This window comes from Neofelis nebulosa, chromosome 1, assembly GCF_028018385.1.
Source record: "Neofelis nebulosa isolate mNeoNeb1 chromosome 1, mNeoNeb1.pri, whole genome shotgun sequence".
Taxonomy (NCBI): Eukaryota; Metazoa; Chordata; class Mammalia; order Carnivora; family Felidae; genus Neofelis; species Neofelis nebulosa.
The window spans coordinates 4823354-4894304 of NC_080782.1; the positions used below are offsets into that span (position 1 = coordinate 4823354).

General features: G+C 51.9%; 1 protein-coding gene across 1 annotated transcript; it reads left to right on the forward strand.

Annotated features, from left to right (window-relative positions):
* The first annotated feature begins 15580 nt into the window (after positions 1–15580).
* On the forward strand, positions 15581–55654 carry UBE2QL1 (ubiquitin conjugating enzyme E2 Q family like 1). Its single transcript, XM_058715147.1, has 2 exons — positions 15581–16883; positions 54298–55654. Exons 1-2 carry the CDS (start codon positions 16086–16088, stop codon positions 54427–54429), a joined length of 930 nt encoding a protein of 309 aa, XP_058571130.1. The 5' UTR covers positions 15581–16085; the 3' UTR covers positions 54430–55654.
* The last annotated feature ends 15297 nt before the right edge of the window (positions 55655–70951 follow it).

A 70951-nucleotide genomic window follows, 5' to 3' on the forward strand; every position in this document is an offset into this window, starting at 1 on the left:
CAGAACGCACAGGATGGCCCCCTGACGAAGAGTGATTTGACCCAGAAAGTTAATCGTATCACAGTTGAAAAACCCTGGGTTGAATCGATGACGCCTGAGACACCCGAAATGAAAATAAAGCTAATGGGGAGCATTACCAATATCCTTCGGACCACTCCGGGAGGGCCACAGATACTTACTGTGTGCCTGATACGTGCCAGCCGTTTGGGAAAATTTGTTACATCTAATACCCATGGCAGTCACTGGGGGGCAGGGAGCTGCCCTGATTCTATTGAAGAGGAAAGTTAAGTTTCACAGAAGTTAAATAATGTGCCCTAAATTATGATGGTGCCCATAGACCCAAACCAACAGACGACCCACCAAAACACTTCTGCTTATCAAATCAAAAGGCCTTCCCAAAGCATGAAAGATGCAAGTTTAAGGCCGAAAGAAGGAGGGATGGCCTCACACGGTCAGGAGTAAATATACAGAATTCAATACTCACAAAATTTAGTACAAGCTAAGAGTAAATATAGCTCCAGAAGATGATGTACAAATGCATTCATAACATTATTAATGGCATTCTTTTTGTTAATATAATTTATTGTCAAATAAGCTTATATAACACCCAGTGCTCACCCCAACAAGTGCCCTCATGGGAAAGCAGGCTGTTGGTGGTTTCTGAAACTGACATTAGAAAGGACAGTCCTGGGGCACCTGGGTGGCTTAGTCAGTTAAACTTCTGACTTTGGCCCAGGTCGTGATCTCACAGTTTGTGGGTTCTAGCCCCACGTCGGGCTCTGGGCTGACAGCTCAGGGCCTGGAGCCTGCTTCGGATTCTGTGTCTCCCTCTTTCTCTGCCCCTCTCCTGCTTGTGCTCTCTTTCTCACTCAAAGATAAATAAGCATTAAAAAAATTATTTTAAAAAGAAAGGAGAGTACTATCTTTCTAGAAACAACCTTAAGACTAGGCCTAATCCTGTGTCTCTTGCTCAATAATCACTCAATAATCACTTGTCAAATTAATCTGAAATTCTTGTTGCTCTGGTCAAAGACAAAATTAAACTGAATGGGTCAAAGTTACAATTTGTAAATTTAGATGTTCTTAGCTAAGAGAAAGAAAGAGAGGAAGGAGGGAGGAAGGGAGGCAAGAGAGGGTAGGGGCAAGGGGGGGAGATAGGAAGGGGTGGGGTAAGGAGGGGGGGAAGGAAGGAAGGAGAGGGAGAAAGAGAGAGGGGGGAGGGAGAAGGAGAGAGGGGGGAGGGGGATAGATTCAACCCATAGTAGATGAAGCCAGCTCAGGAAGGGACAAGACTTTGGGTGGTTACATTAAGAACACATCAACATACCTATTAAAAAAAAATGGGGCGCCTGGGTGGCTCAGTCGGTTGAGTGTCCGACTTCGGCTCAGGTCAGGATCTCAGTTTGTGAGTTCGAGCCCCACGTTGGGCTCTGTGCTTACAGCCTGGAGCCTGGAGCCTGTTTCGGATTCTGTGTCTCCTTCTCTCTCTGCCCGCCCCCCCCCCTCCACTTGTGCTCTGTCTCTCTCTACCAAAAATAAATACAAAAAAAAAATTTAAGAACACATCAGCACACCTCAACCACCAGTTCAGGGAAATCTCCTTGAAGACGGGATAATGTATTCAGGCATAGTTTCCAGATTTCTCCACTCCTGTATTTCTATTTTAACACAATTTTCAAATCTGGATATATTAATACTAGTTCCAAATCTGAATCTTTTTAAATTTTGCTCTTTTACAAAATTCGGCAGATCTTCGACCTTTAAATAAGTAGCTTTCACGCGTCTGCCTGACCTCAGACTTTGTGACGTCCGCGTATCGTCAGGAGACGGGTCACATTTTCCGCTTTACACGCGGACTAGTTCTATGTCACAGGCACAGCTTTTGTGTATTACTTTTAAAAATAGCCCCCTCTGGTCGCGTGCCAGTGCTGTCTCCTCGTTTCCTTCTGCATTGGCTTGGAGAGGTTCCCAGGCTGAAGGGTCTGCGGAGATGTGTGGAAGCCGGGGGGGGGGGGGGGGCGATGGCTGGGGCAGGGCACGGCTGGGGGGGGCAGCTAACCGGAGGCCCACCGGATGGCTTTTGTTCCCACCTCCGAAGCCTTTCCAAGAGGCCTTGCCATTTAGGAGGCTGTCTCTGAAATCGGGGGTTGGACTAGATGTGTCTCCGGGGCTCATCCAGCAAGGAGCCTCATACATGCCAGCCTGTCCACCCTGACAGGTGCCCGCAGGCTCAGCTGGGCCACGTCCTCCCCACTTCCTTCCCTGACAGAGCCCTCGGGGCCTGGCCCTTGCACCTCTCAACAGCAGTGTGAGGGGACAAGGAAGAAACAAAAATTCTTTTATCTCACTGGATGCATTGCCTGTATTCGGGAGAGAAGGGAGGGAGGGCAAAGGAGGGGCATGGAGGGAAGGGCAGGGAAGGGAGGGGAAGGAAGGTCTCTGCCCCTCACACTTTCCACTAAGGACACAGCCTCTCCCAGCACAATCCCGAGGCCCTTCGTGAGCCGCTATGGTTCCGGGTGCTCTGCTGGGTGTTGAGGGCTATAGAAGAGGTGGGGTCCCTGCTCCCGGGCAGTTCTTAACCCAGTTGGAGAAAAGAATAAGCAAATCCACCTATTAAAATGATGTGCTTTCAAACAGAGCGATGAAGGACTCGGCTCCCCTCTCCTGCCCCTTCTGTCCCAGGTCCCACCCGGGGTCTCACCCGGAACTCCAGCACCACGTCCTGGGTGGGACAAGCAGAGGGGAAGTTACCCGTGGTACCAGCAAAACAAACAGCAAGCGAGCCCTCTGGGGGTCGAGGTTAAGTGTGTGCGTGCATGCGTGCGAGCGTGTGTCTGCCTGAGGGATCCTGAGATAAAGCGCAGAAAGAATGGCCAGGAAATCACTCCACATGCACATGTCTCAAAGGCCGCTGGGCACCTACTCGCTGTGCATGATAGTGTTTTAAGGACAGCTCCAGTCTGTGCTCTAGCCGGCTGAAAAGCAAGCCTTGACGACACCGCGCTTCCCAAACTGGCCGGAGACGAAGGTGGGAAGTAGAAGGCAGAGCCATGCAGACTAGACAAGGGACCCGTACGCAACGATGCCTCCCCGTGCACCGCACAGACGCGGGCTCATCCGGGTGGGCTCCTTCAGCAGGCCGTGCTGGTTCACTAGGTCCTGCCGTAACAAAGTGCCATCTTCTCACAGTTCCCGAGGATAGAAGTCCAAGACGGAGATGTCAGCAGGGTTGATTTCTTCTGAGGCTTCTCTCTTCGGCTTGTGGACGGCCGTCTTCTTCTCTTTTGTCTTCCCGGGGTCTTCCCTCGGTGGGTGGGGTCTGAGTCCTAATCTCCTCTTCTGGTAAGGGCACCGTTGTACTGGAGGAGGACCCACCCGAATGACCTCATTTTACCTTAATTCCCTCTATAAAGGCCCCAGCTCCAAATACAGTCACCTTCTGAGGTCCTGGGGGTTCGTTAGCGCTTCGACCTGTGAATTTGGGAGGGGAGGACACGCTTTATTTATCCAAGTACAGGGGAAATCTGTGAACGTGTGTCTCGGGGTGAGGAGGGACATGGCCTTCGCTCTCCTCCGACCCACACTCACGTACACGTGGCTGAATAATTCAAATAATTATCACTCCTGCGGGGCCACAGGTAACTGAGGAAGGGGAGCTAAGGGCATCTCAGGGAGGAGTGAGCCCCTCGGGGTGAAGGGGAGGTCATTTTCCAGCATAGAGAACATAAGTGGGCGGTGGGGGGGGGAGTTAGAGAGGAGCAGGGAGTGATGGGGAGACGGACGAAGGCGAGTACATAGAGGAATTCTGCAGGAGGGTGGGGGCGCTGGGGGCCACAGGTGGACACCAGGGCTGGCCCCCGCCTGCCTCTCCGTTAGCCCAGGACTGGCCCCGTGGTCGTCGGACGAGGCAGGTAGTTTATTCACATCTGATGTGAATAAAATGATACCCGTGGAACAGGGTCCCCACCTCAGCTTGAGCGCGCTTCCTCAGAAAATACAAGTATATTCACAGAAATGCCCTGCCCTTCAAGACAACATTCTACATTCTTCTGTCCCCAAACCACAATGTTGTTTACATAATGAGTTTGAAAACAAAAGGGAAATATTAGACGGCGTCCTTCATGAATTCTGATAAGGGTATTATTCTGTTCAGAGGCATCCTAATTATAAAGCAACACAATAAGCCTCCATTCCAACAGAGTTATTCTTCTCTATCAGGCAGATGGTAATTGCTTTTTAAAATAATACATATATATGTGTACAACTCGTGGCTTATCTGTTTAAGTTATCTGTTTGGGGGAAGTAATATCTATCTTCTTAAATTGCCTAATTTTTTATTCCGCAGAGGCTAACTCTGACTAAAATCTCTTTTCGAGAAACATATTAGCGCTTAATGAAAAAGCAGCACTAGGAGAAAAGGATATAGTCTCAGAAATGATGAGATTGCAGAGCGATGGCTTCAGAGGGAGGGGCATAGGTCTCTGCCCGCCGCCCCCTGTGAACGCAGAGGGCAGCAGTGATTGTCTTGGCTCTTCTGCCCACAGGCACGCCAGGCAGGTTGGGAAGGAGGTGGCCTCCAGGCTCGGCCTCGTCCCAGGAGGAGGCAGGGAGGCAGGGGAGACTTCCAGCCATCTTCAGGATAGCCAAGTATTGGTTATGCCCAAGGACTTCCAGGATCATTCCCTTTCTTTAAAAGATGGCTTCACATCGAGGGCCCCAGCCATAGCCCAGAATAATGCTTTCCTGCCAATGAAACGTTCCGTGGAGACAAATATTGTGGTGGAGAGTGGGGGTTACCTTTCGTTAGCGGAGGACGATGTAGGGCAGAATTTTAACACTGTAGGTCAAAGCTGATTAGATAGAAGTGAAGTCAATTTAGCATTTGCTGAAAAATGAAAAGGAGAGACTAGATTAGACCAGATGCACGTAGGGCTTGCACTGAGGGCAAGTGCTATTTGGTAAAAGCCTTTAACGCTTCCAGAGTTAAATGCCAATTCCATCTGGGTGTACCCTCACCAGTCACCCACCCTCTGGGCACGAAGGGTTAGCTGTCCCGGAGCCATCCAGGCCCAAACCAAAGGCATTGGAAGGCATGGAAGGCCACTTAGACGCGGCGCCCACGCTCACGCGGAAAAGCCCGGCTACCTGGGCTTGCGCGCTCGCCTGTCCCCAGAACACCGAACGGGCTGGTCTTGCCTTGTCTGTTGACTCATGAGCTGGTTTAGTCTGAGGCGAAGAGAACAGGGTCGTCCCAAGATCATCATGCGCTAAAATCCACCACCCTCCTTCAAAACACGAACATGGGACATTGTAGACATTTCTTAACAGGGTCCACCTGCTTCTAACGGATTCCTATAGATTTGTCTGTCAGTGTGCCCGGGTATGTTACAGCCCACCCACGTATCCCCTGTGTCCAAAACACATGCATTTCCTGCAGAAATGTTTATAATTAAAATTTCCATTTTTAACAAGATGAAGGACAAAAGGAAATCCAAACACGGGTTTAGCCGCGAAGAGGCAGCTCAGAGTCAGCAGCAGAAATCCAAAATTATCATTTGCTCCCGAAATAAATGTACGAAGTCTCAAACCACCAGCACCATCCCCCCGGATGTCTTGCTTTCATCTGGCTAAAAACACTCTTGCACTTTGGGATACTATGGGATCGTAGTGGGATCAGGATTCTAGAATCACGATGGGACAGCAATCACCATATGCCTTAGTCACAGCCTCTTGTCTTCCACCAAAGCCGCCCTGACGCTGGACGCTGGCTTTTCCCATCTCTTTGTCCCTCGTTCACACTTGGTCTGAGTTAAGTTAGAACCTAGTGTGTTGCTCTACACCCTCAGCCCTTTCCCCGAGGTGGAAAGACTTCCCTGCCAGGGCCGTCAGTCAGCTGATGTGTCTGTCACCGGCTCTTGTCACACACTACAGATACAACCATTCCCCTAAACCTGCCAGGGATTCCGGGAGCAGAGCTGAGTCCGGTGATCCCGTGGCCTTGCCTTGGTCTTGGCTGTTCAACAGCGATCGCGACAATGCATTCCAGCAACATCGCGTTCCAGTGTGGTGGAATCAGGTGACAGTTTGTGAAGTCACACCCCTCCAAGCAAGGTGAGGGCTCTCAGAGGCTGGCCGCCCACGGAACCCCATTGAGAATCAATCCTCTTGCTTTCAAAAAGCAAATACAACAGACAGTGGGGGGGGGGGGGCATGTATCATTATGACAACAACCATTAAATGGCATCTCAAGGGGGACCCTCACCCCTCCCTGCCCCTAGGGCCTGGGTTTCTATACAAGGAAAGCTGCAAAAATACATTTCCGGTGAGGCAGCATCACCTGTGGGGATTGCTGTGATCTAGACACAGGCTTTTCTCTTTAAATACTCATTCCTGGATTAATTCGTCCGCACACATACCAGTCATTGAGCAAGAGTGCATTCAGAAAGGCTACCCACTGAAAGAGAGCACACTAAATTTTATCTCACACTGCTTTTGAGGATACTCGTTGCATATATTAAAATCTCCGGGTTTGCTCTTTGAGCATTGTTTCAGATGTCCGTTCTTTGTTTAGGGTTGCTTTCTCTCAAACCTTTGGTGGTGTTCTATTCACTGTGAATATGCGTCTGCTCAGGAATTCCTGCCCAAGTCCTGGGGGAGGCTGATTCTGCATTTCTTGTCTGCCATGATTGAGGGTGAGGAGTAACCTCCAGAGGGAGTGAACTCGTCCTGGTTATCCAGGTGAGCAGTTTCCCACCAGTTGTGGGGTCTCTAGCTATAGCCACACTTTGTCCTACGTTTGCACACATCTTCCAACGTTGCCTGCTGTTGACACAGTCAGGATCAGCTTGGTGACTGCTGGAATATGCTTCCTGTTCTGTGTCTCCGCTCGCTCAGAAACAGCTCCGGCCTTGGTGGAAGGGTTTCTGTGCTGTGGATTCTCTGGTCTATTTTCTCCCACAATCTGCTCCAATCCGCTATCGCCTTTCAAGGGCTCCCCCAAATTTCATGTCCACAGATGAGCCTCTTTCTTGTTTTCTGGCAGTGACACAGGCGGGAGTGTTAAGTGGTACAGTCATCTTGGGAAAACGTTCAGAGGATTCTTGTGAAGTTAAACACATGCCTAGCCTTTGACACGGCCATTCCATTCTTGTCATAGTCCCGGAAGAAGTGAAAATACGTGTCCCAAAAGACGTGTACGTGAGTGTGCTTGGAAGCTATATGCACCATACTCAAAACTGGAAACAGCCAAAATGTCCTTCCGCAGGAAGACAGACAGACAGACTGTGGTATATTCACACAATGAGTATCAATAAAACAAACTATCACTACCCACCAATAAAAAGAGACTATCAACCCCAGCAATGGCACTACTAAGTATTTATCCAAGGGATACAGGTGTGCTGTTTCAAAGGGGCACATGCACCCCAATGTTTATAGCAGCACCATCAACAATACCAAATTATGGGAAGAGCCCAGATGTTCATCGATGGATGAATGGATAAAGAAGATGTGGAATATATATACAATGAAGTATTACTCGGCAATCAAAAAGAATGAGATCTTGCCATTTGTAACCCCGTGGATGGAACTGGAGGGTATTATGCTAAGTGAAATTAGTCAGAGAAAGACAAATATCATATGACTTCACTCACATGAGGTCTGTAAGACACAGAACAGATGAACACAAGGGAAGGGAAGCAAAAATAATATAAAAACAGGGAGGGGGACAGAACATAAGAGACTCTTAAATATGGAAAGCAAACAGAGGGTTCCTGGAGGGGTTGTGGGAGGGGAGATGGGCTAAAAGGGTAAGGGGCATTAAGGAATCTACTCCTGAAATCATTGTGGCACTATATGCTACCTAACTTGGATGTAAATTAAAAAAAAAAAAAAAAAGAAAGAATCTGGGAAAAAAAAAAAAACCCAACAGACTACCAACACACACACACCACATGGACGAATTTCACCATGAGATCATATATTGATTTTACATTGATTTACAGAAGCCAGATATAAAGGGTGCATACTGTATAATTCCATTTATGTGAAGTTCAAAAGCAAGTAAAACTGCTTTATGGTGATTAAAAAAAAAAAAAACAAGCACAACAGAGGGTGCCTCTGGTGGAGGGGTGGGGTGGACTTGACCAGAAAGGAACTTTCTGGAGGGACGGAATGATTCCATGTCTTGACTGGCGTGTAAGTTACACAGGTGCATACATTTTTCAAAACCTGCTGAGTTGTGCGGTTAAGATCCGTGCCCTTCACTGTATGTAAATCAATCTTCCATTTAAAATAATTTTCAGGGGCGCCTGGGTGGCTCAGTCGGTTAAGCGTCCACCTTCAGCTCAGGTCATGATCTCGTGGTTTGTGGGTTCAAGCCCCACATCGGGCTCTGTGCTGACAGCTCAGAGCCTGGATCCTCCTTAGGATTCTGTGTCTCCCTCTCTCTCTGTTCCTCCCCCGCTCATGCTCTGTCTCTCTCTCTCTTTCAAAAATAAATAAAAACATTTAAACAAATTTAAAAGAATAAAGAAAAAATAAAATAAAATAATTTTCAAAATAAGAGGCTATTTTCGAGCATGAAATATGCAAGGTTTATTTTTAATCGTATTTTTTAAAGCTGACAGGAGGCAAGAAGACATTTACTTGCTGTCTCACACCGCTGGTAAGATAAACAGTAAAGAGGTTCAAAAGATCCCATTACATCCTATTGCTTCGAAAACGCATAAGATAAATATAATACATGTTCTCAGTTTCAGCTAATTATAATATTCCACTCACCACCCCTCAGCTGTGCCAGGAAACAGCACTGACTTTCCTTTCTGAGAATACTATATTCGGACCTATATTTAGACCTAATATTTAAGGTAACATTGAATAGAGACGCCACCTTGACACGCAATACCAGCTGCCATCTCAGGCGTGCACATAACCAGAAAGTAACTGCCTTTGCCTCGAGCGAAGATGAAAAGGACGGGAGAAATGAGATTATTATCTCTGGAAATCTCTTCACCACGAAGCCGCTTCCTCTTCAGAAAAGAGTGCATGGCTCATGTCACCACTCAAGCATTCCTTCAACGGCCAGGGAGAGGAATCTACATTTGGTAATTACAAACCCTCCCTCCGACCCTCCCTCCCCTGCCCAGGAAGCGGAGCACAGCCCAGGAGGAGCCCTGCAGAGATCGGCACGGTGATGGTGCTGATGGGTCCTCCAGGTGATGTGCCCACTGACCGCCTTTGGGCCAGACCATCTGATGTTGGGAGATCCCGAATTAACCCAGGGGTTGGGGTGTTGCGCTAGCCCCCCACCCCTCTGCAGTGACAGCAGAGGCCAAGCAGCTGTGGACCGAGAGCCCTGGTTGGGGGTGAGGTGGGGGGGGCGCCTCTGCACCAGCAGAGGCTTCACTTGGGGCCCCTGCATTCCTGCTCCAGGAGGCGAGCGGCTGACACCTTAGGGTAATCCCCCTGTCTCTTTTGGCTCCTTTGGCACCCCCTTTCTTCTTTTGTTTCCCAAACACTTCGGCACCCCTGTCACTGATTGTCTAGATTGACCCTCTTGCATGGAAACACACAGTGTGGCTCTGTGTTCCTGATCAAAGCCCGATTAGTACACGGCTGAGGGCCAGAAGCAGGTTCGAAGACTGGGCAGACCATCAGCGGCTTTGGGCTTGAGGACAGGGACGGGCTCGATGCCGTGGAAATTGGCAAACTGGTCGCTATGCAGAGCGGCGGGATCACAGTTCTGTAATCGCACCCCACGTGGCCTGGGACGAAGGACACATTGAGAAGGAAGCCAGCAAGCTGGTGTGCGCTTGGCCATCGGGGCAGGAACGCAGACGCGGTGGGGGCGCGGGACGGCTGCGCCTGACTGCCTGGGAAGGGTCCTACAAGGAAAACAGCAAGCTCGGGGATCGGAACTCTGAGGTCGAGAAGAGTCAGAGCGGGCAGGACACTCCACGATGGCCCTCGAGGGCTACCGGAAGTCTCACGGCCGCAAGACTGGTACCAAAAATCAATCCCCAAATTCGTTCGCGGAGTTGCAGAATTACCTAGTACTTTGAACCCACAGGCTTGCCAGTCCTCTGATGTGAGAGTTAGGGCATCGACTGGGGGGTGACAAGCACCCCGAGCACTGAAATGTGCCCATTGGGTTGACTCGGAAAGCTTCGAGAAGCTACAGGTCTTGAGGACGCCTTGCCAGATGTGGTGTCTCCTCACCTGGTTGAGAACATCAGCTTCCCTTCGCCCAAAGACCCATAATAGTCTTGCCCCAGGAAGTTGCCTTATGAGAGAGTTTGTCCTCAACACTCACCCCCCACTTCCTGCTGCTACCAAACCGGGCCCGGCTCACACCAAGGGGACAGACACCATGTCGGATCCAAGAGGGTTGCAGGCACATGTGATCCAAAATCTCCATTCTACAGTTTCACTCTCCAAAAACTGAGCTGTTAAAAATCCAACTAGGAAGGTGCCTGTGGTTAAAGACTTCGAAGTGGCTCCCAGAGTTCAGACCTCCCCGTCTCCTTCCAGTGCGTGGAAGTCAGGTGGAAGGGGGGATATGCGTGAAGGCGGTGTATCTAACCTCCAGGACCTTTAATGACAGTCACTTCCAGAGCCAGCAAAAGGCAGCAACTGAAGCCACCAAGGAAGCCGCGTCCCACTGCATGCAAGAGAAATAAGCTTCTTATGTGAGCCTCTGGATTACTTTTTGTCACAGCAACTTCAACCAGTGTTCTAATGCAAGACACATTCTTTTAAAATATAAATACTCTTAGGGAACTATACGTGACTTGACATTTCATAGGAATTCGTTTAACCACGGTGTTTTCTTCCGGAGCCCTTGTAGTTGAGTCTGACAGCCTGGTACTTGGAGTGCCACCCGCCCGGCATTTAACGGCAGACGACCTTTATTGATGACCGCGCCGTCTGAACCCAACTCGAGTCCTCACCACAGCACTGCTGGCAGCTTCTACCAACTGATCCAAGTTGGCGAGGACATAAAACCCACTTGCCGTCCTGACTTAGGTTTGGATGGGAAACAGCAGACTGGGTTGGTCATTGAAGAGAGGCCCCATGAGTCTAGGACAGCAAATCGTAAAGAATGCTCACGGAACATGTGCTCTGTGGGGACACCCCCCCAAGCAAGGGCGGTCACCATCGGACACAAGCGCGCAAGTCAGAGTCCTTGCTTAGCAACAGGACAGTTGATCAACCAGAAAGGAATGTGCAGATGTCACGCGAAGAGTCTCCAGGTTGGTCAGGAATTTGTTTTGGAGGCTACAGAGCCCGAGTGACCCCCAACTTAAATCACTGAACCATCCCAAGGGGGACCCTTCTGCTCCAGCCAACGTACAACCATGAAAATGGAGCCATCGATTCTGAGCTCCGAAGCCCCCCAGGAGTGGCTGCTGCCCTCTCTGAAGGTTGGACGGCTCCCCTCCCCTCCCCGGGATGAACCCTCCTTGGTCTCCACCTTCTAACCCCCAGTTCTGCTGTTACGTCAGATGGGCTGACATCTTCATTTGTCTATGCCTCAGCTTACTCATCTATAGTGAAGATAATTGTAGCACCTACTCAGGAGGTACCAACTTAATGAAAATTAAGTGAATGTATATAGTGCTTGGGTGGCACCTGAGATGTGGCAAGTGCCATCAGAGTGTTAGCTTTGACGCTCAGTAAATGAACGGCATAACTTGTGGCGTGACGTGGTGACATCAGAGGTCCCCGCTATGCCCACTTAGAGTGTATTCGTCTGGCAGGAAATGGTTTTGAATTTTGATAGTAATCTTAACAGCTTCACTCGAGAGAATGAATAACATGTATGAGTTGGGGGCAGGTACTTTGAGGTGGTCTGGTTGAAACCTTGGTGACTGCAAGATTGGAGCTCCTGAAGAAATTGGACCAACTAGAAAAACTGGGATGTAGTCATCTGAGGCAGAGGATAAATGAGCAAACCCCACTTCCGAATCTTTACAAAATCTGCGACTGGAGACCGCTGGCCTCTAGGACCGTTGATTCCAATGCTCATGGGAGAGTCGATGGCAGGTCGAGTGCAGTTCCCAGACGATCGAGGACTATGATAACCAGCTTCCCTTCCTCCCTCCCCTTCCTTTCAGGGTAGATTGGCAAGGCTCTCTCTGAAGACATTCCCTAACCAGCTGCCTCCCCACCCCATCACTACTTGAGGACAGAGGAGCAAGACACCCCGTTTTCTTTAGTTTTGTTTTTTTTTTTTAATTCTTAGAGAAAAAGAGAGAGAGCAGGGGAGAAGTACAGAGGGAGGGAGAGAGGGAATCTTATGCAGGCTTCATGCGCAGTGTGGAGCCTGATGTGGGGCTCGATCCCATGACACTGGGATCGTGACCTGAGCCGAAATCAAGAGTCAGACGCTCAACAGACTGAGCCACCTGGGCACTCCTGTCCTTAGAGATTATTTTATTTCACCAAATGCTCTCAATGCAACTGTCCCAATGTAAACTTAATCTTCAATCAGCTAATTTTTAAATTTGCTGACCATTTATTTTCACTATAGCTGCAATAGAGTCCTTTTCAGAATATTTGAAAATCAAATTAAAAAAAAGAAAAACTATATCAATGAAAGGTAACCTCTCTATATTGCTGGGCTCGGTAGGTATCCATTTGTTTCTCTGGGGACGTAGAACTTTCTAGAATCTTCTGGGATGAAAGAATGAGGGAGGTTTACAGACCACACGGGTCTTTCTTCTCACTTCTGCCCCTACCTTCCCGTCGCCGACGTGAATGTTTGGATCCTGGAGGACCCAGGATACAAGAAGTTGAGAATACCTACCTCTGCTAACATCATAATTGTTACCATTAAAATTATTTTTCTCCGTCGTGTCTTTTTTCCTACGCATAGTTTTACGTAGTTGTAGCTACAGCGTGGATATAATTTTGGATTCTGCTTTCTCGCTTACAACTATTACGTAGATCACAAGTATTTTCATTTTGCTATATAATCCGCATACCAAGTGTTATCGCTGCCCAATACACCCTCAAGTGGATTAGGTATAACTTACTTACCACGTCCCCTCTTATTGTAAATCTAAGTTGTTTCCATTTTTTCACCAACATTTGACTCCAGCGCTTTCAAGAGTGGATCAGAGACGTGGTAAGTCTGTGGGAGAGGTCATAAGTAAGATGACTTCCACCTTGCGTGTCTCTGGGTTCTTCACCGGCCCTCTTGTCCCAGCAACACACTCTCAAAAAGTATCTGCATCCAGACAATAAGTCATGTGACCACCCCAGTAATAATTCCACCTGAACATAGTTTTACAATAGGTGCCTAGGATTTCAGCTACATCATTCCCAAATCACACTGGATGACCTCCTTGCTTCAGGGAGAACTGGTCACTATTGTTGCCACCGATATTTCTCTGAGGCCACACCCAAGGCCAGGTGGCTGTGGCACTGACGGTCACACCCCTCCTGGTGGGGGTTGGGGCTGATACCGAACCCAGAGTCCTGACAGTGCACTGTGCTGTCAGGGGCAGCTGGTCAACCCACAGCTTGGGGCTGGGAGGCACAGGACCAGGGGGTAGGTCAGAGCACAGGACTGAGCCTCTTTGAAAGTCCGTTTCTTCACCGGCACCAGGGGTCAGGTAAAACCTGAGAGGGCTCAGAAGCCACAAAACGATAAAACCTGTAATGCCTGCCCATCCCCACCAACGTTACCATCCAGCGTGTACCCCTCGCGTGTAGATGAAGTGAACACACGGTACTTTGCAAACAGACATGGTCATCCTGCTTTTCGGCCTATCCTTACAAAACACAGCTGGACAAAACGAGGTCAGCAGAAAAGCCCATGGGACCCGGACCAACAGACCCTCCATCAGTTCTGGCTGACATTTGGTCACCATCACTGGTCTCGCCTGGGCCACACTGCACTGCCCTCAGTTCCACCCACCTGAACACAGCCTCCCGGAAATGCACTTTCCTATCGTCATCTCTCCGGGGTGGGGGCCTGTGCCCCAGGGAGCAGGTGTCCACTGCTCACTGCCACAAACTGGTGAGGACTATGCTAACACCTCCCTTTCCCCAGAGACCACCCAGGAAAGCCCAACCCCACACCCATTCAGTCTCAACTAGTCTCCGCAGGTGGCCTGAGGCCTGAAGAGTTCTTTCATGCCATGAAAACCTTTAATGATTCGGAAATGAAAAAATGAAATGAAAATGATAAAGATGCTTTAAAAAACAAAACAATACTGTGGCACCAGAATGAACGCGCCCTGCTGATGAACTTAGAGACGCCCAAGTTGAAAGTCACGTCGGGAAAAGAGGTGCGGTTTAGAGTTCTTGGCCACTGATTGAGGTTTAGGGGGTAATTTCTCCCCCATTTCAAGGAGATGGGCGCGCCTCTCACCACTGCGCAGTCCGGCGCACACACTGGAACGCGAGCGGCAGCGCGCTCCCTGCAAATCTCCAGGCTTCCCGGGCTCTCGGGCTCTTCCAGCTTCTGGAGCACCGAACAAGCTTTTTGCTTGAAATTCCCCCCGACAAAAATTATAAGTTTCAGTGGGTGAAAGGCAGAAAGGGAAAAGAGGGATGGAGGTGTCCAGATTGAAGGAGGATCCCCTTCCCTTCCGCGGGCGGACCTGAGGTCCGCGGCGGCTACCAGGGACTCCGGGGCGGCGGAGCGGAGAGGGGCGCGCCGTGCGTCTCCAGCACCCGCAGGCGCGGCGCTGGATGCCTCCCCCACCCCCGCCCAGTTTGGGGGACGACTCGAAAGGCAGTGCTCGGCAGTCCCCTCCTCCTCCTTTCTGAACTCAGAACCCTCTGGAGTGGCGGACAGGAGGGAGGCCAGGCCGGCCGGTGGGGGTGACTCTGCGTAACGTTCACCCTTTAAAGTCGTGACTCGGGGCGCGGGGGAGGGGGGCTAGTCTTTAGGGGGGTTGCGGCGGGCACGCTTCCCGCATCGTCCCCGCCAGGCCCCGATCCCTCATTCGGTCAGTCTGCATGAAAGCGTCCCCGCCGCCTGTCCCCCAGTCTCCGCCTCCGCCGGCCGGGGACTGCTGTGCGGGACACTGGGCTCCATCTGGTCCGAGGCGACCAATAAAACAGGTTGCTTTCTACCCTTCCCCGACACCCCTTCCCCTCCGGATTGCGCTAACGAGGTTAAGCGAGGTCGGAGGCTCGCGCCCGGGGGGCGGCGGCGAGCCCGCATCCCGGGCCGAAGGCCCCTGAGCCCCCGCCCCCACCCCACCCCCCCCGCGACCCCCGCGGGCGCGCGCGCGCCCCCTCTCCCGCCGCTGTCCGCCGCCGCCCGGCTTCCGCGGACCGCTCGGCCCCGCGCCGCTGCCCCGCCGCCCGGCGCCCGGCCAGCCCGCCGCGCGCCACTGTCTCCCCCCAGCGGCCGTGGCGTGTCGCCGCGGGAGCCGGGCGGCGGGCGGGCGGGCGGGCGGCGGGGGCGGCTCGGCGCAGGCAAGCCCGCGGCTCCGCCCCGCGCGCCCCCCCCCCCCCCCGGCCGGCAGGGCCGCCCCCTCCGCGCCGCGCTCGGCTCAGACGGAGCAGCCGCCTCTGCAATGTCAGCAGCCGCAGCGGCGGCGGCGACGCGAGCGGCAGCGGCCGGGGCCCCGCGGTAGCCGCCAGCGCGGCACGGTCCGGCGGGCGCGCACGGCGCGAGCCCGCGGCCACCTAGCTGCCTCCGGGGCGCTGCGGACGGCTCTGCGCGCCCCGGCGCGGCGCTCGGACTCCAGGCCGGTCCGGCCGCGGCCGCGCACAAAGGACCGCGGACGCCGGGCTCCCGGGGGCTGCGCCCAGGGACCGGCCGGGGAAGGGGGCGGGGGGGACGACCAGCCGCTGCCGCGTCCCCTCCACGCCTCCCCTCGCCTGGCGGCCGGAGCCCGAGCCGGAGCGGGCCCCGTCATATGACAGCGGCGACACCGCGGCCGGCGAGCGCGCGTGCTGCCCACTCGGCTGCGCCACGGCCGCCGGCGCCGGGGGTGGCCCGCGCCGCGCCCCGCTGAGCGCTCGTCCGTCGCCGCCGCCCCGCGCCCCCCGCGCCCCGACTCTCGGGCCCCGGGAGCAGGAGCCGAGGGGAGCCCCCCGCCGGCGCCGAGCCTAAAATGGCCACGCTGCTCCGCAAAATCGGGCTCATCCGCCTGCACAACCGGGACACCGAGGACCCCAAGCACCACCACAACCACCGCGGCGGCGGCGGCGGCCAGCAGAGCGCGTCGCTGCGCGGCAAGGGCGGCGCCAAGAGCGGCGGCCACAAGCAGCAGCAGCAGCAGCAGCAGCACCCCGGGGGCGCGGGCGACGCGAGCCCCGGGCCCGGCAAGGGCAAGGGCAAGCGCGCGGCGGAGCCGGCCCCGCGCGACAAGCCGCCGCAGCCGGCCGCGGGGGCGGCGGGGGCGGCGGGCGCCGGGGGCCCCCGGGAGCGGGCGGCGGGCGCCAGGGCGGGGCCGGGCCCGGCGGCGGCGGCGGCGGCGGCGGCGACGGCGGCGGGCGGCAGCCTGGTGCCCGCGGCGCGCCAGCAGCACTGCACGCAGGTGCGCAGCCGGCGGCTCATGAAGGAGCTGCAGGACATCGCGCGCCTCAGCGACCGCTTCATCTCGGTGGAGCTGGTGGACGAGAGCCTCTTCGACTGGAACGTGAAGCTGCACCAGGTAGACAAGGACTCGGTGCTGTGGCAGGACATGAAGGAGACCAACACCGAGTTCATCCTGCTCAACCTCACCTTCCCCGACAACTTCCCCTTCTCGCCGCCCTTCATGCGGGTGCTCAGCCCGCGCCTGGAGAACGGCTACGTGCTGGACGGCGGCGCCATCTGCATGGAGCTGCTCACGCCGCGCGGCTGGTCCAGCGCCTACACCGTGGAGGCCGTCATGCGCCAGTTCGCCGCCAGCCTGGTCAAGGGCCAGGTAAGGCGGGCGGGCCGGCGGGGAGGGCGGGGGCGCGGGGCGCCGGGCGGCCGCTTCCAGACCCGCCTCCGACGGGGCGACGCTGCGGGGGGGGGGGGGGGGGGCGGCGGCCCAGCGCCGTCCCTCCGGGTCTCCGGTCTCCGCGGGCGCTCGCGCGCGCTCGCTCGCTCGCTCTGCGCGTCTCGCCACCACCGTTCGTCCTGCGTCCCGCTTCCCCGCCCCCGCCCCCGTGCCCGGGGCTCGGCTCCCTTTCTCCCTCCACCCCCCACCCCGTTCCTGCTGCGCCTCACCCCTCCCCGTCTCCCCTCGCGCCCCACCCCTCCACCCCCTGCCCTTGGCGGCCTTCTCCACTCCGCATCCACCTCTCTCCTGCCCCCTTTGCCCCGGTGCATAGGCCGCATCTCCTACTTCTTCTCCCCCTTTCCTCCTTCCCAGCCCCCCTCCATCTCCCTGACCCCTCTCACTCCCTTCCCCGCCATCTGTTTCTCCCCTTCTCGGAAACCCCATAATCTCCTGAAGGTGGAACTTTAGGGGTACCTCACGACCTGAACGCCCTGCTCTGCCCCCAACACACGCGCGCGCGCGCGCACACACACACACACACACACACACACACACGGATCTTCTCAGCAACATCTCAGGTGGGTGTCCCGCAGGGGTGTGGGGTGCCCTGCAGAGGGCTGGCCTGCTGGTGAACCTATAGCCCTGCTCTGCCGGCTCCTTCTGACAGGCATCTAGAGCAGAGGTGAAAATACTGCTCTTGAGAAATTTCACTGGAGTGGTTCCTTAAGTGTCAAGGCCAGACTCTGTCAAGGAAATGCCTGGCGCCTACCTGCCCCTTTCCGGAACCATCACCTCTGGGGCAGGTGTTCAAGGTCCGGGTCTCTCCGAGACCTGTTTCTTCCCTGGGTCTCCTCGTGCCTCTGCAAGTTAAATCCTTTCTCAGGGCTAAAGATTTTTTAACTAAGTAGTGAACTCCCCCAGCGGGTAGGGGCGGGCAGCTCCATGCCTGAGGACCCCAGAGCAAAGAATGAATGCGTCTTCTCTGAACTGTGTTCCCACCTGGCTCCAGACAGGGGCATGATGGTTTTATCTTGCCACCCTGCGTGCTCTTGATGATGCTCGAGTTGATTGATATTTTCCCGAATCAATATGAAGCAGTTGATAAGACCGTATTTTTGTATGGGCAGTTGTAGATTATGGAGAATCGTTGTTTCGTTTAGAAGACCCCCGAATGACCTCGATTTGCTCGTTCTACAGCCAGCATATCAGAAACCATCAGTCCTCTGTCACCTGCCTCTGTCCCTTTCACGGCAGGATCTTTTCACACTAATCAAATAATGCTTGTTCGCTGCCAAGTTCACCAGAGGTAGAGCCCCTGGGAGTCTACTCAAATAGCGTCCTGACTCCAGTGGAGGAGCACTTCCTGCTTGCCCCTAGTCTGTCGTTACCAAGTAACCATCCTGCCGGTCTGTCTGTTCTGGGATTCATTCGGTTCCACTTATTTCCTGAGTTAGGAAAGGAATGCATGTGACAGCTCTGGAGAGACATCTTTAACTGAGGTAATGCTTTCGTGTCAGAGGTTCATACCGACTCCTTTCCGTTCAGCGCTGGCTCGGATGTAAGGTGCCTGGGATTTAAATACAAGCCACAGGACTGGGGCGGGTGGGGGGAGGGGTCACCTTAGTTTATTTTTCCAACAGAATTTATACAAATGATGTGGAAGAATATTCTGCAAAAAAAAAAAAAAGGCCTTTGTTATCTGTTTCTTAAATCATTGTGAATCAGAACTTTCTGGAAGTCTTTACTTGCATTCTCCACAGTGAGATGACTTTGGGGATCGGGGGAAGAGGAATGTCATCTTATAGAGCCACAGAATCATGACATTTTAGGTTTGGAAGAGATCCTAGAGGTCCCTTGGACCACAGCCTGCATTTTGAAAGATGCAAGAAAATAAAGATTTCAAATGGGAAGTGAGGACGTTTCTTAAAAAGAGATACATCTTCGTAAATTAAGTGGTTTCCACGTTTAAATTAATGTTGTGCATAATAATTGCATCGATGCCCGTGCACTTCTCTTAAAGTTCCTTGGGTATACGTTCCTTCCCTTCATGACCAAATTGAGCCTTACACACAGTTTGCAAGTTGCAAGATTATTGCTTTCATTGTTGAAAACAATTGTCAACATTTTTACTGATTAATTTCAAACCTCACTTAATTGAACTCAGGGCCCTCCACCAAACCTGTTGTATTCCTATCCATTCTAAATTCTAGTGTGTAAAATACCTGAACTAAAGGCAAGAACACGGCAATGTATCAAATCACCAGCTCAACACCTTTGCCTTGTCTGTGCTTCAACACCCGAAAAGACACCAAAGGGGGATTCACCTCAGCTATTCAGAATGCAACATACAAATAGGAGAAATGAAGCCATGATGTTTCAAGATCCTGTGCGGAAAAGGATTCTAACAGTGTTTCAGGGACCTGAACATTAGTGTGCCTTTCCGTTTCGAGGTCCCTGCTTACAGACTGCTCGGTGCAAATACTCTTTCCGTGGTGAAAGGTAACAGGCTTTGGCAAAGCCATCAAAACACCTGATGAGGTATTCGAAGACAGCCAGGACGGCCGAACCAATAATTAGTTTAGAGGAAAGGACCGTTCTACTCTAGTTAAATTCCCCTCTCTGTTGCCATTCCTTTTTTGGATTCGTGTGTCTTAAGAGACAAAGTTAAGAAAGGCTTTTTTCTCACTTGCATAACTGCTCAGCTTAACTTTCCAAATCGAGGGTGTACTAAGTTGGCTTTGTTTCTGCACCTTCGGAGAAACCGTAAGACACTTTTAAAGGTTCCATCGGGAGTGTGAAGAAAAGGTTTGCTGAACGGTTTTGTGCATAAAATAAAAAGCTCGGGGTTATCACAGGATACGATAAATTCAGTCGTGTCACGAGACCTCTACCTAGTGGGCCCGCGTTTTCCGATGTCTTGCGTGCTGCTTTATGGATTGTGGTGGTTTTAAGTGAAATCGATGTGCATTTCTTGTAGGATGTGTTCTATGCAGACACAGTGAGACACATGCCCTGCTTGCTTATTGTCTATAACTAAGCCTTGTTCTGACCGAATGGAGACATTTTCAGTAATTCTTTTGGTTTTCCGCAATGAAGTGGAAAATTTCCAAACTTTTAAAGTGAACGGATGGAAATGTTGGATCATAATTTATATCCTTTATCATTTACCGAACCAAAAGAGACGCTCCCTGGCTCCAGGGTAGGATTTGTGACCTTCAGAAGCTGTAAGACGGTCCGGAAGTTCATTGCCGCGTGAGACCTAGCAGGTGGCCTCACACACAAGACTCCCCTTGCCAAGCTTTCCGAGTACAGACTCTGGAGACCTAGGCTCACTAGCACCAGCGTTGGAGGGCCCTGGTCGGGAAGCGACTCGGAGTTCCCTGGCTCACACACCAGGTTTGGAGCCTGGGATCACTAAATGATCGATAGAGACCCTCTCCTGGCAGTCGTTGGGGCAGAAGGGTCCCCAAAAGCCGTTTGAGGAGGCTCTAACTCAGCTTTCTGCTTGCACATCACTTTGCCTCCCGAGTGTCCCCTTTCCCAGTTACTTAGACATTGCCAGGGGCAGGGAACCAGATGGCACTTGAAAGACTGTTCCTTACTCCTCCTCTGTTTTCCCAGAGCCAACCACACAGCTCAGCCTAACGTGCAGGCGATGCTCGGGATAATAGCAGCAGCAAACCTCACGGGGTGCTCTGTGCTAAGCCCCGGGCCAGCTCACACTTAGGCTGCGTCACCTCAGTTGGCACTAGTATTTCCATGGTCCCCGTACAGGTGAGGAGACCGTAGCTCGGCACAGTCGGGGGAAGTCGATACCTCCTGTTCCAATTCTCGCGATGATTGGCAAAGCTCTGGAAACCGAGGATCCTCGGTAGTGAAGGCTGTCACGACTGGCAGAGTCCGACTGGGGGCCGTCTAAGCACCTGGCTGTCTCCTCCAGGCAGCGGTCTGCTGGGTGTGACCCGCGTGATAATCGTTTGTGGCCGCAGAGAACAGAATACCCAGGCAGGCGTCCGCAGAAGAATGAGAACAGCAGGACTGACACGGCCTCAGATCTTCGTGTTTGAACCACAAGCTGGGAAGCGATTCCAGGACAGTGATGTTTGCCTAACAGAGTTAGTTTCTGGGCTCTTTGAACAAAGGAAGCTGGCAGGTGTCTCCACTTGTCGGAACGTGGTGAAAAAAGTAAAGCGCCCTGCAATTCAGCGGTTCGATGATCCAGGGCATCTCTGAGCTCGACCTTAGGACTTAAAGCTCTCTGCATCGTGCCACTGCGAATTGTGTGTGTGCACGCACACACGCACACAAATACAGCCTTCTTCAGAACTTCTCCTGAAGTGCGAAGTCTTGGAATAGCATTTGACGTATGGCCGCAAAATCTCCAGGTCTTCTCAGAAAGAGTGATGAAGATCAACCACTGTGTCTTTGGGTCCTAAAGTGCTGTGGTTTCTAAGCTGGTGTAATCAACACACGGGGTTTGAAGCCCTATACTGTTGGCCAGGCAGCTGTCAGGAAGCACCGTGGACTGCGGGGCGGTGGGGGGGGGGGGGGGGGGAGGGCAGGGTGGCGCTGAACAACAGACATTGGCCGTTCTGGAAGGCAGACGTCTGAAATCAGGTGTGAGCAGGGTGGGGTTCTCCTGGGGCCGCGTGGGAGACTTTCCAGGCCGCTCTCCGTGGCTCTCGGACTTCTCCCTATGTCTTCACGTGCTCCTCCCACCGTGTACATCTGTGTCCTCGTTTCGTAAGGACACCGGTCACATTGGCTGAGAGCCCACCCTAACGACATCAGATGGCTTTGATTGCCTCTGTAAAGACCCTGTCTCCAAACACAGTCACATTCCGAGGTGCCGGGGACTAGGAGTCAGTATGGGAATTGTGTAGGGTCATGATAGCAACCCAGAACAAGCCCAAATGGGGATTTTATAACCAGTTCAACCTCGTGTCTCTAGAGGCTTTTACTGGTTTGCAGAGTAATGTAGGTGAGGCCGATTCCTGTGAACGCAAGGCCACACTGAGGAGGGCCCGGGAGGGCCACCTTGGGATAGAGCCAGTAGCCCTTATAGGGGGAAGTAGTGGGGGCTGGGGGGGGTATGTATGTAGAGTGTAAACAGTGATAACCAGGGGGCGGGTAAAGCCACGGGTTCACGAGCAGCATGGATTGGTGGGGAGTGCTAATGAGTCACTGTCGTTTTGTCCTGTGCCGAGTGTAGGTGACGGAGATAATTGCCCACCCAGGATGACTCTGCAGCTTGAGGTAGCCATGTGCTTGGCCGTTTGAAGAAAAAATAGCTTGTTCCGATATCAAGTAGGACGGGCAGGAGGACACAGACGGGACTCTGTATCCTAAAAATAGCCCTATGCCAAGTTGGCGGGCTCCCATAGCTGGATCCCTGGCGAGTGCACAGCGCCGTGGCTGATGGTGCAGTTAAGAATAGTAGTGACTCACTTTACCCTGAGTTGTGGACTTTTGAGAATCTGAATTTGCAGGAAGAGAATGTAAATGCGTTTCTGTGCATGCTTCTGACTTGTGGGAAGGGATATGACAGGTCTGTGTTTCTCGTTAAGGGACAGGATAATTTTGGGGGGTTTCGTTCGTTGATGGAAAATGCCAACAAGTAACAACAACTCGAAGTTTGTTTTGAAGCCGGAGGCCCACAACCCAGAGCTCTGCCCTTTTTCATCCCTAGGGACAGGCGTGTGAGAGTCCACGCTTAGAAGTAAGGCGGCCTCGGTAGCAGTACGTTGGGGACAGCTAACAAACCCTCCGAGAGGGCTTCCATGTTTTGTTTGGTTTTTAAAGCAGCCACTAAGAGTGGGTCCTTTGAGCCACATTTCCGATCTCGTGAAATTGAGATCTTTGCCAGGTTGATAAGGTAATGGGGAGGCAAGAAAGAGGGAGGGGGGCAGGTGGGGCTTCATTCTTCTCTGCCAGTGGTTCTCAGCTCCCTCGGTAAATTGGATGCCCTGGGAGGCTTTCAAGGATTCTGGTGCCCCTCAGGATCAGGCCCTGGGGATGGCTTGGAAAAACTCCAAGGTGATTCTAATGTGTGGCCAGGATTGAAAAAGCCACCCTGGGCCACAAGTTGCTCACCTTGTCCACGTGCATTTCCTCACCAGTGGCCACAGCAGGAGTGTCCATGGCCGTGGAGGTAACTGTCTTACCTTCTCCCCTCCTGTCTTGTTGGACTCACTGTCCTGTGTCCGCCCTGGCTGAGCCCCCTGGGAGCCCTCCTCTTGTAGAGGAGGCCATCATAAAACCACGTCCTTCCTCCCTAAACCGAGGGGAGCATGGCCCCTGGAAAAGGAAGTGTGCTCGAGAGAGTTCACTGACCCATTAGACACAGCCGTGGGGGCTCAGGCACTCGGACTACCCAGAAGTAACTAGTAGGAATCAACCAGTTCCCATGACACAGGTATTGAGTGCCTACTATGTACTAGACAGTTACCGGGCATACAGTGGTGCCTAAGACACGCGTCGAGTGCCTGCCACGGAGAAGTACCCAGTGGGGACAATGACAAACCCATTCACGTTGGCCTTTGGCGTGTCAGGCAGCCCCACAGTCATACCTTGGTTGCTGTTTGGATAAGCGCCCCTTTGTTGGGTATCCGTGGCCCTGACATCTGGCAGTGGCCCATGTGTGCCCTGGGGATGTGGGAGAGGTGGGGTCCTGGGGTCAGTGGGATCTTCGAACGTTCTGTGTGATGTTCTCAGAAGGAGCATTGTCCCCTACAGGTGGGTGGGACTCTAACACTCAGGCTCGCTGCTTTCCTGAATGCTGTTTCATTGCCTGTAAATGGGACAATCAGGCATTCCCAAAACACACAAAGGAGTCGTTGTAACGGCAGAAATGTTTCCAGTAACGTCTACGCTTCCCTACCCAGTAAGTCAGCAAGCTAAAAGGATTGTTTGCTCATTTTTCATCATCCTACTTCATTCATTTGTTCACTCAGCACCCACCTACTGAGGGTCTACCTTGACTTGGCCATGGCAGCTACGTCACCCTTGGTGTCCCCAAGGCTTCCCTTCCCCATTCTTCATGTCATCCCTGGTCTTCCTCCTGGCTGGCCACTTCGGTGAGTCTAGGAGGGAGAAAGCAGTGTCGGGAGACCCAGGACCCCAGATTGAGAAAGTTTGGGGAAGAAGCAGATTTGGGACCTAACAGGTGGCAAAGGATGGGAAATGGAGAGCAGGGCGTGGCTGTGGGAGCCGAGAAGTCACCTGACGAGCCCCTTCCCCAGCCGCAGGCTTGGGCGTGGGCAGGGAGCAGAGAGCTGGGACTCTGCCTTTCGTGTTTTCCCGCCTGCCTTTTCTTCTCCGCCCTGCGCTCCTGCCTCATTAGATGCTTGTCATCTCCTGCTTGGACCCCTGCAATGCTCGGTCCAGCCTCTCTGTCCCCGTCCTTCCTCCCTGCTGCCGCCTCCCTGGCTCCCCCAAGACATAGGCCTGTCTCCCGCACCCTTCATGACGCCCCTTATGGAATACCCCTCAAACCCTCCCCACCTGCTGTGGCCTCCTAGAGGTCTGTCCTCCACCAGCCTCTCCCAGCCCCAGCTGCTGGTCCTATACATCCTTGCTTGGCTCCTGGGCCGCGCCCCCCCTTCCCCCCGACATTCACCAGGTGAGGTCCAGCCGACCCCGATGCTCCAATTCCTCTGCAAAAAACCCCCTTCCGAAGCACTCACACTTTCTGGAAGGCACTCATTTCTGTTCTTATCCTGCTAGACTGCGTTTACGTATTACTCCCATTGCACGATACCAGACACATCGTGCGCGCCAAATAAATCGTTCATCATGCAACGTGCTTATCTCAGCAGACATCACAGTCCTTTCGCTTTGCCCCTGTTTGCAACACAACAGGAGGTGAACGTGTGTTGGCTGCTTACCATGGACAGGCTGCCGTGCAGATGCCTTGTGTTGGCCATCGGATTAAATCCTTGCAACAGCCCATGAGTCAGGTGCTATTTGTTCTTCCCATTTTACAGAGGAGGAGACTGAGGCTCGCTGAGGTTGAACCTGTGCCTAAGGCAGATGGTGAGTGAAGGGGAAAGCTGAGTTGGCATCAGGTAGTCCAGTGCCAGGACCGCCAGCTTTCAGTGAGCTGTTGGGTTGGCAAGTGGGCGCCATCCCGGCCAAGTGACACGTGCAGTTTGGTCGTCCCCCGTGGGTCCCTGTGCACCTTTTAGAGACGCTTTTGCAATGATACCAAGCTTGGTTTTGCTACAGCGCTCAGAATTGATCCACGAGGGAGGGATAACGTATCCAATCTACTGAATTACCAGCAAAGTTGGTCCAAATACGCTCACGGTACGAATTGTCTGAAATAGGAGAATGTTTTACATCTTTCAAAACTGTAGGAGAAAGACCATCGTTGTTGCCTTCCTTCTACACAGAAAAAGGAAAGACATTTTAAAATTTCTGAAAAACCCGAGAAAGAAATGCTTTTGGAACATAATTGCTACTCCGGTTTAAAAAAATTACCACTTTATTTTTTTTTTTTTAATTTTTTTTTAACGTTTATTTATTTTTGAGACAGAGAGAGACAGAGCATGAACAGGGGAGGGTCAGAGAGAGAGGGAGACACAGAATCTGTGCTGACAGCTCAGAGCCCGATGCGGGGCTTGAACTCACAGACCGTGAGATCATGACCTGAGCTGAAGTCGGCCGCTTAACCGACTGAGCCACCCAGGCGCCCCAAAAAATTACCACTTTAAAAATAAGTTCTGGAAAATGCCATTTCTCCATCACAATATTTGGCAAGCAGTCCCAAGATGTTTTTTTAATTAAAAGTTCTTTGATGAGAGAGGTAAGGAAATACTATCTTATAATGGAGTCGACTGCACTTTGATTGAAATGTGTTCAACTTACTTGGAAATCGAAGCAAACATTTCCAGAAAAATATCAAGGTGGTGCTTTCTGTCTTTTGATCTTGAAGATCATACATTTCCAGAAATCAGAATATGGAGTAGCAGAATTGATTATTTGTGGGTTATAATAAAAAGCAGCCTTTACCATTTTACAAATTGGGACATTTCGCGCACGTAATTATTAAAACAATTATTTTTACCTTGTTGACACATATGAATTAGGGTGAATTTTGAGTGTCAGGCTGGGTGCCCATTTTGCTCCCCAGGAGACACCAGTCAGGAATTGGATGTAAATGTACAAAATAAATATTAATTGCTGCAAGGAGTAATCTGGGTTGAGGTCTTTCACAATAATGACATCCACTAATTCACTCTATTTCCAGGCCAGGGAAAAGGAGAAATATTATGGAAGAAACTGGGAACTGAATCTTGTTACAAGCTTAAATTAATTGTAACTAGTGGAATATTACAAGCCTTTAAAATGTAAAACTTTTAAAAAAGTTATCAAACTACTAAATTAATCATTTCTTTAATCTCACTTTGTGCAAGGGGGCTGTTTCTCAGGGAAGCTTCTTTGCATGCAGAGAACACGTCCCTGGGCTGAGAGCCCCCTCCAGGCCCTCCGGGGCGGGGGGGGGCGGGGTGGGAAGCATATCACACGGGTTAGGGTCCTGGGGGAGTGGCCTCCACCAGCCCAGAAGGAAGCCACCCAGAGTGGCCGCAGAGATCCCCCGGCTCACAGATCTGCTCGTTTATTCTTTGATCACGTGTGCAGTGTATATTAGGAAACATCATAATCTGAGCTCTTCGAAAACAGTTTCTCCTTGGGGCGCCTGGGTGGCGCAGTCGGTTAAGCGTCCGACTTCAGCCAGGTCACGATCTCGCGGTCCGTGAGTTCGAGCCCCGCGTCAGGCTCTGGGCTGATGGCTCGGAGCCTGGAGCCTGTTTCCGATTCTGTGTCTCCCTCTCTCTCTGCCCCTCCCCCGTTCATGCTCTGTCTCTCTCTGTCCCAAAAATAAATAAAAAACGTTGAAAAAAAAAAAATTTAAAAAAAAAAGAAAACAGTTTCTCCAACTGTAGGATCAACCAGTAATATTATTTAAAGCTTAAAGGAAATTATTATAATTCATAAATCAAACTAATCTAAAAAAAAACATGAGTTTGAACTCTGCTGGATTGAATTAGGATGTTTTTTCTTTAAGTTATTTTATTTAAAGGGGGATCCTGGCATCTGCCTTTCTGTGGTTAGGAGAGATTGGTTATTCTCCCAGATCCATTGGAGAAGAACTGGAGCCCCCAGGAGCCCTTTCTGCCACCTCTGACCCTGACAAGGCCACCTTGAGGACTGCACGGTCCCTTGGCATCTGGGGAGGCCTGTGGACCCCTCCTCGGGGCAATTTCTTTAATGCACAAAAGAAAATTCATAGGATTTCAAAGGAAATCAATTACATTTAAGTACAATTACCACATTTTTAAAAGTGATGGACTAAAATAGAAATTAAGAAGCACCTCTTTATGAACATGTTTAATATGGAAATCTAAAGACAGATCTGATGACTCCTCTAACTGGAGGTAGTAACTAACGGCATTTCAAGATATCTATTCCAAAGGTAACGTGATTTTGTTTTTTTTATCTCAATTTCTGTTGGTGACAGAGTCAAGGCTGTGGTTTGTTACCTCCCATCCTAATTAAACGATGTCCTGAATGGCAGTTAGGAGGTAGTGAAAATAAAGGCGTGTTTTCCATCCAAGCTTCTATACCCTTGTACCCTCATGGATACGTGGCCCCAGTTAAGAACTCCAGGTAGTTCGTGGCTGTCAGTGTTGACGGCTGTCTTGGGAAAGCTCTACAGGTGTATCATGCAGCTCGTGGCCAGAACCACTGGGAATGAGGCTTAGAAGTCCCAACATATAGTCAGCTCTCCCATTGTCCTGTTGGGATAAAGCCGTGGACATCAAGGTGAGGGAAGGGCTCTGATACCATCCGTCTTCCGGAACCTCCTTCCCTGCTGGGCAGGTGGCCACCTCCTTGAGCCTCAGGGACCTCTCCTGAAGATGGAAAGTGTAATCCCATTCCACAGGTGAATCGTGACGCCCAAAGGAAGTGATGTTCCAAGTGCCACGCACAGAGGGGGCCATCAATAGATGTTCCTTCTTTCGAAGAAGTAGAGTAGGCAGTGAAATAAACACACAAGGAAACTGTCACCAAAGACCCAGAACTGACTCACGTCTAAATCCATTACACGAAGGGATAAGCTTTCAGAGCTGTTAGCATTTCAGGGCTATGTTGACATCCAGTTGGCTCGAATTTTTTCATATCTGACCACGATTTTACAAATACAAAAGTCTCAGGGTAGCCTGTCTTTTTTTCCCCTCGGAACCGCTGCCTCTTACTGTGTCACTGCCTCTGTTGGCTTTGCATTGTCAAGTCCTTGTACTTTGCCAGGATCTGGTTTCTGATAGTAACCGTGACTCTGTATAGTCCATCCACAGATCAGAGGCTATTTTTCACCTTTACAACTTTGCTCTCTCAGGAATCCTATTTGTTAGCGTATCTTTACGTTAGCTTAATTTTCTTTGCTGCTGCTAAGTCAGAAAATTACGTGTGAGAATATTGTTACTGAATATGTTTACTTTTACCCTATCTCCGCGCATACCAAATGGCTTTGTTTAGCCATTAACTATGGCTGAGATGCTTTGATTCATTATGGAATATGATAACTGGGACACTTTGGGGTTACCATTTTCTTTTAAGATGAAGACCTGGCTTAGAAACCAAATAATCACCCGGATTGTCTCAGTCCAGTGTCAAGAGAATTTCACTGTGGTCGGGTATTGCCTTTCTAGTACCTCCAGGAAAGTCCTTTCTTTGAGTGGAATTCAAGGGAGATCTAGTTGAAAGCTCCAACCTGTAGGACTTCCTTCATTTTCTCAGGAACACCTGGGAGCTGATACGTGACGTTGTGACAATTGGAGGCTAATCAAAGTGAACACCAGCGCCTGCCTCACATTCCATTAGGACCCTGAGCTCAGGCCCCACACCTAGGGCCGGTCTTCCTGCATTTACTTGGAGAGTGCCTGGATGCCTCCAGGGTCCGTGCAAATCCTAAGACTCGGGTGGGTAGGAGCAACATTCCCACGAGGAGAGGGGGTGGCCTAGAGTTCACTGATCCTCCGGCGTGTATAGGCTGAGTGGTGATTTTCCCACAGTTGAGCCATACTGAAATCTGAAACTCAACCTCTGAGGTCATGAGAGGCTCAAGGATCCTCTGCCCTCGTGTTTCTCAGCCCATTGGGCCCAGCAGCCTAGGGAGGGGTGTTCTCTTGTACGTGAAGTTGGAGTTTGTAACATCTAAATCGGTTGACCGGCGTCAGTGGCTGGGGCCATAGCTGCCTCTTCCGGTGGGCGATGTTTTCAGCATCATAGCCAGCAAATGGAAACAGTTCTGGGGCGTCTGGGTGGCTCAGTCGGTTAAGCGTCCGACTTCGGCTCAGGTCATGATCTCACCGTCTGTGGGTTCGAACTCTGCATGGGGCTCTGTGCTGACAGCTCAGAGCCTGGAGCCTGCTTCGGATTCTGTGTCTCCCTCTCTCTCTGCCCCTCCCTCACTCTCTCTCTGTCTCTCAAAAATATACAAAAATATTTAAAAAGAAAAGAAACAGTTCTACTCACCGTTGCTCAGACTGAGTTTTCGCATTTGAGTCTCTTTTTCTCTCCTGCAGACTATCTAGCTGTCATTAGATCTTTTGGTTGACATCATTTCAGTCACCCTAGCCTAAGAAAAATACTAAAGGACTTCAGTCTGCACCTTGACCGCACAGCCCTGAGTCTCTGGGGCTTGCTGGTCCCCTGTTCAGATAAGCCTTGGGCTCTGCAGGCTTTGCTGGGAAGGTCGAGCCCAGCGGGCTGTGCACCTGCTGTCAGGCAGCCCTCGACGTCATCACCCTTGACGAGGCCATAAACGGCACAAGGGCAGGCCACACTGTTGAACTTTTAAGGCCTGTGGACGGAGGGATCCGTGGTGCCACCTCAGAAGTGGGTGTGCGTCAGCACCCAATCGGGAGAGACCCTCAAACCTGGACACGGGAGGAGGTACACGAAGGGTGCAGCCGTCTCTAAGAGGCATGAGTGCAGGAGGAGGGCGGGAGGGCACCAGCAGGTGCCGGCTGATGCAGGTTGGGCCGGTGGGGGCCAGGAGCCCCCAGCCCAGAGCGTGGTTTGCACGTGGCTTTGCCACGTCAGAGCACATTCACGTGCGTGCTTTTCGGAGGTCCAAGACAGGCAGGGCTTCGGGCGCGAGGAGCACAATGGGCTCGGCTGGCAGCCAGCAGGGGCGAGGCGGGTGTCTGTTTTCTGGGGCGCCCGTCCGTGACGGGATTGAACCAGACCTCTGCTTCTCCAGCGGGAACTAGGGACTTCGAATTCTGAGGTGCATCTTCTTCCCTCCGTGTGGTCTCATTTTGTAGCATCATCATGTAGGTCTTGTCAAAGATCCGGGTGTGAGAGGCCACTATTAGAAGACGGTCCGGCACAAAGCAGTGGCTCTAGGACTTGAGGGACAAAGGACTGTGCCCTCACTCAGCACGCACTCAGGACACGATGGGCCTCCTCCCGGTGGGCCCGGCCCCGTAGATTCAGTGGAAACTTCCATACTGGACTATTAAATTAAGTTGCCTAAAGGGTTGAGGAAAATTCAGGCTCCTACATCTACCCGGAAAGGCTATTATTTTCTAATGCGTTTGGTCTTAAGAAAAATAATTCAGTAATGCTACCTGGTCTGATAAGGCAGGTATAGGTTGATAAGAAGGGAGAATTTTTCTTTTTAAAAAATTTTTTAAAGTTATGTATTTATTTATTTTGAGAGACAGAGAGCATGAGCAGGGGTGGGGCAGAGAGAGAGAGAACGAGAGAGAGGGGAAATCCCAAGCAGGCTCCACGCTGTCATTGCAGGGCTCGCTGACGTGAGGCTCGAACTCACAAACCATGAGATCACGACCAGAGCTGAAATCAACAGTCACTTAACTGACTAAGCCACCCAGGTGCCCTGAAGGGAGAATTTTTCATAAGCGATCTTTGCTTTCAGACATAGGATTCTCTGAATCATCCAGTCAGTCGTCTTCGGCCAGTGAGTATCTTCCTTTCCTGTTCCCCGTTATGTTGTTCCCATGAATATCGCTACTTTGTATCCCATCTTCTCTCCCATCTCCTGCCAGATCACCTGCATCTCGTTAGTTTCTGCAGTTCTTCAGTTCTTCGAAGCCAGTAAGTCACAACACTTACGGGTAGGTAGCATCCTAGAAAATATTTCAGAATATTCTAGAAAGCATCGCTGAGGTTGGAGGACTAAAACCTTTTAAAACCCATTTCTTGCAAACCTTACGCACGTACCATATGTTAAATTTATCACACGGTAATGTGAAGAAAGTCTGGGGAAAGAATGCGGGTTTGGGAATGACTGCAGAGAAAAGAAAGAGCCACTTGGATGAAGAGGAGTGTGGGGTTTGCTTGGCGCGGGCAAACCCTATCTCCTTGCTGGTGTATGTTGTAAAGCTTGTGGGCTTGTTGTGTGGCCAGTACCCCCTCCCACAGTCCGTGGGCTTCAGGCCACAAGGGGCCAGGAGCTGGGCCTTGATCCACAGGTTTCCCAAAGCCCAGGTTTACGCGTAACATTTGTGCTGTGATTTTACACTGACTCTTTTTCCAGAATAGTCTAAGGTATTTTTTTTTTTTAATTCGTTGAATCACATAATTAAGCAGGGTTGGGAAAAGTAGACGTAGTGAATGAGCTCACCAAGATGTCAGTGACGTTTCTTGAGCTTTGATAACATTGGCATTTCTTTGCCATTTAAAGCAAATTCTCTTCATGTGTATTATGGTTTTAAATTCCTCGGTGGGAACAACAAAGCTACAGGAGATTGAAAATCCTGCACCAGACAAAATTCCAAAAGTCCTAGGTCAGAGGCGTGAGTTGTTTTCCCGTCAATGGAAAAAGATGAGAAGTAGCTTCCAGCCCATTCCCATAGAACTTTCCAGCACACGTACTCGCTGTCTGTCTGTCTGTCTGTTCGTAGAGTCCTCGTTGGAAGCACCTGATTTCACTGTTGCATCCGCGAACGTGCGGTTCTCGCCACTGCTGGCCGCCCTTCTCGGGTAGAGCTGGGCCAGGGCCACTGTGTGCAGGTCCCCGGGAAAGAGGCAGGCTCAGCCTGCCCGCGCTCGCCCGCCGAGCTCAGAGCGGGCACCCTCCTGGCAGCCGCGGGTCCGGAAAGGCCGCCTCCGGCCCGGGCTCTCTGGCGGGCTGCACAGCACTGCACCAGGTACACACAGAGGCGTCAGGTGTCCCCCCCCCTTCGGATGTCAAATGCCTCAATGACATTTGGGACATTGATTATTTGGACTGGAGGGCGGCTGTTGCCTGTGCTGGATATTTTTACGTGGTACAGCCGGAAGCATTCGGAGCTCTGAGGGCCACCTGTGCTGGTGTCCTGAGGAGAAGCCACCCCTCCGAGGGATCCATGACATCATCCTCACGCAGGACCCATGAGGGGCAGTGCCAGAATCCGGCACTCAGTAAACGTGACCGCCTTCTTAGTTTTCTTCGACTCGTAACAAAGACACTGAAATTTCAGAGCAAAGCGGAGTAGCAGACAGTACTTAGGTTCTGTCTAAATAAGAGTGGGTATTTTAACGTCATAGCAGAAAACCGGGAAATTAGCAAGATATAACTCACCAAATTGCTGTCCCGTGACCGGTGTCAGCCTTGGCCGCCACTGTCCAGGAGGAGAAGGTGCTAGGGAAGCCCATGGGAGACTCTGCACCCCCTACAGTCCCGCTCTGTGGGGCGCTCTGTGATGCTTCTCCGTGCCCACCCCCCGCCCTGCTCAAGGACCCAGGACACAGCGGCTCAGAGTCAGGTCAGAGTCAGAGGCGGGGGGGGGGGGGGGGGCACAGCCAGAGGACAGGAGCTCACTTCCTGCTTGGGGGTCTGCGTGGGGGGGGGGGGGCAAGACCTGTTCTCCCAACACCAGCTCCCAGCGCACCAAGGGCCACCTACACATGCTTCCAGAGTTAGCCCGTACCGGGCGTCAGCGGAAACGGAGTCTCCACTCATCATTTCCCCGTTTTCAAACTCTCTTGTTTCTCCTGTGCGGAACATTTATCTAACATGCCTTTTGTGTTATCACTTCCCGACTCACTACCGCTGGCCTCCCTCTGCAGTTCAGGCCCTAGCGTAGCCCTCCCTCCACTCCCCTGTCCTCCCCACTACCCCCCGCCCTCCCCTCCGCTCCCCCGTCTTCCCTCTGCTCCCCACCTGCTCAGGCCCCAGGACAGCAGGGAGGCCGGAGGGCGGTGAGCACCTGACTCTAGGGAGACTGGGCTCAGTGTCTCGGCAGTGAGTCTGTGGGTCCCTTCAGCCCCCCACCCCCTCCTCACACGCTGGAACAGGAGTCCATTCGGCATCCCTGGGAGGACTCAGCGAGCTGCCCTGGGAGGAGCTGCCTTGCCCCTTAGCACCCCAAGGCCAAGTGCCCCATGGGAATCCCAGCATCCATGCAGGCCCCTCTCCGCCTCACCTCCTCCTTGCAGCCTCTGCTCTCCCCCTGCCCCGCACTCTGGCTGAGCAGCTCCCTTCCCTGCGCAAGCCCAGAGCTTCCTGCTCCCAGCTTGTGGGGCACATGCTTCCTCACGGGTCCCTGCTGTCTCCCAGCCTGGAGAACCATGTGATCCCCACAGGGGGAGCATCTCCCCATAAAGGGAGCGCCTCCCCACAGGGGGAGCATCTCCCCATAAAGGGAGCACCTCCCCTCAGGGGGAGCATCTCCCCATAAAGGGAGCACCTCCCCACAGGGGAGCATCTCCCCGCAGGGGGAGCACCTCCCCACAGGAGGAGCACTTTGGTGGGGCTCCGTGGGGGCGCGTGGGGCCCACGAAGGTAGCCCTGCCCTCGCAGCTGGCTGTCAGCCCACAACTGTGGCAGAATAACTGAGGCGGTGACCTTCAGGTACTGCAGGATCCTGAATCATCAAAGAGACTACAGGCGTCCAGTGCTCTGTAAATGTCGGGACAGTGGACGTTTTTAGCAACAAAACGACACTCGATCGAAAAGGCAATTGCCGGTTGACACTAAGCACCCAAATAATTTCACCCCCAGCACCGTGTGGATCCCACATGACTTGTGTTTTCTTTTTTTCTCCAAACACGAAATCTACCGGTCACGGTGTTTTAGCAAACGAGAACTAGATTTATTGTTTTTGTTTTTAATCATGTGCCCTTGAAATGTCACCCTCCTACTTGCCAGAAAGCACGAGGCAGACGCCTGACGGAGGCCGAATCTGGGCTCCAAGAGACGGTGAGGGAGGGACCCCGTTCCACTTCCCAGCCGACTGATGGTGTCCCGGTTTGGGGTTCGCTTTTTACACAGTTTTAGCGTGAAGGGTGTGATTTGAATACTTGTCTGCAAACACCTTTTCCTTCATTTCTTCGTGGCCATGTCCCTGTTGGAAGTTTCCGAGCCACTGTAAATTCACTCCCTCTCTCTCCCTCTCTCTCCTCTCTCCCCCTCTCTCCTCTCCCTCTCTCTCCTCTCCCTCTCTCTCCCTCTCTCTCTCCCCCAGCACTCTTCTCCCTCTCTCCCTCCCTCCCTCTCTGTCCTTCCCTCTCTCCCTCCTCTCTCTCCCCCTTCCTCCTTTCTCTTCCTCTCTCCCTCCCTCCCTCTCTCTCTTCTTTCCCTCTCTCCTTCCCTTCCCCTCTCTCCTCTCCCTCTCTGTCCTTCCCTCTCTGTCCTTCCCTCTCTCTCGCTCTCTCTCCTTCCCTTCCCCTCTCTCCTCTCCCTCTCTCTCCTTCCCTCTCTCTCCTCTTCCCCGTCTCTCCTCTCCCTCTCTCCCTCCCTCCCTCTCTGTCCTTCCTTCTCTCCCTCCTCTCTCCCCCTTCCTCCTTTCTCCCTCCCTCCCTCTCTCTCTGCTTTCTCTCCCTCTCTCCTTCCCTTCTCCTCTCTTCTCTCTCTCCCTCCCTCTCTCTCTCCTCTCCCCACTCCCTTCCATTCAGCTGTGACTTTTCTGGTCGGAGCTGTATTTGGCTATATTATTATTCAGAGGATGCTGGGATCACAAGGCACCACAGACAGGTGGCTTAAACAGCAGACATTTATTTCCTCACAGTTCGGGAGGCTGGACCTCTGAGCTCTAGGTGTGGGCGAGTTTGGTTTCCCCTGAGGCCTCTCTCCTAGACTGTCAAAGCCCTCTTCTCCCCGTGTCCTCACATGGGCGTCCCTCTGTGCGGTCTGTGTCCTGATCTCTTCTTACAAGGACACCTGTCACCTTGGACGAGGGCCCACCCGGATGGCTTCATTTTACCTTAATCGCTTCGGGAAAGATTCCGTCTCCAAATACAGTCAGATTCGGAGCTCCTGGGGGCGAGAACATCAGCATAAATATTGGGGACACAGTTGAGCCCCAAGCAGAGCCTTTCTTTCAAAGCGGGTGTCGGTGTAGACTGTGCTATGGACTTCCAGGCCCAGAACGTGCATTTGCCTGGGGCCGCAGAGAGAGAGGACACCGGGTATGCAGGGGCTGGCATCGTGGTGTGGCTAATCCAGGAGGACCAGACCGTTGATGGTTTTTTTCCAACACCCGCTGGAGGGTCGGTGGTCCTAGAATTCAGCAGTAGTGGGCAGCCTAAGGTCGAAAGGATAGTGAATATGTTTTAATCCAATTGGTTTTTATGGCGAAACACCCAAGTCGATGCATTTTTTAAGATCAAAAGTTACTTTTGGGGCACCTGGGTGGCTCAGACAGTTAAGTGTCAGACTCGTGGTTTTGGCTCAGGTCATGATCTCATGGTTCATGAGTTCAAGCCCCACATTGTGCTCTGTGCTGACTGCTTGGGATTCTCTCTCTCCTTCTGTCCCTCTCTCTCTCCCTCTCTGTCTCTTCCCCTCCCCTGCTCATGCTCTCCTCTCTCTCCCTCTCTCAAAATAAACTTAAAAAAAAGAAGTTATGGGGCACCTGAGTGGCTCAGTCGGTTGAACATCCGACTTCGGCTCAGGTCATGATCCCATGGTTTGTGGGTTCGAGCCCCGTGTTGGGCTCTGTGCTGACAGCTCAGAGCCTGGAGCGTGCTTCGGATTCTGTGTCTCCCTCTCTCTCTGCCCCTCCCCAACTCGCACTCTGTCTCTCTCTCTCTTTCAAAAATAAACAAATAAATAAATAAATAAATAAATAAATAAATAAACATTAAAAAAAATTTAAGTTGCTCTTGTCATTTTAGATATCCTTATCAAATTTCGATGTAGGATGCTTTCCGAAAACCCTCAGTTTCACTTGTACGGTAATTTGACTCATTGAATTTACAGTTCCGTCAGAAAACAAGTCTTAGTTGTAAATTTTATCGATCACTGGTGGAAACCAGTGCACCATGGGTTTTGGTGGTCCACCACATCCGTCACGGAGTTTTGGGGGAGGGCCGTTTGCACTTTGCAGAGCAGAGGAATCCATTAAAATATGCCCAAATACCTCCAGTTGTCTGCATCCAGGACGCTGGAACAGGCAGGGGTCCCCCCCACAGGAAGGCTCCTGGCAGAGATAAGAGACTTGACGTGTGGAGACGTGGCCTCTCCTCTTGTGCAGCTACGGTCCGCCCTTAACCCCTCCTGCCTTGTCTTCCCAGAAGTGTAGACTCTGGAGCAAACAGCCTGGCTGGGTCACCAGCACTGACAGAGGGTGGCAGTGTGGTCCGAGCCTTCCCTGCGGCTCCCCGGTCATGAGCGCCTTATGTCCGTGCGTCCAGACTCAAAGCTGGCACTGGCTTTCGGCATCTTGCCCACACCCGACCACAGATGCCCACTCACCCCAGAGGTCCCGTGATGAGAGGGCTTTTCCGTAAACTTCACAAACATCAGGGCCCCCCAAAATACCAAAAGACTAGGTACTTTATTATATGTATTCCAAGGGTTTTTATAAAATAAAAAGGCATTTTCAAAGTGTTTATATAATTTTCTTATTCACACACTGTACCCTTAGATGTTCACGTTTTAATTTCGGGAGGCTATCTCTGACTCTCACGGTATTGTAATTAAAATGGTCTGTAGGGTTTTTCTTCCACTACGTGCATTTGATGGGGAAAAAAAGCAATTAAATGAAAAAGAAACTGATTTTCTCTGTGTCTGTCGACTTTGATCTGCCTTCTCGATTATGATTTTTTAGGGAAGTAGATTGCTCTAATGCGGTTCAATTAAGCAGCATTTATTGAGTAGGAGTCAAATGCCCTTCGGCAGTGAAAGCGAACACGAGAGACGTTGCACGTGGACGCTCCGGTGAGCCCTGCATTGGTCAGTGGCCATCGTAGGACAATAGCACCAGTGAGGAGCGAGCTGTCCTAGTTGGGGACTGAGTTATAGGTCTGCTTCTGTGCACCAGCACTGCTTGGGTGGCCAAAGCAGACACCACAGCCCGGGTGGCTTCAACAATGTATTTTCTGGGGCACCTGGGTGGCTCAGTCGGTCAAGCGTCTGACTTCAGCTCAGGTCATGATGTTGCAGCTCATGAGTTCGAGCCTCGCGTCGGGCTCTGCGCTGACAGCTCGGAGCCTGGAGCCTGCTTCACATTCTGTGTCTCCCTCTCTCCCCCTCCCCTGCTCACATTCTGTCTCTCTCAAAAATAAATAAACATTAAAAAAATTATTAAAAAAAAAAAACAATGTATTTTCTCACAGCTCTGGAGTCTGTTCCTCTTCCTAGAAGGACGTGAGTCGTCCCGGCTTGGGGACCCACCCTAGCGACCTCGTTAAAGCTTCCTCGCCTCCTTGCAGACCCCGTCTCCAAATACAATCACAGCAGAGACAAAGGCTTCAATGTACGGATTGGAGGGGAATGAAATTCAGTTCGTAACACATCTTTCACGTGATCTTTTTCTTTGCCGTTTGAATTTTTTATTTTGTCCTTTGCCCATTTGTACTTGGATTGCAATCTGCCTTATTTTCCTTAGGAACTTGGCCGTCAAACTGAGTCCTAGCAATCTTTGTCAGGGGTCTATTGCTGCCTAACAAATCAACCCGAGATTTGGTGGCCTGAGACAACAAGCGCGTGCTTGTCTCACCGTTTCTGTGGTTGGGCGCGTCTGGCTCTGGTCTCCCCTCGAGCGGCTGCCAAAAGGTGGCGGAGCTCAGCTTCCAAGGTCTTTCGTGTGGTGCTGCCAGGGTTGGGTTCCTTGATGGCAGTTGACCGGAGGCCTCTTCCTGGGGCAGCTCACAATATGGCGGCTCATGAGAGAAGGAGAGGGGCCTAGACAGAATCCCAGCACTTCACCCTACGCTGTTCCTTAGACATAAGTCACAGGTCCCGTCCACCCTCGAGGGAAAGGACGTGAACGCCAGGGATGGGGACCGTGGTGGCATTGGTAGAGGCAGCCCGCCCCAGGGTCATGGAGTATTTGCTGATAGTGTCAACGGGCCTTGCTTTCCTCACATTTTCTAACCTGTTACTATGGATAGATGGGAAAACGATGAAACTCTTGTACGTACGTATATGTTCACGTAGGTACGTGAACTCCTACCTCATCTTTATTGACTTTCCTTTTGTCTCAGATGCAGAGAGGTGGGTTCCCCACAGCCCCCCAATCTGTGGAAACCCCTCGGCTTTTAGTAGATGTTCTTTAAGATGCTTGGATCCTTGTAAAGTGTGTAACGTTCTGGGCATATATGTGTTTTCGGTGGTTTAGTGAGCCGCCGATGTAACCCTTTATATTTTTCCTCATTGCTCTCACGCCTGTATTTGCTGCTGCGCACATTGTGTGCACAGTGTGATCGACCGCTTTTACTCATCCCCTCTCGGGGGAAGACCCCAGGCTTCTCTGGCTCTTATCCTCATGTAAATCTGCAGTTCACCTCCTCAGACTGGCCGTCTTAGGAATGAGTTTTCAGATTCTCCTGGGAGCTGTGCCCAGGCGTGTCTTGTTGGCATAAAACCTAAGCATTCTGACTTTTTCTGGGTATTGCCAGAATCTTCCAGAATGGCTTCCCTGACCAGTCCATGCACCTCCTCAAACACCCTCAGCAATATCCTCCATCCTGAGTTTTGGGTGGTTTCTTATCTCTGTTTTAAAGTACAGTTCTTGGGGCACCTGGGCAGCTCAGTCCGTTAAACATCCAACTTCAGCTCAGGTCATGATCTCGCGGTTCTGCATCAGGCTCTGTGCTGACAGCTGGGAGCCTGGAGCCTGCTTTGGATTCTGTGTCTCCTTCTCTCTCTGCCCCTCCCCTGTTCACACTCTGTCTCTCTCTCTCTCTCAAAAATAAACATTAAAAAAAATAATGATAAAGTACAGTTCTCGCTAATACATTTGGACATTGCCTCCTGAACTCGTCAGCAGTTCAGATTTTTTCTTCGAATAACCTCTTCATATTTTTTCCCTACCCTTGTCTGGGCTTTCTGGTTACCTGGCTTTTTCTTGTCAACTTACAGGAATTCTCTCTGTTTTCCGTAGAAGTCCACCTTCATTCCCCTCCGCGTCATGAACATGTTTCCTTGGCCCCATCTACTGACCCGCCTGGCCCTCTTCTGCTGCCTTTTATTATTCCTCTTATCCTGCAACAGGTCCCCATGTAAATATGACTCACTTATCTTCCTGCCCCTGTGTAGGTACTATAGTATCTTTATGAACCGCCTCCTACTCTAATATCAGAGAGGACAAGACCTCTTCGTTACTCGTCTTTGCTCTTGGTGAATCATTAACGTCCCATGTAAGTTTTTTCAATGATTTGTCAAGAGTTTTTGTCATCGTGGTGATTTACTTTCTGCAACAGAGCATCCCCTGAAATCTCACCATGACACAGTGAACGCGCATTTCCTGCACACGGTCTCGGGTGGCTTGGCCCCCCCTTTCTTGTAGTGTGTCCGTCTAGAGCATGTGGCCCCAGAGGTCACAGGGACAGGGGGCGAGTATGGGCCAGCACATCAGCTCCTAACTGCCCCCACCTAGAAGGACATGCTTTACCTCTCCTCCCGGTCCACTGGCCGGCACTGGCCACAGGGCCGAGGGCTGGTGGTGGGAGCTGGGAAGCACACTTGTGCTTGTAAAGCACTGACCTGTCTACCACATCAGGTTCATCAAAAACAGCCACATCCGAAACCCACCAAGTTGTGCACGTTAAATATGTATGGCTTTTTGTATGTCAACCATACGTCAATAAAATGCTTTAAAAAACAGCTAAGCCTTTAGGATTTTCTGTGTAGGCTGTTGTATCATCTACAAATAAGGAGGTCAGCAGAACACTGCATCCTGGTGGCACAGAAAAACTTAACAATATCGTGAGAGCAGACAGACAAAACCAGAGCCAAACTATTATTTTTACCACCTCAAATATGAAGGTACGATAAGCTTGATATTTGTATATTTAGATCTTAACACCAGCCAATGTAAATCCCAAATAACAAATCCGGGAAAATTCAGTTGAAAAAATTGTCCTTCTGCCATTTGAGACATCACTGCGAACATGCCTGGGGTCAACGTTGTGTCGCGGGGAAAGGGCGCGTCGATGGTTTGCTCCAAACTCCCCTGACATCTAGTTAGCGTGCTCCGTGACAGGCCCCCATGAAAGTTTTGACCGCAAACAGGACAGCGTGTTGCAAGGGGTGTTTTCAGTGAACATGAGAGACTTTACCTTGAGATTCCGGTTTTCTGAACACATTCACCTTATTAAAGACACTTATTGGACAGCTGTGATGGAAGTTGAGTGCTCACTGACGTTTCTAGCCACCACCCACCGCCACAGTCTGTGACTTCGTGAAGGTCACCTGTCCAGCACAGAGCACTGGTTCTTGGGCTGTTCTTAACGACTAGTGTGGGCGAGGGATGTTGCGGTGGGAACGGGGTATCCACGTCGGGTAAGGTTGGCATGTCCTGGCTTACGCGGAGTTATTACAATCCTTGGAGCCGACCGGATGCTGGTATGTCTTGGGAATATCCAGTCATAGTTTACAGAGCGCACCATTTCCCAACATTTCGCATCGTGGGGTTCTAACTCTAATTCCAGAAATAGGCTGGCCTTGTTGGGGGACCCTGTCATTTACTGCAGCTACTGCCACGGAGAAGTCCTTTGCCCCTTCGTTCTCCACCCGATCGCTTGCAAAGTTGGAACAAGGGCACCTCCTGGGTGAGGCGGAGATGAGCTAACGTGTATAAAATACTGAGTGGGACACGTTTTGGGGAAATGGCGACACGTGGGTACTACCTTTGCTTTGGAATTCTAGTTGGGACACAAAGCAGCCTTGAGGTCGATGTCGGTAATTCCGCATGCTTGGTCGTTCGCTCCTCTGGAAGCGTGCGTGAGCACCCACGGGGTGCTGGGTGCATAGCGGCGCGACCCTTGCGGATGAGGACGCAGGCACCCGACGTGACGGGGGAGCTGCCACAGCCTCAGGTCTTCTTCATGACCCGTGGTGGCAGGTGGTTTGCGCAGCTCGACTTGATGCCCTAAATTCAGACGTGTGTAAATTAGAGGTTCACGTTGGTCCCGTTCCTAAAAGTCCGGCGGGGTTCGGTCGGATCTGGGAAGCTGCTGCTTCACGTGTTGGATAATGCGGAAGGGGTGTGTAGGAACCGTCGTGTCCCGGCACTTGCTAGTGGGGTGACCATGCTCCCCGCCCCCGCCCCAGCCAGCCTGTTTCCGCTCCCGTGTCAGGGAAGGCAATGCTTACTCTGCCCTGCCTCACCACGGGGCCAGATGCAGAGGAGAAGAAAGGTCATTTGAAAAGGACGTAGAGACTGTCGCAGGCTTTGCAGGGACGGCCCTCGGGCTGTAAGCAGAATTGCCTCGCCTGGCGCTGTAGGGTGGAAGCAACCGCGGGTGCTGCCCGGGTGAGCCTGGCAATTCCGCCTCCGTTGCAACCCCTGCCGCTGGTGCTTTAAGGTGCTCGTTCCGCAGCAAGGATTAGCTGCGTCCTCTGTGGCTGCTGGTCTCAGCATTCCTGTGGGTTTCGATTAAAGACAAGACCTACCAACCCCCACGCGGTGAGTTCACGTCATCACGGAAGGGTCTGTCTCTTTGTTCCCCAACACTCAGTGCCCTGGTACAGAGGAAGAAAATTTGTTTGGGGAAAAGAGGAAATGAGGCAAACGTAATCCCAATTGGGTGGGGCGTGGGGTGGATCTAAGAAAGGACTTGATAGTCCGGTGTAGATAAATAACGTGACCTTTGTTTTTCCAAAAGGGAAAACGGATATATTGCCTAAAAATCTATTTAGTATTTAAATACGATTATGAAGTGCTCAGCTGCATCCATATCGTGCAAACCTACGCACGATCTGGGCACGTTTGGGGTGTGGGCTGCTTCAGGGGGCACCCCGTATTTATATTTCCGTCACCTGTTGGCAGAGCGGCTAGGAGCATGGACACTGGGGACCAACCTTGTGAGTTCAAGTTCCTGTTTGACCACCTACCTGCTGTGTGCCCTTGGCAGTTGAACTCTGCCTGGGTTTCCCCACCATAAGGGAAGCCCTCGCAGTTCCTCTCTAGCGAGGACTGAGTGATTTTATACACGTAAAGCCCTCAGAACAGTGGCTGGCACAAACTTTACCTATATTGTAGTACAAAGTACGTAGGGGCACCCGGGCGGCTCGGTCGGGTAAGCGTCTGACTCTTGGTTTCCGCCGAGGTCGCGATCTAGCGGTTCATGGGTTCAAGTCCCGCGTTGGGCTCTCTGCTCTCAGCACAGAGCCTGCTTCAGATCCTCTATCTCCCTCTCTCTGCCCCTCCTCCCCATGTGCGCACTCTCTCTCTTTCTCTTCCTCTCTCTCCCAAAATAAACATTAAAAAAATAATAAAGTATGTACTGTTTGAAGATCCCCAGTGATGTACGGTATGTAAAAATCACTGATTGAATTCTTTACTCATTGTAACTTTTACTTTATCAGAAAGAGAAGATCCTGTGGCAACACCACTATACCAATAAAAGTGGAAATCAGAACATCCCCAAAGTAATGACCTAAAAGTAATAATAGCCATCCCAGTTGCTTATAGAGCATCACTTTTTAATTTTTATTAGGTCAACCAAAATCAGTCCCTCGGTTTTCTACGCGGTTGAGTCAGAGCCTAGAAATTGGAATTTAGGACCAACTTCCGTTCTTGATTGCAGGCTTGAGACTATTTTATGATAACGGAACACTGCATTTTCCAGAAAGATCCCTACTCCTTGCTTTCTCAACGCTAAGGTATTTTATGCCATATCTTTGCCCTGTGTTTTCTTGCAAACAGAAAACGTGTGTGCTGGGTCTCATCTACACTGGGGCCATCACCTGCATAACACCGGCAAGTCAGGGAACGTGGGACAATGGTGTGCAGGCCTGGAATGGTTGGAATGCTTCTATCCAGTTCTGCGTCGCACCCTGCCAGCGGACTCTGAATGCTGAGCGCGCTGAACTGAACGAGAGACCAGTGTTCGGTGGAAGGTGGGGGGTAGGAAGGCAGGGTCAGGTAATGAGGGGTGGGAGCCGGCGGGGAGCCTCAGGAGGCCAGGGGTGGGGGAGAGACTGGAATACAGGGAACAGTAGAGTCCAGCCGTGGGGACAGAATGCTGACGTGTGCCGGGTTTGTGTCCACGGCGCGGGAAATGCACAGGCTTTCCGGGAGCCTGCCTCTGGTCTGGGTGCTGGATTTCACCAAGCCCCTCCAAAAAGTGTGGTTGATGAAAATACTCTTCGTTTTTGAAGTAAGTGCATGAGGACTGCTTGAGTTAGGGGATGAGTTCATCACCCGCCATCAATTGGCAGTGGTCGGAACACCCCAGGGGCCTGGAGTCAGGCTGCTCAGGTGGTGGCTGAGCATCTGGAGATCTCAGGGGGGCCGGTCTCCCTCACCCTCCTCTTCTTTCCAGCAGCAGGTCGTCTAATAATGGCGGTGGGAGGGGAGCACCTCATTAGCGCCTCATTAACAACCGGCGCACGAAACAATCAAAATTGTGTTCTCAGGGCAAATGTAGCAAGTCTGGTTCAAGCCTACTCTAAGGTGTGTGGATGTTAAAAGTCCTCCAGCACTTTGGGGCATCTGGGTGGCTCCGTGGGTTGCACATCTGACTTCGCCTCAGGTCATGATCTCGAGGTTCATGAGTTTGAGCCCCGCGTCGGACGCACTGCTGTCAGCCTGTCGGCGCAGAGCCCGCTTCGAATCCTCTGTCCCCTTCTCCCTGCCCCTGCCCTGCCTGGGCTCTCCCAAAGATAAATGAGTATTTTTAAAAGAAGGTCTTCAGCCCTTGGAGGGCCGACATTCCCACAGGGGAAAGCAGCCCATTTTAAGACGACATCAGGGATCCTTCTGGGTCTCCGAGATGCCCAGCGGGCATTGCTGTCGTGGGGAGCTGTGTGCGGGGCCTCGATGCGCTGAGTCGTCATGGTGGTCCCATGAGACAGGGACTCTGGGGGGCGGGCAGCCTGAGTCACGGAGGCCAAACCCGCTCCCGCATCAGCAATACCTATGTGCCAGCTATTTCCCCGGCAGGAAAACGTACTTTGGATTGTAAAGGCAAACCACAGCTGTCTTCACTGCCTGCTGGTCGCCCCCGGTGAGGACGTGGCGTTCGCAGGGCAGGAGTGGCCCCCTCTAGGGACAGGTAGCAAGTCCCTTCCCCCAGAGTCCAGTGACCCCAGCTCCGGGGACTCGGAAATGCCCGCCGCCCCCGCCCGTCCTCACGGACAGTTTAGAGAATTGGAGCCCAAGTCATGGCCTTTGCACACTTTAATTTTTCCAGAAACTGTATCTCAAGATTCCCAATGATTTCAAAGTCTCGTTGGCTTTATTTAGTCCACGTGGCAGAATTTCCTTCCGAGCTGGGAAGGTCCCGCGGCGCCTGTGTTATGGGGCAGGAGCGGTCTCTGCCGTTACAAGTTACGCTGCCTGGGGGGGTGGTGAGGCTGTGACGTGCCACCATAAACCGCAGACACACACGTGCCTCCTGAAGCCGGAGACCGTCTCCCGAGTCAAAGCGTAAGTTACCTTGGTTGCCAGTGACAGCCTTGGGTTACTTCTTGACGTCATTTGTCCAGTAGAGCCCAGTTTGGGATGGTTTTGTGAGACTCACGGAGCCCCTGCCAGCAGGTGCAGAGAGCGGAGCACGGCCGCCCCCTGTTTTGACAGGTTAATCCCCAGTGACAGTTCCTGTCACGTTTTTCCAGTGACGTTCTTGGGCTCCTCCGTGTCTTTGGAGTCCCCGTTGGTGGCATCGCCGTTGTTATCGTCCGTGCTAAGACAGAACTCTTCACACGACCCTGATCGATGGGGGCAAGTGGAGGGTGGGGCTGGTTACGGAGGGTCATGACATCAGGCAGACCCCTGGCCAGAGGCGGGTGAGTGACCCCTGCCAGCAGACCTGCCTTCTGTGGGGCAGAGGGCACAAGGCGGGCAGATGGGGCACCTCGCCACGCTGGCAGCTGTCGGCTGGTTCCCGAATGCCCACAGGCCCCGCCTCCCTGGAGAAGAGGATGACCCGGCCTCTCCCACCAACCGCCCCCCACCCCCACGTCGTACAGCAGCAGAGAAGCTCCGTGTGCCCAGCACGCGGTCCTTAAATCAGGGCCGTGGGGCAGACAGAAGCAGCCTCGGGCATCGGGGTGCGTGCACTGGGTGGGTGGCCCCAAGTCGGAGTGAGTGGAGTCCCAGCCCCGGAACGGAGGGCTGCAGCGAGGATCGAGCCACCGAGAACGAGCAGATAGACGAAAGCACCGGTGGCACTGTGGGCGAGAACATCGACCCTCATCCTCTTTAAATGTGTCTCCAAGAAGAAGGGCAAATACGGTGCCCTAAGGAAGGCCCAGTGTGTAGGGATGATGGGCGCCTGGATTCCGGCGTGAGAGGTCAAGTTGCGCAGGAAAATGCCACCTTTCCTGCCAGCCGGTCACTCAGCACAGAACGGATGCGGCGCAAGAAGGTGGCCGAGGCTAATGGACTTAACACGCACCTGTTCGTCCCAGTGGAGCCGGGTCCCAGGGAGGAAGGTTTCCGTGAACCGAGATAGGCCAGTGTGTGGAGATCCAGGGAGTCTGACCCTGATACCAGAGACAGAGATGTGCTGTGGGGCTGGCCCAGAACCCCACACGTAGGCAGCTGGGTTTAGCTCGTAAGTAGAAGACACTGATGGAGCGGCTGCAAACGGAACACGGGGTCCTCGGCTTGGCCTGTCCACGGGCTCCGTTTGCATTCTGTGTCCAGGAGCAGCGGACGCTACGGTGGCCAGTCGTCTTGAGGAGCAGGAACTGTGAGTAAGCAGGTGTCTCACGAAGGAAGACCTGCCTGCTCGGGTCACACACAGACCGGAGTCGAGGAGGGCGCCAGGGTCCACAGCGCTGTGGCCGGAAGACCAGACGGGTCTAGGTCACTGGCCAGCTCCGGGCTTAAAAGTCTGGTACGTGCGAGATGACAGAGGTGGAGCCCCGTGCGACAGAGAGGGTGCAGGGCAGTGGTGGGCGTTCAGTGACCTCGGCGCGTCCTGAGTCCCACGGGAGAAGGCCAGGCTGGGCGGCGTTTCGTGGAGTACATGGTCAGTGTCGTGTTTCCTTTCTCCTGTATCTGCAACCCTCCTCCATGTGCCTGCGGGCCGGCCTGGCCTTGGGCTTGAGAGCATGGCCTCCAGCACGGCCCTGGAATCTTCTGTGACTCTGACCGCATTACGTGACCTCGCCGTGTCTGCTTATTCATCTGTAAATCAGAGTTGATTATAGCGAAGCCTACCTGGTGGGCTTTCGGGGAGGGTTTGATGCGTGCGTTCAGACCCCATCCCGAGAAGGATGCCGGGCACATAGCCGCCGTGACCGCCTTCAATAAGTATGTCAAGGAGCTGTCACTTCCTGTGTTCTAGTGCCGCTAATGAAACCCATGGGGACCCGGCTGCTTAAGCAGAAGTATCAGCATTCGTGGAATTGCCAAAAAAAATTTTTTTTTTGAAATGATTATCTGAAATAATTTAAATTTTTAGGAAAAAAAATTATTTTTCTCTGCTTGCTTCTTCCAGGAAAATACCATCTGTCTCAAAAAAGAAAAAAGATTCAATAATTGCTAGAACTTTCTTTAAAGTGTAGAGGATGTGGAGATGCTTGTGTTTTGCAAGCTGTGCCTTCGGTGCTGCCAGTGGCTTGAGGATATTTTATGATAATGTTAAATAAGGTAGCTTCAGTTTCATGGCTACTGAATGTTACCCAAGTTTATATAAAAGCCGCCTGGCTTTGATATCCTGAGGTGTTCACAAATTTAAGAGAAGATATCTGCGGACATTTGTTACCTAGCCATTGGGAAAATAGTTTAGAAACTGTAATAGAGCATAGGTTACCTGAGCTTTCTCAGTGGAAAATTCTGGAATGTTCCACGAGGTAAACAGTCCTCCTTGAGTGAAGTGGCTTTGTATCCTGGGCGGTGTTCTCAAACTTGGCCCCGGTGAGAGTCAATTCCGCAGGAAAGCTAGTCAGTGGTCCTGGCTGTGCCCGCCAGGCTCCTGGGTTAAGCCCTGCGCCTCTCGCTCACCTGGCCCCGTCTGGGATCTCCAGCAACCTGCACGAGATCTGCTGGGGGGGCAGGCACTTAATAAATCTTTGGGAAATACAGGTTGCTTTCTTGGAACTTTTTTTATAGCTGAGCTGTCCTTAACAACCAAGCTCGTTGGGTTTTCGTGTGCAGAGATTGCTAAAGCATGAGGCCAAAAGGAGTTTTTCAAGCTCCGATCTGATGACAAATCAAGGAAGCATCTCACACACTGCAGGTGCTCTCCCGGCGCTCACCTGCCACCTGAGCGCCAGCCGTGGCTTCCCGATACCCCCTTGCCTGACGCCCGCCCCCTCCCCACTCCCTTCCCAAGACGGTGCCATCGGCTCTGCCATCACCGTGCCCCAGTCGCCGTCAGACATCTTGCCGCTGCACAAGGACCAGTTCCCCTTTATCCTTCCCCAAAGGAAGGATCGCACGTGTTCAGACCCCATCCCTGTGCGTAGGACTCGGGTGTGGAGGCTGAGGCGCAGGGAGGGTAGTTCACTCAAGAGCCAGTGACTGTGTCCCCTCCCTCCTCTCTCCCCGCCGTGGACTCTCCCCGTGTCTGTGATTTGGAGCCCGCGATGTGAGAGCCCCACGCAGTACATCCGACGGCCCCCTTCAGCCCTGCGTGGCTGCGTTTCTGGTGCGTGTTCCGAACCCGCCGACTCAGAGGACTCAGTGGCTGGTCCTGGAAACCTGTTTCCTCCCGGGTCGGAAGCCTGAAACGTCCTGGGCCTCCTCCGCCACCAAAACCATCCTTCCCCAAGCCCTGCTGTCCTGTCCTTTGCTGGACTTAACCGCTCTCCCCCACCCACACTGCCTCCGCCCCAGACCAGGCTCCCCTCCCTGCCTTGGCTGGCGCTCGGCAGACTCCCCGACAGGCGGGGGTCTCCCACTATAAACTGACCACCCTCCTGACTGGCTCAGGTGGCCTGGGGCTTCCCCAGCTCAGCCAGGAGGCTTCCCTCAGGGCTGCTGTCGGTACCCTTGGTGGTCATTTCACTTCAGGGACCCACACATCTCTCCGTGCAGCTTGACCATCACATAGAGCCGCACACACAAAGGCACAGGCGCTCAGGAGACGCCACGTACGGGAGAACCTGTGTGCGTGCTCGTGCACACATACACACGTGCGCCCGGGCACACATGTGCACTCGGGCACGCACACACGCACACACACTCTCAGACCCGTGGAAAGTGCTGCAGAACCACATCAGCGTGTCCCCGCTCCCAGCTGCTGTTTGCCGCCTCACTGGACCAGATCCAGCTCAAGTCCCCCCCCTCGCTGGTCAGCGGCTTGGCGTAACTGTTTCGATTTGAAAACGTGTCTTTGAAGCTGCCTCGTCTGTTGTAGGGTCCTATCTGCGCTCTGGAACTCTGTGAGTTGATCTGCTTTGCACGTTAGACCCCAAAGAGCGGTGGACTCGTGGCTGCCTTCCAGGGTGGACCTCCTTCCAAAGATCTGGGGAGCGTGTCTTCCCCCCACCCATGGGTTGGAAACCCGCGCCGGAGGGGTTAGGGGTTGTGAGCGCTCTCAGACTAACAATTACACGTTCAAAGACTTTGAAAACAAGTGGCCGCTCTGTAATTCAGCCCAGGAAATGAGTGAAAGAACCTCAAAACTTCACATGAGGAGTCTGGAAACTCTATTTTTAAAAGAGCGGAAGCCTGTAATTCACGGGCAAATGAAACACAGGAATACCACGAAAGTAGGTTTGTGAAGAAAAATAAAGCGGTAAGAAGAAAAACCTAATCAAGGGAGAAATATAGAATGAGTGTATTTATCTCATGCACTGTCATGAGACAACGGTGTTAAAACAGACAATATTGAAAAAAGCTGGGAAATCAGCCACATAAATGCAAAATACTAGATTTGCCCACAGACATTCCGTGACAGAAGAAACCAAATCGTGATGTCCATATGGAAGACAGAAATTTGTGTGTTCTTTTGTTTTTTAATTTTTTTTTAAGTTTACTTACTTAGAGAGAGAGAGCATGCACATGAGCAGGGGAGGGGGAGAGAGAGAGAGAGAGAGAGAGAGAGAGAGAGAGAGAGAATGAGAATGCCAAGCAGGCTCCACACTGTCAGCACAGAGCCCGATTGCAGGGCTCGAACTCACAAACTGTGAGATCATGACCTGAGTCAAAATCAAGGGGCCGGCGCTTAACTGACTGAGTCACCCAGGCGCCCCTGTGTGTGTCTTGTTTTTCCAAGAGGCCAGAAGGAAAGTAATTGTCAAGGGGTAAGATCCTCTGTGATAGTTCCAAAAATCAAAAGCCCCGTTTGTTGTGGCCACCTGTGCCTGGCACTGTGCCCAGCGTTTCACGTGTTTCAACGTAGGAAACCCCTATAAAAATCCAGTGTCCTGTAACACTATTCGTATGCTTACTTTACAGATGAGGAAACTGAGATTCAGAGAGGTTAAGTAAGTCGCCCAGGGTTACACGGCCAGGAAGTGTTGGAGCAGGGATTTGAAGCCAGGTCTGTTGAATTGTGTACCCTCCTCACCCCAGCACACACACACACACACACACACACACACACACACACACAGACTCACTCACTCCATGCCCCAGACTCACCAAGTGTCTTTCCACGGTTCTCTGAACACATCAGGCTGTTTCAGCTTTTGCTTGTCCTCGCCACCATGGCCTGGAAAACACCTGCCACCCATATGTCAGCTTGACTGTTGTCAAACACAGAAGAAGTCTTTCTCGAGGCATAGACAAGGGGCACTACCCCCCTCTCCCCTCCGCCCCGCCCCCCATCCCACCTGGTCCCCTACGAGGACCAGAATCGTTTCTACCTTAGAAAGCCGTGCGATCCCAGTGACTAGCAGTTGCTAACTTGGGGAGGACTTGTAGCAATCCTTGGCTAAACAGATAGAAAATGAACAGACTCCTTGGTCCGGGCCGTCTTTATTCTGTACTCCAGCTGTGCTCAAAGGGTGTGATTCTACCTCTGAGGGGACATTTGGCAGTGACTGGAGACGATTCGCCTGTCATCTGCTTGGGGGCCACTGCTGCATCCAGCTGCAACGCAGCTAAACTAAACATCCTACAGTGCACGGGGCCACCCTCAGCAGAATGATCGGGCCCCTGATGCCGATGGTACTGAGGCTGGGAGCCCTGACGTGTGCCTTCTGTCTCAGCAGCTACAGCACACCCCCGTTATCTCCCCATAATGGGCTCTAAGCCCCTACAGGCGGGGGCCATATCACTTTGTCTTTTTAGGCCCTGCACCCAACATAGTGAAGGAATAAACGCAGAAGTGACAGGGACGCCTGGGTGGCTCAGTTGGTTTGGGCATCCACTTCAGCTCAGGTCATGATCTCACAGTTCGGGTTCTGTGCCGACAGCTCAGAGCCTGGAGCCTGCTTTGGATTCTGTCTCTCCCTCTCTTTCTGCCCCTTTCCCTCTTTCTCTCTCTCTCTCTCTCTCAAAAACAAGCAAAAAAAAATTTAAAAACTAAATCAAATTAATAAAATTAGAAAAAAGAAGCGAAACAGCCATACTGAAATTCAATGTGCTCATTGGGGTAATGGAAACCATGTAGGATCAGGGGATTGAACTGAGGACCCGAGTTTGGAGTTGCTTATTAGCTAGATAGAAATGTGTAGCCATATAGAATTTTTCACGTTGAATTATTGTGATTGTGATAGCCCAAAAGCTCCGTGGCCAAAAAAAAAAAAAAGTCAAACCAAAGTATCAACTCATAGATTTGTTTGACACACACAGTCCCAGAGAACTGTATTCTCATTAGCACTGCTCGACATCCGTGTTATGGTGAGATTTTTAAGGCAGTTGGGGGGAAATCCTACGGTTGCTCATAACTGCATCTACCGTCTGTGGCTCAGGAGAGAGGGAGGTTACATACCTAAGCTCTTAATGATGGCGCAAAGCTATCACACTGGGTTGCGTAAACTCCCCTCCAGGTCTTTTTGAGCTAAACACACGTCGAGGTATTTTAGGAGAAACAACAATTATTCAGGGAAACTCTCCAGAAGGGACTCTTTGGTCATCAGGCAAATGGAAACAGACAAGGGAGAAATGTGAATGTTGTAACAATAAGAAAAACAGCTCTTAAGTAATGGTAAGACACAATTTACATTTTTCTGAAGTGCTTCCAAATGCAGGATCTTCTCTGACACTCATAATGATGCTGTGTGGCGAATATTGTTCCCACTTTATCGAGGAAAATACAGAGGGTCAGAGCGGTTGAGCTGAAGGTTTTCCCACAGTCCACCCTCTAGGAGACGGTACCTGGGGTGGGGGGAGTGGAAAATGGAAGGCGGCTCCACATCAGACTGTCGGGGGCTCAGGCATGTGGAATGTCCCCCCTTCTTGATCCAGGGGGCATCGCAGGGGCATCTCAGCAAAACAGCTCAGCCACCCTGGCAGGGCCAGGCAACGTAAGTGGTGTTTCTCAAGCTCGGTATCTCGCTGGGTGATATGTAAACAGCCAATCAGAAGGGGACAGGCCATCTATGAGAAGAGATCTGTTAACTGTAAACTAAGATGTGAGAAACAGCGGACCAGGGGAGAGGTCTCCGTTGAGGGCAGCGAAGGTCCGGAAACCTCCGGCTGGCCGACAACAGACTCTGTTTCCTGGTTGCTGAATTGACTGAGTGCTGGGGCTCTATGTTCATAATATTTCCTGGGAAGAAAAGGAAACAAAGAGCGGTCTGTTCATTTGGGGTTTTGTCTGTTGTTTTTTGTAACAGTTGGGACTTTTCACAGGGAATAGACAAAGTCTATGTTCGTGCCAAGAGTGACAGAATATTCCAAGATATTCGAGAGCTTGTATTTGGCTGCTTTGGGTTCAGAATTCTCAAACCTTGCCATGGACTTCTGGTGTTATAGACAAGAATGATAAGAGATGGCTAGAATCTGCATGTTGTGCAAAAGAATACAGCCTGACGTTTGCTCCCACTCCATGTAGAAATTGATGCTGACATTCCTGCAAAGGTGCATTTGCTTGTGTTTAATGAAACAACCTTGGACTTTGATCTCAACCCATCATGATGATGATTATAAATGTATTAGCTTTTCACAGTCCCTTTTTATCAGCTATAACTATGCCACGTAAGAAAAGTGGGAAGTTCCAAAATTAAAACCAGGAGCCACATCCCGGAGAGACATGGGGAACTTTCAGGAAGTCAGTCAGTGGCAATTTCCTGCCTTCTTCTCCTCCTGTCCTCCTCTGCCCTTTCAGCAGCTTGTGTGATGGGAACCAAGCAGCAGATTGGATGAGGTGGCCTTGCCCTTGGTGGGCATACGGACAAGTTCTGCCAGAGAGGTGTCCAGAGGGGGCAGAGCCCAGCTGTACCCGGATTTCTGGCTCCTTCTCTGGGCTTTGGTTTCCATCTCCACCGTTGGAAAGACAGATGTTGAACCGTATGCTCCGAATTTAAGTGCACAGAACAGTCTTCCATTCCCAGAGGCTGGTGATTGGGTGCCATTTTCCCTGTGAATTATGAGGCCGGTGCAGCCGTCTTCCCACCAGAATGATTAGTGGGTTAAGACAGCTAAGATTGGGTGGACCTGACCTGCCTGTGGCCACATGGGCCAGGGTGGCTGCCGCCCCGGATGCCTCGTCCGAGGGTCCACTCAGAGGGGCTTGTTAGTAAAGGTTTATAAACATCAGGAGATCGTTGGAAACAGTGTGCGTGCTCTTGTTGGTGGGTGGAACTCAACCGGGTCTTTCCGAGGTATCTCTTCCACCCCACCTGCAAAATGTGCGCACGCAACGCTTAGGAAGACACGTAGATCTTCCAGGAGAGGCTCAGGGGGGTTCCTGCTGGCCATGAGGCATAAAGGAGGACAGCGCAGCTGGACAAGAGCCCCAACAGGCCTTGCTGACCGATGGTCCGTTGCCCAGGCTCCTCTTTCCCTTCAGTATTCCCCATGATGCCAGGCACACCTCACTCCCAGGGCTCTCTGGAAAGGAGGGGACCACCTGAGAGGTGGTCACATCAGCAGCGCCTTTGGGTTCCTTCTCCCTCGTGATCCAGAGCCTGCTGTGCCCATTCTAAGGTAGATTAGACCTTCTTGTCCACTGCAGATGCCAACGCCCCACCTTTCCGGCCAGAACACACCTGGTCCCGTGAGGGGTCGGGCCTCTCCCTGGGATTGTGTAAGGGGGCACCTACCTCTCATCATTCTCCTCTCGGGGCTCAAGGACAGCCTTCCTCTTCCTGGAAAATGGCTCCACCGTCCTGTCCTGAAATGGCTCCCAAGAGACATGAATTACAAGAAATTCACTCATTGTTCCTGGGCTTCACTTTTAAGAGTCAGAGTTGTTGTTTTTTTTCATTTATTTTATTTTATTTTTTAAATTTTTTCTAATGTTTATTTTTGAGAGAGAGACACAGAGTGAAAGTGGGGGAGGGGCAGGAGAGAGAGAGAGAGAGAGAGACAGAGAGAGAGAGGAAGACACAGAATCCGAAGCAGGTTCCAGGCTCTGAGCTGTCAGCACAGAGCCCGACACGGGGCTTGAACTCACAATCCGCAATATCATGACCTGAGCCAAAGTCGGATGCTTAATTGACTGAGCCACCCAGGTGCCCCTTAAAGTCAGAGTTTTAAAATGTGTGTGTGAATACGTGAGTGTACACATCCAAATATGAGTCTGTTACAGGAGAGGCTGGAAGTCACAGGGAACATGTCCTCGGTGGGAGGCAGAGGCCATGGGAGCTGCCTTTCGCCCGAGGGACAAGCCAAGGCTTCTGCAGATGCTCATCTGGTGCAGGCCGGGGCCTCCCGGGCCACGGGGAGCCGGGTGGAGAGGAGCCAGCAGGTGCTTTCCGGGCCTGGAAATGAGGCATCAGGGGGAGCTGGGCGGCACCCCTCCTTCCCTGCAAGCCCAGCACCCCGCTTGCTTGGCACCTGTCTGGGGGTCCCACAGGTGAAGGCAGCAGAAGTTAGCCCCTGTGGGATCAGAGCAGGGGTTCTAACCTGGTTTCCCTTTCCCTCTCTTGCAGGGACGGATCTGTAGAAAGGCCGGCAAATCAAAAAAGTCCTTCAGCCGCAAGGAAGCCGAAGCTACCTTTAAAAGTTTGGTGAAGACGCATGAAAAGTACGGCTGGGTCACCCCGCCCGTGTCCGACGGCTGATGTCCCTGGCGACGTGCGGTAGACTCTTCAGCCACCTGTCCACACACACACACGAATTCCCGACATCTCCTCCTCAACGCCGAGCATCCCCCACCCTTTTCTACTCTGCAGCCGGAACTGAATCCTGAATGCCAAGGAGACGTTTAAGTTATTTATGAACAGATGTGTTTACAGGGAGAACGAGGGAGTGAACGCTGTTCGGGATTAGGTTTCGATTGTAAATGAGCGGCCATCTCGAAGTCACTTTAGAACACGTGTTGAGATGGTGCCATCCCCCAGCCCGCCTGCCCCTGTGCCTGCCCCTCGCACTGCCCTTAGCTTCTTCCCAGACAGTGGCCCCAAAGAGCAGGCAGGAGAGCCAGTGCCTGCTGCTCGCCCACTTCCATGTACGTGGTACCGTTCTTGTTTCCTAGGAACGCCCCGCATCGCTGTGCTCTGTGTCTGTTTCTCTCCCCGATAGGTCAGCATAACTTGGAGACGTGTCTTTCTGTGGCCCCGTGTGACGACATGTAGACCTCATTTGTGCTATGACCTTCGGCTCCTGAAAACACGAACTTAATATCACCAAGTTCTAGAGATGGAAAATGACAGATGTCCCCCGGGGAGAATGTGCTTTCTCTGCCTCCGCGGTGGTGTGCACCTGTCCGCAGCGCCCCGAGACTAGAGGCAGGGGTGCTGTGGCCACCGTGGGTGCACAACGGTTCAGATGCCGGGTGCACGCTCCCCGGGGCTCCGACGTTGGGACAGCCTCTTCAGTATTCCGGAACGTTCCTCCAACGCTGCATCGTGCTCCTATCTTCTCTCAGCTCGTCAACCCACCACCAAAAGCAAAAGACAATTTCCCATTCACTGAAGTCATCTGACTCATTTTATTATCTGTGCTAGTGACAGGGAATCCGAGAACCGCCAAGGGTACCAAGTGACCATACGAGGACTTGCATGACTGGGTCTGTTTCCTCACCCTTCAAGTCACTTGTGTGTCCCGGGGAGGGGAGGGGGGGCCGGGCTGCGTGATGCGCGAGGACCCTCGCTGTGATATCAACTTCCTGTTATTTAATCTCCCACAGTTCATTTTTCTCTTCTGTTAAGTTCCTTAGAACTTTCTAAGAAGTTCCATGAAATGAGGAAATACTGTTTATAACAATACGTGGGGAGAGGTTAAAATGTTCATTCCAGGTGGAAAAATCTTATTGGACACATTTTAAATAAAATCATGCATACCTGATGCCCTGCCTCAAGAATCCAATCATTGGGGGCTGTCCTTCCACTTAAAATATTTGATCTGTTTTTAAAATTTAATATTTGAAATGCCACGATGGCATTCTACGGTGAGGTTAAAAAAAAAAAAATTGAGTCTTAGGGACCCACGGTCTTTGCAAAAAGAGAAGCAGTTAGAAGCTAACAGGAAGCATTAAGGGTTGATTTGACCAAACTCGAGTGTTGCCAGTTATATTTTACCAGTGTGAAGGGCAAGAAATCTTTGCCGATTAGGTTAAAATTCTGTGGGCGGTTTTGGCTAACCCGGGGACCTGTTCACTTGTCCAGGGTTGTCAGGGGTCTGAAAGACCTGGCCTCAGAGGACGGGGGTCAGCTTCCAGCACGACTGGCCCGTTCACCAAATCCGCCCCCTTTTTGCTGCTCTTAGTTTTTTTTTTAAGCCACTTCCTCCTATGCCCGTAATTCACACGCGGCGCCCTCTGTCCGGCCAAGATGGTACTGTGTTGAGCATGCGTGGCCGCCTGCTCATGTTCCCTCTGCGTAGTCATAGTCACGAAACGCGATGGCAAAGATCCGAAGCTGTTCTTCCGTCTGATCCTCTCCAGGGAATTCTCCGTCCTGGAAACCTGACATTTAGCGCACAGCCTTGAGCCTTTGGGCTCCTGTGTAATGGGATTACCCTGTGGATACCACAGATGCGGGACAAAAGCGGCTTGCCAGGGAAAGTGCCCGCACTTTCTTTCCAGATGTTTTCCTCTTCTGATGTGACATGGACGGTAACTTTCTTTTAAGACCTTGTGTATATATATTTGGATATACATAGAGTATAATGTGTATATACACACAGTGTATGTAATGTGTGTCTATGCAGTATGTAACCTATATCTAGAGCCTGTCACTTCCGTGCTGTTTGCTAACTGACTGAAGAATGGGTCCACAGCATTTCAGGGTATATACCGCAGCCGAGTGCGGTCAGGAGGCTGGTTCCCACCCGAGGGTGGCCTCAGTCACTGCCAATAGCGACCGGGGCCAGGGGGTGGTGGGGGGTGGAGACACTTAGCCCAACGTCTAGCCCTCCGCACACCCTGAATTTTATTTCCTTTGCATGTTATTTCCATTGGGTGTGTTAGAAACTGGAAGTTATGGAAGAAATACTCTTTAGTGAAAGAAATGCCATTTTTCACTTAAATTGGTAAGACTTTGTGGTTTGAAAGCAGTGGAGAGTCACTGAAAACATGACTATTGCTTTCACTCTTAGTTGGAAGAACTCCCTTTTCAGTGACTGGGGCATCGTAGGCAGACCAGGCAGCGTTGGCCAGACGGGGGAGCCTGGCCGTGCCCCGCTGACCCCGCATGAGGGTCCTGCCTGCCACCACCAGGCTGCCTCCCCCCTCCGAACTTGATGCCTGTCTCCAGGTCCCAGGTGGGAGGAAGGCTCTCTCGAGACTCAGCGAGTGGCTGGCTGGGGTCACCCTTCCGCACAGGCCAAGAAATCCCTCTTCAGACAGACAGCAGGGAGATGATTGGACAGGTGTACAGATATTCATGTCCCCCGGAGGCCACAGAGACAAAGAAAAAGTATGAGCTCACACGTACGTCTCCTCCTGCCCAGCCAGCGGTTTTCCTGGGCTGACTGCCGTTCGCCTTGGGGGTCCCCTGCACTACAGGCCACGGGCTGTGGATTAGACCTGCACACGGTTTACTGGCTGTTTGCAAGATCAAGAATTACTTATGCCTCAGGAAGTTCCATGTGAGCAGCAAGGTTATTGCCCTGGTTCCACACACACACACACACACACACACACACACAGACACACGTGCACACATACCCCAGAAGACTCAGTCTCTAAAATCCATTGCTCAGGGAAAAAACAGGGTTTAGACCCCAATTTTTAGCTCCCCAAGTTCACTCTGTCTACCAAAATTCAACCTTATTTTTTGAGAGGGAAATCTAAGGACTATGAGAAACACCCGGAACAGAAGGGCAGAGGCCCCCGTGTCAGTGTGACTGACGCTGGCAGATAATTCCACCCGCTGGAGCCTCAGTTTCCTGGACTGTAAACTCCGATGGGGTCACTGTGAGGACTGACCTAAGCCATGAGGGAAGGTGTTTGGAAAAACCAGAAACTGTCACCTGAACTTTGTGTATCACTTCGATAGTATGGGGAAATTGGTGTTAAGCAACTGGGTTTAATTAGAACATACTTGGATAAAAGCTCAGATTGAACAATTACAATGATTCAAATAGAATTCACTTGTAACCATATCTGGTTTTCTGTCCCCAATCTCCTACTGGAAGTCAATCAACCGAAATTACTGGCCATCTCTCCACTCACTCAGACATAGTAGGCAAGGGACAGCTGTTAGACGTGTCTCCTTCCCTAGAGGAACTCATAAGACAAGAAAAACATGCAGAAGTCACCAACAAATGAGTAGAGACCAGACACAGCTACATGCTACACTGCCTTGCAGAAGTTGTAGACGGGCCCAGAAGTTTCCAGGGAAGACTCCACAGAGAAGTCAGGGGTGAGTGATGGCTGGGCAAGAGGCAAGAAGGACAGGTGTAAGAGTTGGGGAGGGCTGAACATGCCCTTGTAGAGGACATGATGTTCTTCCACACGGGCCCTGGAGGGGTCCTCTCTATAGATCTGATTTCAAGAAGCAAGATGTAGACTAAATTTGTAGCCTAACATGGCATGGGGGGCTGGCCCCTTCCCTAAGAATTGTATTTCGGTGAGTTTTAAATTTAGTTTTAGTTTTTTAATTTATTTGAAGAGAGAGAGAAATGCAGGAGGGGAAGAAAGAAAGGGAGAGAGAATCCCAAGCAAGCATTGCACAGTCAGTGCAGAGCCCGACGCAGGGCTTAAACTCGTGAACCGTGAGGTCATGACCTGAGCTGAAGCCAAGACTCAGACACTTAACCAACTGAGCCACCCAGGCGCCCCATACATTAATTCAATGTTTTATCTGAACATTTCTAACCCCATGCAAAATATTAATGGAATTCGTTTCTAGAGGGGCCCTCCTTGCTTCCCAGCTGCAGTGAGGATTGAGCCATTGAATCCGGGATGCCACCTAGTCTATCTTAGGACTTTCTGCAATGGAGGAAACAGGCCCAGAGAGGTTGTGTGGCTCTTCTAAAGTCAGCTGGAGGACTGAAGCCAAGGCCGCCATACTTCTGGTGCTTTCTGATTCTCCATGATGCCTCCCATGGACCACGAGGCAATTCGCATGGCCCACATTGAAGCCACACTTTTTAGCTTGCTGTTGGCTCAACAGAGCCACAGGCCTTCCATGTTGGCTGGGAAACACCCAGAATGATCCATTACACGATGAAAGCAAGTTGGTGAGAAGGCAGTTTGCCCTCATGAGTGCTCTGGGGAGCTCTGGCTTGGCACTCAGCCGGTGTGATCATAATCAATACTTTTTCTCTCCAGAGACATTATTGTAATATACAGCTCCACTCCTTAGCTTTATGTCAAGTTCCACCTTATCTTTCTGATTTTTACAGCCTCCAGTTTACATACTATTGAGGATTACTCAACCCCAGGGCCCATCTGACCTACAGGATGTGGCCAACAAGCTGGAAAAGCCAAACAAACACTGTTGACATCCAGGAAGGCAATAAGCAATGTTACCTTGGTTCCAGAAAAAACACAGGAGCAAAGTGTGCTGCCCAAAGAGACAAAACCAAGGCAGAGTACTTGAATCGAGTGTGGATATGAAGGGAAAGAAGGTTTGATTTCAAGGCAGAATTCACTGGGAAGAGTCAGGTTCCAAGGTCATCCTCTTGGGGCAGTAAGGCAGTTATGTGTTAAGAGAATAAATACTTGCCCTGCTTCCCACAGCATACTAAGCCTGTTTCTCCTACAGAGTTAAAAAAAAAAAAATACTACTACTAATAATAATAACAACAGTAAAGGAGAGTGCGTCCTGATTTCTCCTACTGGAGGTAAGTTAAGTGGCTGTCTGGTTTGTAGACATATAATCACTTTGTATCTCTAGATCTTGGGCAATCGCTGGTGATGTCAGTAAGTGAGCAAAAATAGAACCACTGTAGCTGGGCGTGCTTGGTTTACTCCTGCTTGCCTGTTCCACCAAACTGACTTTGTTTCCTGCACATTGCCTCCGTTTTGACCATGGTAGGATTCTGATCTACACATCTTGGGCTCCTGCAAACTTTCAGGCTGTCCTCACGCTTCACACTGAGCCATTGGTGAATACTCTTTCTAAGAAAGTTGTCCAATTCTGGGGTCCTCAAAAGGAGGGGGAGGAAACAGGAAGTAGGAAAGAAATGTTGGCTTTTGGAAAAGGGTGAAGGTATGAGCCAAATAATCTAGAGGCACTGTTCTAATGGGGAAAACAATGACTCAGGAAAGCAAGACCCTAAAACCAATAAGTGTCTTTGCATGGAATGTTTGTTGAGTCCTTGCGTGGTCTACCTATGTTCAGTATTTCTTGCGGTTTCTCTAGGATTCCGTATGCATTGTCCAATGTGGCCCATTGCAGATGGCTTCCTGTCATGTGGTGGCCTCTGATCTTTTGTGCTTTGCTAAATCAAAACTCTGAAACACGTCACGAGCATTCTCTATAAAAATCAATGAAATGTAACTGAACCAAATCTAATTAAGCCTCACTGTGGCTTAAATTTCTCCTTCAGCTTCCATTTGCATTATGAAGATTGTTGAACATGTTTGCCAAAGAGTCCCATTGGAGTTGAAATTGTGTACTTAGCACAACACTGTGGCCTGAACTAATACTGAATTGCAGAGCTATGTCTCTGGAAAACTGTTATAGAGTAGCAATTCTAGAAAGTGACGATTTTCACACACCCTAAGTTCAATCTATTTAAAAGGGACTATAGCTAATGTTTCACACTAGTATGTAAATTGGCTTTCGGTTTTTATTTTAAGCTATTTATCAGAGGAATTTCCCAGGACTTGTGTCAATATTTGAAATCATTTTTCAACCGAGAGCACGTATTTCTATTAAAACCTGAAAATGTTATCGTTTTAGTGTTGGGTAGGTAGTAGGCGAGGGCTGTGGAATCAGACAGCCCTGAATCCTCCCCATGTTCTTGCGTACAGATGAGCATCGTACCCTCTTGGACACTTAGGCTCCACTTTCTTTCTTTTTTTTATTTATATTTATTTATTTTTGAGAGACAGAGTGAGACAAAGTGAGAGTGGGGGAGGGGCAGAGAGAGAGGGAGACACAGGATTGGAAACAGGTTCCAGGCTCTGAGCTGTCAGCACAGAGCCCGACACGGGGCTCGAACCCACAGACTGTGAGATCATGACCTGAGCCAAAGTCGGACGCTCAACCGACTGAGCAACCCGGGCGCCCCTCAGTCTCCATTTTCTTAACTAAGCCTGGGACGTTACTATGTCCCGTTGAGGGTGGCTATGACAAGGCAGGTGATGACATAGGAAGCATGAAGTCCATGGCTGGCCTGGAAGTTTCATCCTTTTGGGCAAAGGCGTGGAAGATCCATCCTCCACAGGGCGATGGCTCTGAATATCTCCGGGGCAAGGGAGGTGAGTGTCGGACAGATTGCACACTGTCCCTGCACCGTACTCGGGCCCAGCTGGGTAGGAGAGTTGACTGCAGCAGATTGGGTGGTCTGTGTTCCGGGACATAGGTTTCTTTCTTTCTTTTTTTTTTTTTTTTTTAATTTTTTTTTTCAACGTTTTTTATTTTATTTTTGGGACAGAGAGAGACAGAGCATGAACGGGGGAGGGGCAGAGAGAGAGGGAGTCACAGAATCGGAAACAGGCTCCAGGCTCCGAGCCATCAGCCCAGAGCCTGACGCGGGGCTCGAACTCACGGACCGCGAGATCGTGACCTGGCTGAAGTCGGACGCTTAACCGACTGCGCCACCCAGGCGCCCCCGGGGACATAGGTTTCTTAAGGCACAAGTTGAAGACCCGACAGGATTGCACCTGGACCTTGACGCTAAGAATTTAAGGTGTGGGCTCTGAGTCAGTAGGTAGGGGCGTGGCCAAAAGACACAGGATGAGTGCACTGGACCTCGGCTTTGTTCGTCTGTTTGTCTTAAAGAGCTCTCTGTTCCTGCCAGAATGAACGCGACATGTTAATGGAAACAAGTTATTTTGCCTTAGACACGGGGACATGAAGGAGACCATGAGGTGGATGTACACACAGTCTGTTTGTCAAATGGCTGGAGCTTGGTCTGTTCAGCCTACAGGTGTAGGGACAGCCATGCAGGCACTGGCCAGCCGAGAGGCAACGGGGTCAGGATACAGTGCATTTTGAAGCTACAATTTTTTTTTTTTTTTGGTTTAAATGTATCCCAGAGCATTTTTTAAAATGTTTATTCATTTTTGAGAGAGAGAGAGAGAGAGAGAAAGTGCAAGTAGGGGAGGGGCAGAGAGAGAGGGAGACACAGAATCCAAAGCAGGCTCCAGGCTCTGAGCCATCAGCACAGAGCCCGATGAGGGGCTTGAACCCATGAACTGAGAGATCATGACCTGAGCTGAAGTCGGATGCTTAACTGACTGAGCCACCCAGGCACCCCTATCCCAGAGCAATTTTTAAAGATTTTGGGGAGGGTCATGAAAGATTTTCTAATAAATAATTTTGAAGCTTAAATCCAATTAAATAATTCTAAATAATAATAAACTTCTCCGTAGGAAACTATTCCTTTTTTTTTTCTATGTCTACATTTGCAAAGCTTTTAATTTCTCAAAGACCTTTTAGAACTATGTTCTCACGTCCTCTCCATAGGGAACGCTGTGAGATAGATTTAACAGCCTTTCTGCGCCAGGCTTGGAGACAGGAAACAGGCGTGAAAAGTGTAATTGATTTTTCTAATCTGATTTCACTTAAACATGGTCAATTAGTTTCCTGTGTCACTAAAACATTACATGAAGTCAATCCTAAACCAACTTTTAGATCTCTACTTCCAGGGAATATTTCTAGCTACAACTTTCCAAAGTTTACCCCTTTTAACACTCTTAACTAGACAGTCCTTCTTAACTACTACCAAATTCACGTGTATGCACACACACACACACACACACACACGCCTAATTCATGCAGCCTTATTCTCATTGTTTCGAGGGTTTTCTTTCCACTTTACTGTAGTTTCTACATTTTATGGTGTTACTTTCCCATAAAACATATTAACTTCCGAAACAAGATACAGTTCCAGGCAAAGCTGCCTCCCTCCCTCTTCCGTGAATAGAGTCTCCCTACTAGAGTCCCTACTGTCACCTACTGAGCTTGTGTCCTCCGTCCCTGGTCCCCAGACCCCTGGACTCCACGGCATCCAGGGTCAGACCTTCCCACCATGTTCAAACGGTGGGAATAAAGGCTGTTTCTAGTAAATGACAGCTTGGAGTTGGCTAAGTTGACTGGAGAAAGTGTTGGCAATAAAACCAAAGGCCCCACTCCCAATTTTCATGCCAAAGGTTTATTTAATAAATGAACTGGAAAGGGCCTCCCTGGAAAGAACTCTGTCATTTACTTTGATTGCGTCTGTCCCAGGCTGGGTCCTCAGCTCAGAGCCTGTTCAAACATTTCCCAGCACACAGACGGTTTCAAACGAGGTGACTCAGAAAACTTCAAATGGTGAAAGGATTCTTTATAACCCAGAGATCTCCTTTTTCAGGAGGTGTTTTAAAGCTCAGGAAGTTACATCCAGACTCCAGGGTCCTCATCCAGTATCTTGTAAATCTGGGACCAGAGATGGGGGCCTTGTTACTTCTAGTCATGTTGCCTTACGAGTGTAAAATATATCTACATATGCACATGGCACATAATTCATTCAATAACTAGGACCATCTTAGAATGTGAAGGAAAAAATTATATATATATATATATATATATATATATATATATATATATAGTAGTGGGTTGAATAGTGGTCCCCCCCCCAAATCTGTCCAAGTCCTAAGCCCAGAAACTGTGAACTCGACCTTATTTGAAAAACAAAAAGTCTTTGCAGATGTAATTTAGGCCAGGATCCTAAGATGAGATCGTCCTGGATTCAGGCTGGGCCCCAAACCCAATGACACGTATCCTTACAGGAGAAAGGCACAGGGAGATTGAAACACAGAGATACAGGGAAGGTGATGTGAATAGGGAGGCAGAGATTGGAGGGATGAGTCTACACCAGGGAGCACCAAGGATAGACAGAAACAGAGCCTGGGAGGGAGGCATATGATGGATTGTCCCTCAGAGCCTCCAGACGGAAGTTTGCCTGATCTGGGACTTGTGGGTTGGCAGGTGATTTGATGCTCTCCCACCAGAGGCTCTCCCTTTGAACTTCTCTCTTTGAATCTCCAAAAATATTTAAGTACCAAGATTTTAGTGACATTTGGTGGTTCCTATGTTTTTGAAGTTTATTTATTTATTTTGAGAGAGACAGACAGTGCAAGTCAGGAAGGGGCAGAGAGTGAGGAGAGAGAGAGAATCCCAAGCAGTCTCCTCACTGCCCAGTGCAGGGCTTGAACCCACGAAGCTGTGAGATCCTGACTTCGTAGAGTCAGACACTTAACCGACACTTACTAAGAGCACCCAGGGACCCCTATTTTTTTAAGTAGACTTCACACCCAGTGCGGAGCCCAACACGGGGCCTGAACTCGCAACCCTGAGATCAAGGCCTGAGTGGAGATCAAGAGCCAGATGCTTAACCAACTGAGCCACCCAGGTGCCCCGACATTGGTACTTTCTTAAGTAAGGAGCAAAGGTCACAACGGTGTGATCGTGGACTCCAGGAGCAGATGGAAGAGAACTTGAAAAAGTTGAAGGCTTACAGAGAGCAGCCCCAGGAATAAAGATGCCCCAGGGGAGTCAGCCACACCTGAAAGTGACCCTCGAATGAGTCACACTCTCGTACGATCCCCTTTCCATCATGGGGGCAGGCCGATGGAATATGGAAGGATAATGGGATATGGCCTCTGATTATGTCATGTTGAAGGGCAAGAGGGAGATGAGTCTAGACCTGCTCTGAAAAGAGAGATTCTCCTGTTGGCCTTAAAGAACTAAGCTGCCAAGTCACGGGGGCCACGCGGGTTGGCACAAGGGTCTCTGGGAGCCCAGAGAGGCCCCCAGCCAACGCCAATAAGAAACGGGCCAGTCCTACGGGTGCAAGGGACTAAATTCTGCCAATAACTTCCTGAGCCCGGAGGACGACCCCAGCCTCCAGAAAGGCTGGCAGCCCAGCTGGCATGTTGACAACAAACTGGTGAGACCCTGAGCAGGGGACCCTGCTGCCCCGAGCCTGGACTCCTGACCCACGGGAGTTGAGAGACAACACGTGTGTTGCTATTTTAACTGCTGAAAGTCACACAGCAATAAAAAACGAATATGCCAGTCAGATGCTTTGCCCCCACCCGGAGACGTGGAACTCTGTGGTGAAGAGAAGGTTCCGGTAGAGGAGGGTGGGCCTTGCCCTGATGTGGAGTTGTGGGTCCTTTTGGGCACTTGGCCATTGCATTTGTTTCCTGGGGCTGCTCCAAAGGATCACCACAAACTGGGTGGACTAAAACCGCAGAAATTTAACCCTTCGTGTTCTCGAGGCCGCAAGTCCAAGGTCATGATGCTGCCAGGGCCACGCTCCCTCTGAGAGCCCTAGGGGAGATCTCTCTTGCCTCTTCCAGCTTCCGGGAGCTCCTGGCTTGCCTTGGCTTGTAGCTGCGACCTCGAATCCCTGCCTCCTTCTGTGTCAAGTCTTCCCCTGCCTTTCCTTAGTAAGACCACTGGGCATTGCACGTAGGGCTCACCTTGATAATCCAAGATGATGTCCTCATCCCAAGATTCTTAATTACGTCTGCAAACTACGCTTCCACATAAGGTCACGTTCCCAGGTATGAGGGGGTAGGCCATGCACATGTCTTTTTGGGGGGCCACCATTCAACCCACTCCAGATGTCACTGTCAACGTGGAAATTTGCACTCACGCCAATATCCTGGCTCTGCTGGCCTTTGGCTCTGGGGCCAAGCCCGCCCCACTCTGTGACCTGCAGATCACCTTCCCCAGAGACTGCTGTCCATGCCTTGTCCCCATATGCATCACGCCTCCGCAGTGGAAGGTCAGGCTCGTGTCCATCTCAGGGCATCCGGGCGCTGCTGGAGCTGAGGAGCAGACCTGGCCGTGACCTACCCCATTTAGCACGTCAGTTCACCCACGGCCCTGCCATAGGAAGGACACGTGGGCCCACAGCTCCTGCAATGGAGACTCTGGGGAGAAAGGAGGAGGAAAGACCAATGTGGTTCTGCTTGGTCTAAGCATCCGCCGAAGGCGATTCGAGGTCAGCTCGTCTCACTAGAAAGCCCCACATTGACTCCTTCGGGGGAGTGAATCACCAGCTGTCTCAGTGTGCCTTTCCTTTAACTGGCTTTTCCTCCACCAAATCAAAATGCTCTGAGTCATGCGGACCCGTAGGGAGGTGTTCACTGAGTCACCAGCCTATGGCACCCGTTCCGCCGTGCGGTCCTGCGGATGCTTCCCCACAGTCCCAGCCGGTCGCCTCCACTGCTTACCACCCACCTGGCTGTGAACAGACGACAACGTGGGGACATTACAGCATCGGGAGAAGGAGAAACGGGAGATTCATTTTGCTATAAAAAGGTAAATCTCCTCCAGGAAGAAAAACGGCCGACTCTATAAATTCATCACCAACACCTGCTGGGAAACGCTGCTGCGCTCTGAGAAGCAAATTTGCCGGAAAGCCCCTTGAGCTCCCTGCAAGCCCACCCACCGCTCGGGCCTCAACGCATTGGGACCCCCAAAGGCGGCACTGCTCGAAGCCCAGAGAGAAAGTCCCCTCCTTTCCCTCGCATTCTCCTGGTCACCTTCTCTCCGCCAGCAGAAAACTCTCACTTGTCCCAGGATGAACCCACACGGATGTGCCCCAACACTGAATAGCCTCATGTTCATTATCCTGATGGCCGTCATCCGGCGTCCCCTGCCTGCCTTGTGCACGGTCGGGGCTGTGAGGCCTGGTGAAGGGTTAATGAGAGAGAACATTTTATAATTAGAGGGAGGTCAGGAATAGAGACCAGGGGAAGAGAGAGAAACCCCCTCCCCTGTGGCTGGCAGTTTCTGAACGGCATGTGTGAACGTGTGGGTGGTTCTAGGCGATGTTAATTACTTGTCTTCCCAAAGCTGATCCAGCCGGGCTTAAATGAAACACTGAGACTGTGGTCGGATCACGTTCTCTCACTGAGATAAGGAGGGAACAACAGCGCCTCCCAAGTTAGAGCTCGTTCTGACAGGTTCCCCTGGAGCCAGTGGTCTCAGGGGCCATGCCCTGGTCTCAGAGTCTCAGGGGCCATGGTCTCAGGGGCCATGCCCCTCGGGGGGCAGGGGGGGGGGGCCGGGGCAGGGGTGCACTTGGCACAAAGGCCTTGTGACCCAGTGGTGTCTGCTGGGGCCACCGGCCCACGGGAGGCCACTGCCTCTCGACTGCAAGCCTGACGCAGAAGGCTGGCATTTCCCGACCACAGACTGGACACGAAGCAGCCACGGAAGCAGGACCCGTGCGGAAATAGCCGTCCAGAGTCCACCCTGTAATTCCTTGCTCTCTCATGTGGAGAACTGTATTTTCTTTCTCTCGAAAGCTTCCTTTCCTTCCCCGTGACTCTAAGTGCTGGACAGAAGCAGGAGGTGCACCGGGCAAAGCTTCCGGCCCTTGCTGGGGTGCCTGGCACTGGCCCAGAGGGGCCGTCAGAACACGGGCCCCGGCGGGGAGCGAGGCTGCGTGGGCCTGGAAGCCGTAGGTTCCTGCGGGACGGGCCCCCACTGCCCACCTGAGTTTCCTAATATTCTATTCGTGTGGGTTCTTTTTATTTTTTTTCCCCCATTTCAGTAGGGGGAAAAGCCATAGATTTCCTGTAAATTTTCAGTAAAGGCAAAAAAAAAAAATGGTGAGAGAGGAGACATAGGAAACTGTGTGGTCAGGATGCCACGAGGGCATCTGGGTGAGCAAGGAGGGTAAGGAAGACCTTCCGTGTATTTAAGGCGCTCTGGCTGAACCATGCAAATAAAGGGGAGCAAGGATGGGAGACCCCCGGCCCCCCGAGACTCATCCAGGAGAGCCCCTGCCTCACACAGGTGTGGGCTTAACCACCTGAAGGCCCAGGCCAGCCATGCGTCCGCTGGCCCAAGAGACGCATCCTAAGCGATGAGGAAGCGTGTAAGGACACGGCTTACAGCCTGTGGTCAGCGCTGGGACGGGGCGGGGGGTGGGGGCACACCCATACTACGGGGCCGTCCTAACCCCTCAAATCTATTACCCTGAGAATTTTCATGGCGAAAGCAACTTTTCAGGTGTGATCCAGTGAAGGACTTCAGATAGAGAGATTATCCCGGATTATCCGGGTGGATCCAGTGTGATCAAAGTGTGGTTTTATGAGAGGGGGCGGGAGTGTCACAGAGGAGATGTGATGACAGGGGCATAAGCAGGAGTGACACAGGAAAGGGCCACGGGCGGAGCAGGGCAGGTGACCTCCAGAACCCGGGAAAGGCAAGAAGTGGGCTCCCCCTAGAGCCTCTAGAAGTAACAGTCCTGCCACGGCCAGACTTCAGGACTGCTGATTCCCAGAACAAGGGGGTGTTGTTTGTATCCGCTGGTTGTGGTATTGTTTCAGCAGAAAACCACACGCCGCGCCCCCCACCCCCCCGGGTCCACCAGAGCGAGGGGGTAAGCGGCAGGTGCCCGCAGGTGTCCCGGGCAGTGTTGACAGCTCAAGGAAGGGCCCAGACGTTTGCAAGCCCGGCCCAGGCATGGAGTGGTCCCCAGGCCAGGTGTGTTGGGATAATCTTGTCCTCCAGCTGGGCTCCCAGGAAACAGGGACGTGCAGGGGAGACTGATCCCAGGAGAGGTTCAGGGCAAGGGGTAGGAGAGCCCAAGGACAGTTCCGGGACCTGGGTCGAGGGACACCTGAGCTGTTAGTGCGCAGGCCCAAGCGTGGGGGAGCAGGTTGGATACAGGGGTCACCATGGACGGCATGACCTCCTTGTGAGGTGCCCACGCCCCCAGGACACGCCCTGCAAAGCCTTGGATCAAACCTCATCTGCCCAGCGAGGCCCTTCTCAGCCCTTGTCTGTAGCCACAACCCACCTCCACCCCAGCCTCACCCTGGCCCCCTCTCAGCTGCTGTGCTCCTCACCACATGCACTGGGGTTCTAGAATGGGGGTGTGCGGACAGTGTGCCCCAAGCGCCCAGAGCAGGGCCCAGCGTGGAGGAATAACTCCCTAAGCTTCACCTCTTCTCTGCCTCTTTACCTGCGTGGGCTTCCTTCTGTCCCCAACATGGACTTCCTTCTGTCCCCAGTGTGGGTTTCCTTCTGTCCCTAATGTGGACTTCCTTCTGTCCCTAGTGAGGGCTTCCTTCTGTCCCTAACACAGGCTGTTCCTTCTGTCCCTAACACCTTCCAGGTGTTCGGCTGGTCCTGCCCTTCTTTCCCTTGTCGTCCCCACGCCCAGGCTCTCCTGCCCCAGCCTATCTGGCACCTGCCCGCCCCCTATCATCGGACCTGACCTGGGGGCTACCGTGTCCACCCTGGCAGGGACTGTGGGGGTTCCCACCTGCCAACACACAGCAGGTGTTCAATCAGTGTCTGTTCTGAGAATGAACGGAGGCTGAGGAAGGGAATCCCCACAGGTTCTGATGGGGCCACAGAGAGGGCTGGCCCTACAGAAGGTCGGAAGAGAAAAGGATCCCTGGATTATTGAACCACATCCCTTCCTACAGGGACACATTTCCCAGCCCCGGAGTGTTGCAGATCCAGCAAATAAAAACACTGGAAGCCCAGTTAAAGTTTAATTTCAGATAGCAATGGATAATTTTTTAGTGTAAGTATGTCCCAATATTGCATAGGAAACACTGATACCGAGAACTTACTAAAATTGTGTTTAAATAGGCTTAGTGCCCAATGTGGGGCTTGAACTCACGACCCGGAGATCAAGAGTCCCATGCTCTAATGGCCAACCAGGTGCCCCCAAAACTTTTTTTAATGTGAAGTTTGAATTTACCTGAGTGGCCCGTGTTTTATCTGGCAGTTTGCTTCACCTGCCCCCCCCAGGGCATCCTGGATGATGTGCAGAAACCAGATGCTCTCAGGAGGCGCTGTGACCATGTTGGTCTCCTGACAGTGGCTCAGCACGGGCCCCGGTGGGACAGGAGGCCTGGCTCTGCCCCCATCCCCTGCTCAGGCCTCTGCCGGGCTGACAGCGGAGCCCTGGCTCCCTAGCACCGCAGGAAGGAGGGGGCTCCCCTCCCTGGGAAAGGCCCCAGTGCTCGGTCTGAGGGAGCCCCCAGGCCGGCGGCCCCTTGTCCCCACCTCCAGGCCTGGAGCCCGGCCGCAATCCCGCCCCCTGTGCAGGGACGGGGGCTGGGAGGCAACACAAGAGCCCCCAGCAGGTGGTTGGGGTGACTCAGGGCGGCAGGTGACCCCTGAGGAAGCTAGGAGCACAGCGCCCAGCAGAGCGAGCCAGAGTCAGCACAAGCCCTGCTTTCTGGTCACCTCGGTGCTCCCCACGCAGAGGATCCTGAGACCCGGCCCTGGAAGTTGGCGGGAGATGGGACCCCAACTCCTCTGGCACGTCCAAGAGCAGAGCAGCGGAGTCAGGAGCCTGAGGCTGGGTCCCTTCCTGCTCAGGGACAGCACGGTGGCCCTACAGTCCCTGAGCTCAGGCACCCCACCACGGGCCTCCCCTGCCCAGTGCAGCCCCCCACACCTGGGCGTCTACACCCATGTCCACACCTGTGGACGTCTACACCTGTGTCCCTCTGTCCTGCAGACCTCTCAACGGGACCCATTTCACAAGGACAGTGATGGAGTAAAGCTCTCCTAAAGAACCTATGTGTCTGCTCAGAGTCATGCTGGGAAATTTCCAGAATCAGGAGCCGTGGGAGAGGATATCTGGGAACATCAGAAGTGAGTAAGTAAACACTGACTCACTTTCCATGGGGAACTGGCGCCCTGGAATCCCAGAGCACAGTTCTGGACCCCAGGCTGGCCTGTGACCGTTTCTAATGATTTACCAAAGGCCCACGTGGTCATTCAGCCACCCGTCAGCACAACGCGCCCTCCGTGCCTCTCTCTGGCGATGTGTCTAGAGGTAGTCTGAGCCGGCATGGCATGTCTCGTCCCGCGGCATACTTCCTGAGTCTCTCACGATGTCCCGCAGGCAGGGTTAGGGACAGCAGAGTGCACACTACTGTCACCCGTGGAGCCTAAGTGCCGGACTACCCCCCGCGAGGGTCGATTACTGGTTGGATGTCAGCCCGAAGCGTCCTCCGGGGTCCCCGAGTGCTCCCTAGCCATTCAC

Excerpts from the sequence above, each read along its gene's own strand:
- UBE2QL1 (XM_058715147.1), top strand. The coding sequence starts at position 16,086 with ATGGCCACGCTGCTCCGCAAAATCGGGCTCATCCGCCTGCACAACCGG. Across the intron at positions 16,884-54,297 it reads CCAGCCTGGTCAAGGGCCAG|GGACGGATCTGTAGAAAGGC; the intron begins GTAAGGCGGGCG and ends CCTCTCTTGCAG.